Below are 72,089 nucleotides of genomic sequence, written 5' to 3'. Positions count from 1 at the left end.
AAAGATACAGATGTAGTCAAAATAAGGGCCATATGCACCCCAATGTTCATAGCAGCAATGTCCACAATAACCAAACTGTGGAAAGAGCTGACCTGCCCTTCAACAGATGAATGGATAAAGAAGATGTGGTTCATACACACAACGGAACATTACTCAGCCATCAGAAAGGATGAATAACCAACTTTTATATCAACATAGATGGGACTGGAGGAGATTATGCTGAGCAAAAGAAGTCAGGCAGAGAGTCAATTATCATATGGTTTCACTTACTTGTGGAACATAAGGAATAACATGGAAGACATTAGGAGAAGGAAAGGAAACGTGAATTGGAGGAAATCAGAGGGCGAGATGAACCATGAGATCCGGTGGACTCCGAGAAAAAACTGAGGGTTTTAGAGGGGAGGGGGTGGAGGGGGTGGAGGATGGGTGAGCCTGGAGTTGGGTATTAAGGAGGGCATGTACTGCATGGAGCACTGGGTGTTGTACATGAACAATGAATTTTGGAACACAGCATCAAAAACTAATGACGTGTTGTACGGTCACTAACAACATAACACAATAAAAAAAAAAGAAAATATAAGAAACTTAATACCAGTTGCTTATATAGAGGGATTCTGGGTCCTTAGAAGTCAGGAGTGTGAGATATTTTTTAATTGCATACTTTAAAATTTTTTTTCAGTTTTGAATCATGTGAAAATACTATTTTAAAAATTAAGGTTTTTTTTTTTTTTTTTTAAATCCTAGCTATTGAAACAGTTGGCCAAAAGCAATGTATCTTTTACCCTTTGATACACACAGCCAGATTGCCTGGGGAGAAAGAAGTCTCATGAATTGATTTTAAAAAAAAAAATAGCCCCAAGTTCGTGTCCACTAAGTTTCCTTAGTTCACAGTAACAGTTGTGCAATTCATTATTAATCTTCAGTTGCTTTGATGGTTCTAGCAGCTTCTAATCTGTGGAATCGGTAGCCTATCCAGCCCAGGACAGCCCTCTCAGGGCAGTCAGGATGCAGGAATGGAATTCACCTGGGATGGTCTCAGTGAGTTATGACTTGAGGACCCCAGTGAGGCTCTGTGAGTAGAGGCTCAAAATCGTCTGCCTATTTGGATGGTGTTTGTTATTGACTAGCAACACCCACAGAGAAAAAAAAAAAAAAAATCATGAGTCTGAGCCTCCTTCTGTAGAAACAACGGACTCTTCTTGCAGAAGCTCCAAACAGCAGGGAGGAACCCAGTACATAGATCTGGTCTTAGAATCAGCAAGTGGGTTCTTCAGGCTCTGGGAGCCAGGAAGCTTTATCCCCACTTGGCAAATCATTTGGTATCTTTTCGGTGTCTGTTGATACCAATTTGTATTTCACATTCACCTTAGAAAAAGGAGAGGGAATAAAAAATACTGGCATAAAAAATAATATCTTCTAAAGTGGTTTTATTATTCATTTTTTAAATCTTCACTTTTAACAGAGCTATCCATAAGTTTCAAGTACCAGAGAGTGACTAAAGAGCCTTGAAATACCTTTTTCTTATCTCTGAAAGTGGAATATAAATGAGACATTTCTTGCAGCTTATAAACCTGTCCAGACTTTGGTACTTCGGCTGGGAATTAATTGCACACCCGCTGGGGGTTTCATCAAAGGAACCGAGTAATCATTCCTTCATTTCTAATAATATGTGTTTTTCTTTAAGTGTCTCACTCCAAGGGCGACTGTCCCTGGCTGTGCTGGTCCTGCATTGGCAAAACTGGGAGAAAAAGCCTTGGCAAATGAATAGCGCTAGGCTATGAATAGCGCCCCCTAGAGTTGGGGAAAGGCAGCCAGGCTACCTGTGTACATTGCCTGAGAACAATGAAAGGATTATTAAAAACAAACGAACAAACAAACACGCAAACCCGCCATGGATGTCTGGTTTTGTAATCTGTGGATGACATTAAGGAACCCGACATCCTAATACAGAAAGCTATTCCAAAGGCCAAAGCTGTTGGAGCAAGTGCCTCAGAACTCTTGCTTCATTGATCAGATGGAATGGTGAGGCACAGCATGAGTCAGGGTAAGTATATTCTTTGTACCCTGGACTTCTTTCAAAGATTACATATATTTCAAAAGCATTTCCTCACTCTGCTTTCAGAATGCCTTTGTAGAAGCTTTAGAAAACAACTATTTCTCCTGTTAATTCACCATTACTGGATAAAAGAGAATTGACTAGTCTGCCACAAAAGTTTTCCAGTGATTGTGATTAAACAGACTTTGCTCAGATCATCTGGGATTCAAAAAACCCCCCACAGAAGAGGAATAGATGTGACCGAGAGTGAATATGGAAGGTGGGCTACAACCTGCTCATGGGACCAGCACTCCTTGGGCTGTGCTTGGAGTAGAATATAAAGGAGCTCTTGAAAGGATGTATAGCATTCAAAGGGATACAGAGAGAAAGAGGCTATTTTGACAGAGGCTAGAAGATCATTGTAGAGGAATCCCAGAACAGAAGTTAACTCATAATTGGCTAATGGAGAACCAGGCTATGTGTAATGATATGAATTTAACCTGAAGCTGAAAAGGGTCTTCAAGGGGTGATAAAAAAGACTCTGTGTTTTTTTGTTTGTTTGTTTGTTTGTTTGTTTGTTTTGTCACAAGCAACAGAGATAGGTTCTGGCCAACGCAGGCTGCAAAGGAATTAGTAAGAGATTGTAAGGCAGACAGGGAGGCTGCTAGACCAGATTTGGAAGATGAGCGTGGGGAATTGGGCATCAGGAACAGAGTCATGGTCACGTGGCAGAAGCATGGCCCCGTGACAGGTGGCTACACCACCACCAGCACCACTGACCTGGTCACTCCATGCTATTGGGGTCACATTCTCCCTGTTTTTGTGTCAGTTGCTCAAGAATCACTTTCTCAGATGGAAGTATCCTGTTAGCTAAGCCCAGACTATATGCCCATGTTCTAGCCACCAGGGGACAGCCAAAGAAATGGGGGGGGGTCCTTATTAGGTCATCTTTAGGGAAAAATGGGTTCTGCCTCCCACCAAGACTCTAAGTCTAGAAACCCCCTGAATAGGAGAGAAGGTTTCTGGATAGGGCAGACCAACAATTCAGCAAGCAAACCAATGTCCATGAAGTCCTTAATCACTTTGTAGCAGAATGGGAGACTCAGACATAGAGGATGGGGAGAGAATAGAAGGCAAAGAGATGGAGAGAATGGATATGAGGAACCTCGATCAGAGGAGAGAACTGGAAAGACAACCCATAGAAGTATCACTTGCTATTTAAAAGAGACACGAACAATGAATCATGGAACACTACATCAAAAATTAATGAGGTACTGCATGATGACTAACATAACATAATTAAAAAATAAATAAAAAAGTAAAAAAGACATAAAATCAAATCATAAACAAAGGATGTCTTAGCTTAGACTCCTGCTGGTTTCCAAAGCAGAGTTCAGAATAGGACTTGTGTGTTTTTAGTTCAGTTGAAGAAGCTATCAGAGAAGTAGAGCGGGAACCAGGGAGGAATAAAAGAAAGAAGGAGGGGGGGGAAAGGGAGTAGTCCTGATGGGTCTACACAGTGGGGCAATGGGCTCAATCTCTTACACTCCTTGGGTTGCTCCCTGGAATGCACCTTAGAATTGCTCACCTGAATGATGGAAGACAGTGGTGATCATCCACCTGCTCTAGTCTCCTGTTGGCCCATATTGCTCTCTGGGCATTGACTCCCTTACATTTGTGAATTCTGGGCAGCTTCCTGCAGGAAGCACATACTACAGAGAGCAAGACATACGAAGTGAAGCTGAGGATGTGGCCACGAGGCAGATCTGGTTATTATAGCAATGTTTTGAGTATAAGGGAAGTAGGGGATGTGAAGCTAAGCATAAGAACTGTCCAAATACAACTGGAGACATGCAGTTTCCTACTATCAAAATGTGTTTATTGAAACCATGATTTTGAGTGCCTACAAGCTCTGTATATCAGGATAGGGTTAAGCATGGGACAATGAACAGTATTCTGTTAATAGTATAGATCTTATGCTTCTTTACAGAAAGTTTGTGTCCTTCATCTCACGGTGCCATAGGGGACACAAAGAGAAAAGATGTTGCCTAAGGAGATAATTAGAAAAGCTGGGGATGCTGGGATGAGAATATTTTATTCTTCATGAGCGTGACAAAGAGAAGTTACCCAGAGAAGCAGCAGTGACTACCAGGTTAGGCTGGTCCTTTGTTGGCTGCTTTTGTTCATCAGAACCCATTCAATCATAATCATGGTCAGAGAGGTGAGTAGGGGTTCATAGTTTCTAGAACTTTCCAACATGGCCTTGTGGTCATCATGAACACTAGACACATTTTTTTTTTTTAATCTAAGATATTACCTTTCTAACCTCACATAATCTAACAATGGGGAGAAATAAAGCCAATATCTATGTATTCCATCCTCCAAGGAAGGATATAAGGAATCCATTTCAAGAGCCTACCATGGAGGCTAAAGCCCTATTTATGAGCAAACCTAAGCCACAATCAGATTCATAAATGGTTCTTGTGGTGCACATGTCCAGTCCACTTAGGAAGGACATTAAAGAGGGAGGTAGTTAACAAGTCCTTAAAGGAGACTATGTAGAAAGGATCAGGGCTGTGGGTAGACACCCAAGAGAAGTGAGTCCTAGAACCCAGCAAGGAAGGGTCTCAAAAGCCAGGCAAGTGTTAGATGCTTCTGGTTCCTGGGATATATTAAACTCTGTGTTTCCAAAGGAGTCCGTCCCTCTGTCTATCCAGTGCCAGTGCCATCAGGTGCATGAAGCCCCTCCCCCTACCAGTGAGGCCTTAACACTGTCCTTTGTTCATAGACACTTACATGACAAAGATGACACACAGCAGATGGCTCCACATCTCCAAGAAACCAGCCAGCATCTGACAAGCAACATGCTTTTGAAAAAGATATTTCCTTCTTTTTTCCCCAAATTTCTCATCACCCTTTCTCTCTAAGACATGGGTAAGAGTCTTTCCAGAGTGGGCTATATAGGATAATCGAAATGATCTGTACCAGGGAGCTCCCAAAACTGACCTTTTCCCATGATTGACTGTGTTTTTTTGGAGGAAGACTGGGTATCTCCAATTCCTCCATGCCCATGCGTCTTCTTCCCCATGCGTCTCTGCAAGCTGACAGATCTTGCCAAATATATCCCCAGACAAATCTTGAAAACTGTATGTATCTAGAAAGGATACACAGTAAAGAGCCACCCATAGGAGTGATGGTGTACAAACAGTACTTAGTCCTGTGAATATGCTTAACTTCATATAAGCCTTACTTTTGAAAGGAGACTGGAAAGGAACTGTGGTTAAGACGTTAAGACTTAAATGGAAATGCAGGGATGCCTCTAGGCAAGGATTAAGTGGCAGAAATGATGTGTACAGCTGCAGCTGGACCTTATAGGTTCATGCACCTGTAGGCTGTGTTACCACAAAGTGCACGGGGATGGAAAAGGTGAAGGGAAGGAAGGAAAAAGGAAATATCTGAAAGACACTGAACTGGACAAGTTTACCTTTTTCTCTGCTTTTGCCCAAATGAACAAAGCTCATGAAGAATAACTTTTTCCTCCCCATACAAAATGCAATTATTCCTTCAAATCGTTCAGATCTTGGAACAGCACACTCTTCAGTGACACTTTTCCTCCAAGAGCCCTGTAGTGGATGGTAAATGCCTGGCAGCATGCATTATTCATCAGGCCTGGAAAGAGCCTAATCATCCATTCTATTGTTAATGGCCTATAAATAGTCGCTTTTGACAAGAATATTTAACACCAAGAAGGAGCGTTTTTTGGAGGGAGCAGGGCACATAACTTGACATCACAGGGGTGAGACACTGTTTGGATCTTACTACAGTGACTGGAAGCTGGTGCTGGGAAGGCAGACTCTCGGTCAAGGCAGCTCAGGGCAGATCAGGTAAATGATATCATTGAAGAACTGGGAGAGAGTTCCCCCAACCACATAGTAGAAAACTAGATGTCTGTAGTATTGCCTCATGGGGGAGCAGGTGCAAAGACCGCATGTGGCCCTGGATAGAGACACCCTGTGCTTCATCTCACAATCTCTCCCAGCACCCCTCCCTCTCTTGGGTCTTTGCAGCTCTTCAAGAGCAACTGTCTTTCCTTTTTGAGATTCGCCTTAAGAGCCAGCACTCCGCTGTGTTCAGGAGAATGCAGAGGAAAGAGCTGGCTTTGCTCTAGAGCCATTGCTCTTTCTGGGTTTCAGTTTCCACTTTCCGTCATGGTAACAAATAATACCTACCTCCCAAGGTGGTCATGATACTTGAATGGGAAAAAGCAGATAAAATTACTGCTGTGGTACCTAAAACACATTTGGGTCTTAGTAACTGTTAATATTCTGGCTCTTTTCCTTCATCTGTAAGCCAAAAATTACAAAACCTGTCATAGAGGCATGCCGTGAAGGTCAGTGGACATGATATTTGAGAGAGCAACACTGGGTTTTGTCTTGATGGAGTTAGTTATTTCTTTTATAAGTCTAGACATTTGATAAAAATAAAGTTCCCCATATTTATTTCTCTTGAAAAGGAAAAAGCCCATCACTGGAAATTTGAAATAAAGTCCTGGTGAAAAACAGAAGCAGCCAGCATTCCCCAAACATCGCCCCTTCATAGACAGGTTTAATGGAGTCGTTCATACTTCCTGGGAGTGTGGCTGCTGCCTGCAAGTTACAGGTCATCAGCTCCTAACAATCTCTCCTCTTCATTTCCTGGAGGTTCTCAGATTGTTCCACATGTATGCAACTCATTCTTCAATGTTCTTCTGCCCCACCCCTATCCATGTTGCTGAAGTCCCTTCCTCAGAACCTAAGATCTTTCTTAAGAAAACTGACTTTCATGCTGCAAGTTCCATCCCCTCAGGCCTCCCAAAGTCACCAACCTAAATAAAATTTCTTTTTTTGGTTTTGGCCAAGCCAGAGACAAAATGTTTCCAAGAAGAAGGGAGAGGGGTGCCTGAGTGGCCGTCGGTTAAGTGTCCAACTCTTGGCTTTTGCTCAGGTCGTGATTTCACAGTCTTGGAGATTGAGGTCCATGTGGGGTTTCACTCTCAGTGCAGAGTCTGCTTAGGATTGCCTTTCCTCCCTCTGCCCCTCCTGCTAGTGCACTCTCACTCTCTCTCAAATAAATAAATCTTAAAAGAAGGAAGGAAGGAGAAGGGAAGGGAATGGGAAGGGAAGGGAAGGAACGGAGGAAAGGGGGAGAGAGGGAGGACGGGAGGGAGGAATATTTCCTCCCTAATTCCTTATCACATTTTGTTTCCTGGACACAGAGCGGGGCTGCTTATGTTCCAAGCCTCACAGAGTCCCTGGGAATAGTGTTTCACCTTAGTCTCCAGTCTGTTTTGCTTCCCTCTAAAGGGCGCAACCTCAGCCAATGAGATCTTCCTGAAAACAGAGAGCCTACAGGGCTCTCCACTCCCAGTCCTGCCTCACTCCACTCTCTAGTCTTTGTTTTCAAGCCCATTTGAAGACAGCTGCTTGCAGGACCTCCTCCTTCCACACTATGCAAACAAAGGCATGCAAATAGTGCCTGCAGATTAACAATGCCACCAGCCCACAAGTGTCTGAATGTTATTTCCACAGAACCATGACGCATACACACACCCTCGACAGAAACCCATGAGATGAAAACTGATTCCCATTCACATGGAAGATTCCTTCTCTGTTGCTCATTTTCACTTTCTTTAATCTTAAAATGTAATTCAAGTGAATGCTCTCCTTCCTTGCAATGAAGTCTGGGAGATTTTAAATAAAACAAAATTAATCCTATATGTAACTTAGTTTCAAGCAACAGCTACTCAGACCTCCTTATTGACTGTTGGCTTCCACGGATGACATTTACTTAAATGCCTTAAAGCTACTCCATTCAGTGACTCCACTGTAAAGAGCTGTCTTAACGTGTGTAATGGGGGACAGTCCCGATCTGCAGTGTAGACAGTAAATCTGCTCCTTCAATTTTTTTTTTTTCAGCTAACCCAAGCAAAAGCAGGTTTGGTGCCAACTTGACTCAAAAGACTTCTATATCATGGACCTAGCAACTGAAGTTAATTGGAGCTGAATGGCCCCCTATGGAGATGAAACCAAGGGAAAGTCAGAAAGCAGAAATTACAGGCTTTATATCCATTTGCTTAATCACCACTCCTCATTCTTTGGTGCATGAAGGTAATAGATAGACAAAGCATTGTATTCATGCCTCTATTTATATTCATGGCTTTATTTCCGCTCTTCACCTGGGTTACATTTTGGTTAACCATTTCTTCTTTTCTTGGAGTACCTACACAGTGAGAAGGCCTTGTTAATGCCATCTCCTTTCAAGGTTGCTTCAGATCATTTAAATGACAAACGCTCCAAGATAGGAAGCTAGGGGCTGTGTTCTGCGCATTTGTTTTCCTCCAAACAATTTACATTTTCTCTTTACAACACCTTCAGTTTTGGTCATGGGAGGATAAATGTTTCATTTTTTAAAAGGAGAGCCTTCATCAGCCTTTCAAAGGGAAAAATTGCCTCTGGTAAACTTTTACAATAAAAATAATAGAATAACAGAAATCTGAGATGAGGGAAATAAATGTGCTTATTTGGCCCTCTCTCTGAGGCAAAAATACTACTTAATCCCTTCTGACTGTTAACTGTTAGGGCCTGTGTCCTTGGCCTCCCTGAGCAATTTTCTCAGTTAGTAAGCTAATGCAGAAAATCCCATTTTTTTATTGTGGTAAAATATACGTCACATAAAGTCTACCAGTTTAAGCAGTCTCACATGTAGAGGTTGGTGACATCAAGTACCTTCCTGTTGTCTGCAACCCTTATCACCACCACCCGCTTCTAGAATATTCTCATCTTCCTCCACTTCCTCCACATCATACACCTGGCTCCTCATTCTCCTTCTCCTCCAGCCCCTGGCAACCGCCGATCTATGCGTTAACTCCAGGACTACTCTGCCTGCCTCCTGCAAGTAGAGTCATATAGTCTTTGCCTTTTTGTGTCTTTGTGTCTGGCTTATTTCAAGGTAGAAGGAGACAGTTGACTTTTTTTTTTTTTTAAAGACTCAACCCTGGGTTTAGAATCTCATCTTTGCCCCATCATCCCACTGTATTTTCAGAGAAATTCCTCTAAATGCGTTTCTTTCCCAGCCCCACGTGATGGTACAAATGATGCTGGGTGGTATGGTTGTCAAGACCAGTGTGTCCATAGCATGATATAGGACAAAGAGCTAATACTCAGTAGATATTATTTCTTTTTCCAGCTACTAAGACTAAGGAATTCGAAATAAATCCGGATGCCTAAACTTCAACAAGCTAAAACACCACTCCTGGGCCTGTCAGGTAGATGCTGAAACTGACCCTCTCTAATGTGAGAATGAATATGAATATCATCCTCAATGGTTTATTGTAGTAATAAAATGAGATTAAAAATGAGAGCTTTATCTACAAAATCCAGCAATGGTTGGTCCAGTCTCAGAGGGATTCTGGAATGGCCTCAGATGATCTGCAACCTATATGACAAAGGCGATACAGTTGTCGGCATCCCCAAGACAGAGAGAAGAAAAGATGATGTGGCTCTTGTAGCTTAAAAGGAGAGGGGCAAATCCAAAGCCTTGGATTTCCTGCCATAAAAATACCATTGATCTGAAACATATGTTTGATAGAATCTTTTTATCGTTAGAATAAAATCTAAAGGTCATCTACACCAATATTATTATTTCACATACCTGGTAAGGGATCTTGCTCCTATGTCTCTAACTTTTGTCTCACCCATGGATGGCTATTTGTTTCACTATAACCCTGAAAGATGAACCTCATTCTTGCCTTTCAATCAATATGATGAAACGTTGGCTAGTGCTAGCCAAATATACTGTCATTATTGAGTTCAATCTTATTCCATTTCTCAGAGGGCTTGATCTCTAAGAAACTGGACTGAGTTGGACAGTCAGCAGAGCCTAACTCCTAACCCGTGGAGTCAAAAGATTCTGGACCTGCTCCCAATGACAGGGGAAAGGCAAGATAGCTGAGCTTTTGGCTTGTGTACTTGTGGAAACTTATACACAACAAAGTTAGCATTGACTTCAATGAAGCAAAATATTATTTTCACATACATTTAAAAGTTTAAGATGAGTTGGTCCACAAAAATCACAGAATATATCCATAAATATACATATGTATCTAACTGAGAATGGAAGACAGAACTGGGAATTCAGCAGTGTGATAGGCTCCATAACAGGCTCCCCAGTTTTTAGGTCCTGATCTCTTCTGATGGTTGTTGGTTTGGAGAAAGAGTTTCACATGTGATTGCATCAAGAATATTGAGATGAGGAGATTATTCTGGGTTATTTGGGTGTATCCTAAATGCAATTGCACATGTCCTTACAAGAAAGAGGGGAAGAGAGATCTGACATGCACAGAGAAGGTGAAATGTAAAAAGGAACAAAAAGGTTTGGAGATGCTGGCCTTCAGGATTGGAATGATGCAGCCATGAAACAATCCTGGCAGGCACCAGTAACCAGTAACTGGAAGAGGCAAGATACATATTCTCTCCTTGAGCTTCTGGTGGAAGTGCAGTCCCCTAATAATACCCTGATTTAGGCCTAGTGATTCTGATTTGAGACTTCCAGAGTTGAGAAGTCAGCAAGAATAGGTTTCCTTTGATGAAGCCACCAAGTTCATGACAATCATTCTAGCAGCAATAGGAAACAAATACAAGTAGTATCATAAGGGCAGTGCCATCTCTTCTCCTATGGATCTTACCATTGAGGAGAGAAGATAGAAAATTGATCAAATAAAACTGAAGGTAACATAGGATGGGGGGCATGATAGGGAAGAGCAGGTGTTATGAGAACAAAATGGCAGAGGGGCCCTGACTGTCATTGCAGATCAGGAAAGGCCAAGCTGAGAGTGTTTAAAAGGAGATATAAGGATCTAGAATGAGTGGCAGTTATATGGAAAGGTGCAGCTCACATATGGAAGTGGGTTCTACCCCGTGCAAGAGCCAAGAGTTCATGGAGATAGTTCTACATTCAAGCCCTGAAACAATCCAGTAGGTCAGAGTATGGAGGACATTGAACAGTAGGATATGAGGCAGATAGGCAGGCATAAAACGTATTACACAGGGATTTACAACCATGGTGAGAAGAGAGATTATTTAAAAAACAGTGGGAAGTTCTCAAGTCAGGGGATGGTGTAAGAGATTTCTTTTTTTTTTTTTTAAGATTTTATTTATTTATTTGACAGAGAGAAATCACAAGCAGATGGAGAGGCAGGCAGAGAGAGAGGAAGGGAAGCAGGCTCCCTGGTGAGCAGAGAGCCCGATGCAGGACTCGATCCCAGGACCCTGAGATCATGACCTGAGCCAAAGGCAGCGGCTTAACCCACTGAGCCACCCAGGTGCCCCTAAGAGATTTCATTTTAAATGGGTAAGTTTGTTGTCACAATTAAGAATATATAAAATCAGACCAAATCAAGGGCTATTGAGGGGGACTGGGTTGTGGTCCAAGCAAGAGATGACTGTAACTTGCACCAAGGCCAAGGACAATGGCAGGGAGGCTAGACAGGAGGGTTGAACGCTTGCAAGAGAGAGTGTTAACCTGGTCGGTAGAACAGGACTGTTCAGTTGACTAGACATGATGTATGTGAGAAAGCAAAGCATGAAGATGGGTCCATCTGCTAAGACATGGAGCATGACATTTTAGGAGGTGATTATGAACTTGGTTTCAGATGTGTTGAGTTTGACATGCTGGTGGAAAATATAAATGGAAATATTGATTTGGCAACTGGGAATACAGTTGGGAAACTCAGAGTGCTGGTCTGGCCTGGAGAGGCATACATGGGATTTACTTTCTAGAAAGAGGGGAAAGAGGAGATGGGTTCAAGAGGGAGAAGGAGAGGAAGGTTCAGTAATCATCACAGCAAGTGTAAGTCCCTGAAAAGCATCAGCACAGTGAGGGGCTCTAACCACTGGATAACCATCTGTTACTGAAAACTTCCTGAAAACTTCCCCCCCACCCAACTTTTACTCTTCAATTGCTTGATTTGAAAGTTCACTTCCTTTTCACATGACCACACTTCTGCAGACTCTTTTTTGAACCATCAAAGAATATAGTTACATCCCACTTGGATAATACCTGTTATTAAAGCAAGAGCTAAACGTTTCTAGGTTCGAGTACAGGGGAGAAGAAGTAGGGTGAAGGGGAAGAAGGGAAGCAGAATGAGATTACACAGGAAGGTGATAATGCAATTATATCATATTAGAAAAATACTGTAATTCATGGCAATTAACCTTGATACCCCTATTTTTGTAATATAGCACTTCTAAATAGAAAATTGGATTATTTAATATACCTCCAGGATATTTCAGGTTACAAGAACAACAATGTCACCTATAAAATATAGATTATTGACCCAAAGATTAATTTGGATCAAGTGTTAAACAGACAAGGCTAAATATAAATGAGGCTAAATTTTCCACTTCTTCTCTTTCTTTAAATCCTTATTGGTCAGAAGGAAGAGTATTTTCCTTAAAGAATATGCTTCTATAGTGCTTCACAAATCAATTTTTCATTCATGTTCTTATTCAGTGATGAGAAGATGGGCATTGTAAAAAAATAAAAAGATGGACAGGAATGATAACTGTTTTCATTGTTTATAATATTAAAATTAAATATGCTAGATGTTGTACATTGGTGCAATAATACATCCCATGCCCACCAATGGAGCTAATATTTGCTGCGTGCCTATCATGTGTTAAATGTTTTGTTTGACCTTCTGATTGTAGCAGTAAACAAGATAGACAGGGATCCTGGACTCAAAAGGTTTACCTTCTAAATAGAGAGCTTTGAGGGCAGAGAAAAGAGGAGAGAGAAGTGAGTAGATGCTCGTTCATTTGCATTGAAAAGTAAAGGGAGATGTGTTCTGTTGGACCAAGGAAGTGGTTGGAGAAATTGGAGAAGACTGGTTAGCCAAGGCAACATGTGCTTTGAAGTTTGACAGCTAAAAAGGAATTCACCAACTAATGTGAGAGGAAGGCATGGAAACCAGGATGCAGAATGAAACAATACAGAGATGAGAAAGTACCTAACTTGTCTTCAGAGAATGGGGAATCAGCTGACACAGCTAAGCCACTGGAGACTGAGACCAGGTTCTGAATAATATTGAGTGCCTTGTAGATGGCTTTAGAAGACTCCAAGTATTTCTAACCAACCAGAAAATAATTTTTTAAAAATCTGTTAATAGCAATAGATAACAGAACATTCAGCATTTCATGAATTATACTCAATTTCGATAACAAGCAATTAAAATAAGTAAAATGGGGTTGTACGGTGGAATAAGATTTATTCTTTAAAAATTTCTGGCTCATAATCAGTTATACCAAGGGATGAAGTAGATTCTCCATCCCCAGAGTTCTAAGACCTGGAGACAGACTGGTGTTGTCTACACCTATAAGGTCAGCCTGGATGACCATATTAGTCTCTCAAGGACTCAGGAATTTTATGATTGTGAGACCTTGCAACACATTAAAATGAGAAGCTAAAAACAGATTGCTGCAGTAAAATTGAAACAATAAAAGGATTTAATTTCATAATCATGTCCACAATCATAGCTCTTTTAAAAACTGTGGCTTTTGAAGAACTTTGGAAAGAGAAGAAATAAGACCTCTTTTATGGTTCCCCAACTAATTGTTTCATCAGCCATCCAACAACACAGCCTCAAGTTTCTATAATATACTTGCTAAACTTTAATTAATATAAGCCCTTTACCATTATTCTCATAATGAAAGATAAAGCCATTGTTTTATCTTTGTATTTCCAATTTCCATGCCAGACCTTAGCAATTCAAATTCTAAAATTAGTTGTTGTTGTTCCTGGGAAAATATAAAATCATACAGCAAACCCTTAGCTTTTAGGATAGCAGCCTGCAGAAATTACTAGGGATTTAAGAAAAGAAAGAAAATAAATAAATAAATAAACAAACTCTCCTGAGAAGGAAAGCTGGGGTCCAGAGAGCACCTGCTTTTACCCAGTGATGTCATCCTTCATGAATCTGTCTTAAAGAAGGAAAGAGATGTGGCAACCCATTGGTGATAAGTACATGAGAAACTCATCTTCAGAACTGGAAAGCCTGGAGAAGCCACTCTAGACAGTGAAGGGAAAAGCAAAGAGAAATATAGGGGTAGAGCTGGCCTGGTAGCAGCCAGCTGGTCACCTGGGACCTGGGTGGGCACCCATGGTCCCTTGGTGGTAGAGACGAAGAGCAACAGTGGAATAGCAATTTGCCCATACTATTGCCAGATATATCAAACAACAGAAAATTAATTACTATTTGTCACTTTCTGTAAGAGCAAATATCCTATTTCTTTCCAAGTAGAATATTTATTTGGCAGTCATTTTACAGCTACAGATAACAATAATCTTTCTTCAAAATGATGAATTTCAAAGGCCAAGACTCATATGATAAAATCCCACTATATAATTTAATGATCTGGAAGAAGTTCGACCGTCATTGAATTTATAGACTCTTTGTGTATTAAGAAGCAGACATGAGCTCAGACTTTGCCAGTAATGAATGGGTACAGGGGCATGAACAGTAACTATTCACTTAAGGCCAGAGTCTACTCAAGTCATTCCATCTTTGGGTCAAGATGTTCACAGTTGATCGCAAAATCTCTCATCACTTATTAAAAATGTAAACACTGTAAGGTGGCAAAGCCCATAGCTGAAAAGAAAGAAAGTTTCATGGCTTCTAGCCTTTAGCCACCAGACCTCTCAGAGGATGACATCAGCCCAGGCATGAAATGGTTTTTAATGTGATGTAGGTCACACTCCAAGCAGACTATAGAGAGGTCCAAGGGCACAGGTTATGGAACAGCTTTCACTGCCAAAGCTCAGTTTGGGGCTGATGCTAGGACCAGTGTGACTCGGGCTTCGAGAAAGAACAGTTGTGGGCCATAACCAACAGCACCTGAGGTTTGTTTGACATCCAGAGATACTGTGCTTAGTGTTTAGAAAGCAATAATTCTACCTTTTTGTTGTTGTTGTTGTTCCATGATATTTGTTTGCTTATTTGTTTCATTCTGAAAACAGATATAGGCACAGGGTGAAAACAAAGAAATGTAACACTGCATCAAGACAAGCAGCTTATAAAAGGAAAAAAAAACAAAAATGAAACAAAACTCAATGAATCCGTAAACTGACTGGATCTACACAGAGTCAAATTGCAAAGTACTTTGACTTTGCCTGCATACAGTGGCCAGCTGGGACCTCATAGTGGTCCAGTCCTGGGGAAAACAATGACTTTAAATCTCTACAAGGAAAGTGATCAGCATAAAAATGAAATGATCAAAGACCGAAAACCAAATGGTGCACCACTTCCAAAAAATGATATTTAAAATTGCATTTGCCATCTTTTGTAACCTGAACAAAAGAACCCACCAGGAGGGCTAAAAAGGTAAGGAAAGCTTGGAACAAAACAGAAGGAAAAACACAGTGAAGAGAAGGGAATATAAAATAATGCAATTATGGCTCAGCAAGTGTGTGTCGGTACATTAATCTTTGTATCACAAATCAAAAGTTGGGAGACCATGGAGTGATGTCATTTACACAGGGCTGGGGTCGGGATTCAAATGCAGGTGTGTCTGAGGGGCAAGTCTTGATCCTTTCTCAGTGTGTCCCAAGGCCTCCCCCATCACGGGGTCACCTGGGTTTATTTCCACTGAAGATGGGGATCCATGGAGAGAAGGTCCGCCAAATGCAATCTCCAATTCTCACCTGTGAAAGTCCAGCTCATGCTGCATTTCCCCCCAGGTTCTTCTCTTTGGTGTTTCCGGAACTGTCTCTAAACTCCTCCCAGAAGCCCTTGCTGCTCAGTGATGTGTCTTCAGAGCACAGTTCGAGAGGAGTCTAGGATGAGGTGAGTTAAGTACGGAAGGAATGTGCCAGCATTTAAAACACCCCAAAGGGGGTGCCAGGGTGGCTCAGTGGGTTAAAGCCTCTGCCTTCAGCTCAGGTCATGATCCCAGAGTCCTGGGATCGAGCCCCACATTGGGCTCTCTCTGCTCAGCAGGGAGCCTGCTTCCTCTTCTCTCTCTGCCTGCCTCTCTGCCTACTTGTGATTTCCGTCTGTCAAATAAATAGATAAAATATTTAAAAATAAAATAAATAAAACGCCCCAAAGAGGCTATAACTTAAAACATGTTTTCTTGCTTCCAAAAGAGAAAAAAGCAGCTCAACCTTTTCCAAGTTTGATAAGAACTTGCCGTTTGCGACAACATGGATGCATCTAGAGAGTATAAAGCCAAGTGAAGTCAGTCAGTCAGAGACAGACAAATTCCATATGATTTCACTCATATGTGGAATTTAAGAAACGGAACAAATGAGCAAAGTGAAAATGAGAGAGAAGCAAACCAAGAAACATTCTTCATTATAGAGAACAAGCTGGTGGTTACCAGAGGGGAAGGAAATGGGGGATGAGGGAAACAGGTGATGGGGATGAAGGATGGCACTTAGGACCAGCATTCCGGGTGTTGTATGGGTGTGTTGAGTCACTATACTGTTCACCCCAAACTAATATTACACTGCATATTAACTAACTATAACTTAAATAAAAACTTTAAAAAATGAAAGAAACTTGAAGGAACACAGAATCCTTGTTTTTATAATCCTTGGAGTTTGTTTTTTAATAAAATAAGATAATCTATTTTTAGAAAAAAAACTTAGAAAAACCATTTTTAAAAAAAAAATATATATATATATATTTTTTTTTTTAAAGATATCATTTATTTATTTGACAGAGAGATGACAAGTAGGAAGAGAGGCAGGCAGAGACAGAGGGGGAAGCAGGCTCCCCGCTGAGCAGAAAGCCTGATGTGGGGCTCCATCCCAGGACCCTGAGATCATGACCTGAGCCAAAGGCAGAGGCTTTAAACCACTGAGCCACCCAGGTGCCCTAGAAAAAGCTTTTTAAAAAAGTGTTAGCCACACTTACTCAAACTAGAAGAAATACACCAACACATGGGTAGATTTTTTCCCCCCTCTGGGTGGGAAAAAAAAATGGATTTTTTTCAAATTTCTTTAATATTTCATTTGCTAAAATAAACCTTTATTACTTTTACATGGAAAAAGAAAAACAAACTTCAGTTTAAAAAGCAATAGGAAAGAAGTTTCTGATAAAATTTTTGTTTTGTTTTGTTTTTTCTGACAAGCTTCATCCTCAAAAGTATTCATTGGGGATTTTGTGATGGACCTTCCATGTGATATGGCTTTTAATATCATCTCTGATATAGATTGAGTTACCGTAGTCAATAAATTTCAGTTAGGAAGGAATTCTCCTCAAGGCTTCTTGGCAGGAATTTTGCATACTTTTCACCTTTCCCCGGAGTCATGGACAGGACTCTTCCCTGTCTGTTCCTATCTACCACTTTCTCATTTTTTTTTTTTTTAAAGATTTTATTTATTCATCTGACAGAGAGAAATCACAAGTAGATGGAGAGGCAGGCAGAGAGAGAGGGAAGCAGGCTTCCTGCTGAGCAGAGAGCCCGATGCGGGACGCGATCCCAGGACCCTGGGATCATGACCTGAGCCGAAGGCAGAGGCTTTAACCCACTGAGCCACTCAGGCGCCCCAACTAACTGGCCACTTTCTCATTTTTGACAGAGATGCCTCACAGACAAAAATCCAGCTGCTTCTCACCCAAGCTCTTGCAAACCATCTAAGACAGCTCTTTCTCTTTCACAGAAACATGTCTGAAGGAAGTCCAGAAAAATTCAAATTAAGGAGCAGGGAGGGAATTATCCAGGTAGAAATTAAAGAGCTCCGATGGAAATCATGTTCAAATTCTTCTGAATTTTGGAATACTTTTAGATTTATAGAAAAATTACAGAGGGGACAGAGAATTCCCCCACAGCTTACATCCAGTTTCCCATGTTTTTAGCCTCTTACATCAGTGTGGTATATTGTCATAATAAATGAATCAATGTTGATTCATTCTTATTAACTAAAGTCCATACTTGATTCAGATTTCCTCAGTTTTTACTTAATGTTCTTTTCCATTCCAGGATCTCATCCAGGGTTCATATTATGTTAGTCATCATATCTCTTTAGGTTCAGCTTGGCTGCGACAGTCTTTCAACTACATTTCAATTCTTTGAAAACTGGAAGAGATGAAGGGATGTTGTAGTCGTTCTAACTCCTTACAAATGCATGAATAGCTAAATACTCCCAGGAAGGGATTGGAAACTCTAAGATGTATATAAGCTACCAATATTCATTCAAAGTGCTAAGTGCTGAGCAAAATAGAAAATAAAGGAAATTTGCAAGCTTATTTACAGAAGAATGAGTGTCCTATATTTCATGCAACTGGCTGATCAATTTTAGTGGGGGGGCTTGGGAGGAGCCCATCTGGTTCACATCCAGTCCTTTTTAACAAGTAGAATTCAGACAGGGTCCACCCCACAGGGAAAAAACAGAAATCGGCCAAATGATCAATGTGGTAAAATAAATGAATAAATAAACTGCACACAGTTTCATCTGGAACACAGCGCCTAGCACAGTGCCTGGCTCACATGTTGAGTGAACGTTTATAAATGAATGAATGGAGTGTTGGAAGTACTGGGGATAGGGTTTCCCTAGAGCAGAACTTAATTTCAGAGGGTAAGACAATTCATGTGCAACATGAAATCTACCATCAATGTTAGACCATAAACTGAACTCTGTGAGCACTGTGACTGTGACTCTTTTATTCAAGTTTATGATTTTAAAAAGACACAAGTAAGTGAAACCATATGATAATGGACACTCTCTATTTGACTTATTTCACTCAGCATAATCTCTTCCAGTCCCGTCCATGTTGATACAAAAGTTGGGTATTCGTCCTTTCTGATGGAGGCATAATACTCCATTGTATATATGGGCCATATCTTCTTTATCCATTTGTCTGTTGAAGGGCATCTTGGTTCTTTCCACAGTTTGGTGACTGTGGCCATTGCTGCTATGAACATTGGGGTGCATATAGCCTTTCTTTTCACTACATCTGTGTCTTTGGGGTAAATACCCCCCAGTAGAGCAATTGCAGGGTCTATTCTTAATTTCTTAAGGAATCTTCACACTGTTCTCCAAAGTGGCTGCACCAACTTGCATTCCTACCAACAGTGTAAGAGGGTTCCCCTTTCTCTACATCCTCTCCAACACTTGTTGTTTACTGTCTTGTTGATTTTGGCCATTATGTAAGGGCCTACTTAACCAGAGTAATTCCATCTCAGTAAAACAGCCATTTTGTTGTTTGTGCAGTAAACTTAAACTGACCTTGCCCCCCCACCCCCCTCAGAGGAACTTATTTAGAAGCAAGCCTGGGAAACCAGTAAAATATGGTCAAACAGTCCCTGATAACAGAGCCCAAATACAAGGATGGGTCAGTCAGATGGAGATAACAGAGCCCAGAATGCAAGGACAAGTCAGGCCAGGTGGAGACATCCAATCAGTAAAGCACACATACTATCTCCCTAACCACCAAAGAATGTAAACCCCGCCTTTTGGGCTCCAATTCTGATCAGAGTAATAGGCTAGTTCAAACAGCTACTATAGGGCAAATTGTAATTCAATTGGCCACCTGCATGTGACCTAACATGACTATGCAACTTTCTTTATGTGTTACAGTTTCATTGGCCAGGCTCAACCACATGGCCTTTGCTCTGTAAAAGCTAGTCTGTGAGGCTGGGGGTCATCGCTTTCTCCGTAAGAGACGGCCCCGGGACACTCAGTTTGATTCTCTGTGCTGGCTCAAAATAAAGCTTTGCTTGACCTTCGCTTTGTATCAGTCTCGCTCCTTTGATCACAGACCCCATCAATTCTACCTGGTGCGAGGTGGTATCTCAATGTGGTTTTGATTTGACTCTCCCTGATCGCTAATGCTGATGAACATTGTTTCATGTGTCTGTTAGCCATTTGTATGTTGGGTAAGCCTAATGATGGGTATTATGGAGGGCATGTATTGCATGGAGCACTGGGTGTGGTGCATAAACAATAAATTTTGGAACACACACAAAAAAATTAAATTAAATTAGATTCACACACACATACACACACACACAAAGACATATATGATAGAGTACAAAGGGCATATCAAGAATTGCTTCTATTAGTTAATTGTGGGGCCTTTATGGCAGTTACCTAAGCTCTTCGAGAGCTAGCTTTTTCATTGGTATAATGCAGATGGTCATAGTTCCTACATAAATCTGCTGAAAGAATTAAATAAGACAGTATCTGATATAAGATCTGATATAAGAGTAGCTGGCCTAACAAAAAGTCAGCAAATGTTGATACATTATCATCTTCATTGTCATCTTCATCGACATCATCATCAAAGATGAGAAACATGCTCATTTTTGCTGCTACCCAAGGGTATTGCATGCAAGACAGTGATTCCTTTTCTAATTACCTGCTCCTCCCACCAGTTCTCCCCAGCATGATATTTTCTGAAGTGAGGACATTATATCCTGTGATCCATCTGGCAAATCCCTAACCATCTTTCCTAACCATACACCTTGAGAAACGTCTCCCTGAAAACCTTTCTCATGCTTCTCCCTGGTGCCTCGCTAGTACCAATTTGTATCTTGATGTAGCTCTCATCTCAGATATGGAAATCTTGGTTCCTATCCCAGCCACTTGGCTGAGAGTTCCTGAAGAAGGGGTTGGAAATGTGTTCATTCCAGTCTGCCCAGCACCCTGCATACTGCGTGGTATATTAGTTTTCTAGGGCCGCTCTAACAAAGGAGCACAAACTTGATGACTTGAAACAAGAAAAGTTACCATGTCACAGTTTTAAAAGCTAGCAGTCTAACATCATGGTGTCATATGGGCCATGCTTCCTCTGAAGGCTCTAGAAAAGTCTTCCCTAGATTCTACAGGGTTTCTGATGTTGACGGTGCTCCTTGGCATTCACTGGCTTGTGGCTGCCTCACTCTGATTTTTGTGTCCGTCTTCATGAGGCACTCTTCGCTCTGGGTGTCCGTGTCTGTCTCTCTTTTCCTTTTCTTATAAGGTCACCAGTCAGGTTGGATTAGCTGCTCACCCCATTTCACTATGACCTACACCTTAATGGCATCTACAAAGACTCTATTTCCAAATAAGGTCACATTCACAGATACCAGGGGTTAGGACTTCCACTTATTTATTTAGGGGACACACTTCAACCTGAAAAACTAACACGCAGTAGGTGCTCTCTGATGTCCTGAAGAGGGACTGGATGGATCAATGATTAAATAAACAAATCCTACTCTCCCGATAACCAGGTGCAGACATACAGGTGGTAGCTCATTCTTCTGTAACCACAACTATGCTTTACAATCCTGTGGTTTCTTGGCACCCACAGAATTCTGCCTTTTTAAATCCATGATTAAATAATCCCATGCTAAATCTCACAGTAATTCCCTTCCAGGGCTTCGTATTTGTATCCAATTATGGAAAACCCAAGTCAGAGCCTCAAAGGCATAATTTTAAAACCACTTCTTTTTTTTTCCTTCTGACTTAGCTGCCACAGCAGCGAGCATACTAATTGCATGAATCTCCTATCACCTGTATAATGTTAATAACTTGGAGGCAAACAGTCCTTTGCAACCACATCCGATTTACAGGGCCAAAGAAACTGACAATGTTTTAGACAGAGCTTGCTGCTAGTTTTTTCTCAATCCTTGTCTTTTTTTTTTTTTTTTTAGATTTTTATTTATTTATTTGACACAGAGAGAGACACACACACAGTGAGAGAGGAAAACAAGTGGAGGAGTGGGAGAAGGAAAAGCAGACTCCCCTGCTGATCAGAGAGCCCAATTTGGGGCTCGATCCCAGGACCCCAGATCATGACTTGACCATGAGCCAAGGCAGATGATTAATAGCTGAGCCACCCAGGTACCAAATCCTTGCCTTTTTAACATATGTAATCAGCAACTTCATTTTCTTGCCTTTGCTTTCATGTTAGAACAAAGGACAGGAAGTACCACAGAATATGCAAAACTCTAAGTCTGCTGGTATCCTGGGTTCTGACCTGCATATTTCTGTTTTCCTTGTCTTGCTTCCAAACCATAGAGAGGTGTCAGTAGTTTCCAAAGTACTGAGCTCTCACTTTAGCTGTTTTACCTTCTTTGCTGGCATTGGTCTCTTTTCAACCCTTACTGACCTGCCTCTCCACAAAAAAAAATAAATAAATAAATAAATAAATAACTTTTCTTTGAAGCAGTAAATGAAGAACACAGTGGGCCTACTCACTAACACTCCTGGTTCTTCGTCCTACTTAGCTGTCCTGTGATGCTAAATTAGCTTATCTGCTTCTGCCTGGGGAGACATGAATAAAAAAGGGAAAAGACACTGTCCTGGGGATTAAAGAAATGATAAAGCCACAGGCAACGTCATGCACATTTACTCATACTTACGAAAATAGCAATGTGACATCCTTGGAAGAGTTTGTCACCCTTCTCCTACTGAGGTTGAGAAAGTGTGGGAGAAGTAATAGCCAGAATTTGGAAAATGAAAACATACTTCCAATGGACTCCTTCTCCAGAGTGTTAAATGCTAATATCTCTTGGGAGGTTCTTGGTTGTGGTTCTACCCAACCTGGTAAAGGGAAGCTGGTCCTTTGCCCAAAATATCAACAAAAAGCCTAGCTTTTTCACTTAGCTGATCTTAAAAATCAATAAGATAGGTAATTTATTTCTCTTCCTTGTCTTTGGCTCTTCACTCTGGAAAGTTCTTTCTTTTCCCTTACCTTCCCTGACCATAGGTGGGAGAGACTCAGCACTCCCAGGGGCTAAACTTCTTTCTCAGTCAGTTTCTCAGTCAAGGGATTTGGGTATTCAAAGTTTGTCCTCAGTATCAAATAATCCAACATTTGGGTCTACTGTCACCGCGGTGTAACTTACAATATAGTAGAGTTTTTACTCTCTTGACTCCAAACAATTCCATGTACCGATAGCCTCACCCATGAGATAGACAGATAGGTGGGTAGGTAGACAGATAATATTCACTCTATTTCTTACCACCACCAGTTCTTGCTCTTTCTTAATGCCAGGTACCCTGAACTTACAAGACTTGATAGAGGCACACATTTAGTATCATTAATCGGAGACATTTTGTGCAGATACAAGGTTAAGTGTATGTCACATCCTGATTGGATTTTTACTCTTGACACCTTAACCCATTGATTTGTTCCTTGTTAAAAGAATGAGTTTTAATTGACCATTTTCCACTCTGTGTTTTATCATCCTACCATTTAAGGTGAAGAAAACCTCCTTCTCTCTACCTAGAAGTCTCTGAAATACATCGATTCCATTTTATTCTTGCTTGTAAACTGCCTGCCCCTCTTCCTTTTACCTTTCCTGTAATACTTGCCCAAAGCAGCCAACAGTACCTATCACACTGTACACCTTCCACCCTTTTCCACTAGACATCTACAACTTCATTAATTGCATGATTTCCCCCCAAGTTATCAAACATGATGGTTTCAGCAAAACTTTCGCCATTGCATTACACAACTTGCCATCTTTCGAGCCTTCAATAAAGTTTTTTTGCCAACAGTCAAATAGTTACCCAAATTATAGATTTTTGTTATGGCAATGTTCTATATCTAAGGGCTAATTATTGTTTCAGTCAAGATTGAGAAATCAGGCCCTAATCCTTAAAACTTAGCCTTGGAAATAAAATATTTCCATTTCAGTGGTCAAAGAAAGCTGCATAGCCACACCTAAATTCAAAAGGACTGGAAAAATAAAACATTACTAACCAGGTGCCCAAGAAAAGCAAAAGAAATCAGAAATATTTGATGAACAGTACTAATACTGTAAAAGCACTTAAGAAAATTAACAGTAATTCCCTGTCATCATCTAAAATTCAGTCTACTCTGTTAGTTGTCTTAATCACTGTAGCTTCATTATAATTCTTTTTTTTAAGGATTTATTTATTTATTTGAGAGAGAGAGAGATTTTAAAGAAAGAGAGAAAGGATTCATGTGGGGTGAAGGTGGTGGCAGTCAGCATGGGCTTGATCTTAAGGCTCTTGAGATCATGATCTGAACTGAAACCAAAAGAGTCAGACACTTAACTCTCTAAGCCACCCAGATAACCCTCTAATAATTCTTGAAAGCCAGTAGATTCAGGCTTCACATTTTGTTCTTATTCTTTGCTATTCTTGGCATTTTTATTTTCATATAACTCTTAGAATCAGCTCATCAATTTCCACATAAAAAAACAACCTATTAAAAAAAAAAAAAAACAGCAACCTGCTGGGATTTCTATAGAGATTGCCCTGAATCTTTACTTCAGGTTATGGAGAAATAACATCTTTAAAATACTGAGCCACTAACTTCATGAGTATAGTGTATTCTTCATTTATTAAATTTTCTTTATTGCAATGATGTTATGTATTTTGTATACAGATATGCTTATAACCCAATAGATCTGTTTTGCATTTATTTGATATTTTGAATATCCTTATAAATTGTACTGCACATTGAAAAGACACACTTTATCATTTATTGTTAATGACTTTAAAATTGAATCGACCTTCGATGTCAAATCTGAATCTAGCAACCTTGAAAAATTCACTTAGTGATTCAAATTACTCAACTTTTGGTTCTTTTAGATCTGCAAATTCCAACCATATCATCAGTGAATGACGGTTCCAGTTTTTCTTAACTTTATAATTTTGGTTTAATTTTCTACTCTAATGGAGTTGACTAGGTACTCTAGTCCAGTGGTACCTAGAGGTGTGAATAAGGGATATCCTTCTCCCTTCATAATCACAGGAAGAAAGCTCTCAATGTTTCACCCTTCGACACAATAGTAATTCTTGCTTCTTGTAGGTAACTTTTAATAGGTTAAGGAAATTCTCTTTGTTTATGTACTTCATAGATTTTCATTACAAATTATATGTTGAATCTTATCAATTGCTTTCTGTATCTAGTTATGGTCACATGATTTCCCCTCTCTTTTATGTTGATGTGGTTCATTACATTGATTTCAAATGTCAAACCAACTTTGCATTCTTCAAATTAACTAAACTTGGTTTTTATGTATTTTTAATATATTGCTGGGTTTGTTAATATCTTTAGTATTTGTAGGTACTGGTTTGTGAGAGCAACTCAGTTATATTACTATTATTATTATTATTATTGTGTTCTTGGTACCATGCTTAGAATGGCCTTATTGAATTATAAGGAAGTTTCCTTCTTTTCTTATTTTCTGGAAGGTTTGTGTAATATTGGTGTCTATTCTCAGGTAAATTTTTGGTAGAATATTCCAGTGAAGCCATCTGGTCTTGTAATTTTCTTTGTGGGAAGATTTGAAATTATTGATTCAACATCTTCAACAGATAACAGACTATGCAGATGTTCTCTTTAGAAGTTTATCTATCTAATCAAGATGTTCAAATATTTTGGAATATAATTCATTATATGCTCTAATGTAGTTTACATTTTCCTCTATCAAACATTTTAAGGTCTATAGCATCAATAATAGTGATGTTCTGTGTTATATTCCTGATGTTGGTTATTTGTGCCTTGTCTTTCTATTCTGATTATTCTTGGTAGGAGTTATTGATAATGCTAGCTTTTTCAAAGCACCACTGTTTGGCTTTGTAGACCTGCTTTTTTGTATCATTGTTCTCTTTTATTATACTTATAATTTCATCTTTCTGCAGTTTACTGGCTTTGATTTGCAAATATTTTTCTACATTCTTGAGTTAGATACTTGGATAGTTGATTTTCAGGTTGTTGTGGTTTTTTTTTTGTTTTGTTTTGTTTTGTTTTTTAATATGTGGCATTAAGGCTACAAATTTTCCTTTATGTGAAGCTCTATCAGCACCCCATCATTCTTTTTCTATCGTTTTGTTCAAAATCTTTCTTCACTCCACTCTGATTTCAGTTTTGACCCATGGTTATTTTAAGCATCTGTGTTCATTTACAAAACTTGGTATTTTCTTTTAATTACTGATTTGTACCATATTTCTAGTGTGATAAGGTAATATACTCTTAAAGGATTCAATTCCTTGTTGTTGAGACTTGCTTTTATGGCTCAACATTGTTTGTGGATATATATTATCTCTGCTCTTGAAAAGACTATTATAGCTTGCAGTATAGTATGTACATAAATTAGATTTTGTATGATAATCACATTGTTCATATATCCTTTACAGTAATGGGCTTTTTGGACTTTTTGTTTGTTTGTTTGCTTGTTTTGCTAATTATTGAGAGAACTGTGTGTAAGTCTCCCCAAACGATTATGAATTGCTATGTTTATCTTTTTAGTTGTGCTTAATAAATATGCTTAATATATTTTGAAGCTCTCTTGTTACAAGTATCAAAGTTTAGAATATGTAGATCTTTCTAGTAAATTGAACCTGTTATTATTACAAAATATCACTCTTGATCTTCAAAAATATTTGTTCCCTAAGATCTATATTATCTGATGTTAGCATTGTTGCACCGGCTTGCTTTTGATTAGAATTTCCGCAAAATATTTTTCCATCTCTTTCCTGAATTCCAAATGTAATGTGTTTCCTTTTTTTTTAATTTAAATTTGATTAATTAACATATGGTGTACTATTTCTTATAAGCAGCAATGATTGTGTTTTAATGTAGCCTGAGTTTTTTTCTTTTTAGCTGAAGTATTTAATCTAATCTTCACTTAAGGAAAGTTTATATGTTTGATTTTCTATGTATCATCTTGTTCTTATTGCAATTTGTCTTATCTATTCTATGTTTCTTTTTTCTTTCTCCTCTGGATTAAGTGTTTTGTTTTGTTTTTGTTTTTGTTTTTGTTTTTCTCCAAAAGGGTAAAGTTTATTAACATCTAAAAAAACCAGACCAGCAAAGAGCTACTGAGTATGGGATGGTTACTTATTCACAAATTTTACTGCAGGAGGTATGTTTTAATCACCATTTCAAAAATCAAAGTAGTTTTCTTCTAGAAAGAGCAGTATTTCTTTTTTTTTTTTTTTTTTAAATTTTTATTTTTTATAAACATATATTTTTATCCCCAGGGGTACAGGTCTGTGAATCACCAGGTTTACACACTTCACAGCACTCACCAAAGCACATACCCTCCCCAATGTCCATAATCCCACCCTCTTCTCCCAAACCCCCTCCCCCCAGCAACCCTCAGTTTGTTTTGTGAGATTAAGAGTCACTTATGGTTTGTCTCCGTCCCAATCAGACTACTGAAAACATTACATGACTGCCCCAATTAGAAATAGATAAATGAATACCTTAAAATATATATATAAAAGAGTAACTGCTACTTGAACATGAATTTTCACAAAATTACTCTTATTCCTAATTCAGACAATTGCTTAGAAAAGGTTGCCTTAAAAAAAAAAAAAAAGAAAAGAAAAAAAAAAAAGCAATACATGAATATGTCTTCACTTAAGTACATGCTCTCAAGCAACTTTTAAAAGAAAAGTGGAAATTAGGGTTTCCAGAGCTTTAGGAGTCCATCTTCACTGTAGGTAGCAATCAGGTTCTGATGAGGGTGATGTGCGATACCAATCACATCCTTCTCATGAACTGTCAAAGTTCTCTCCAGTTTGCCAGTGACTGTACTAAAACAGTAGAGCACAAAATCCTCCCCGACACAGTAGATCCATTCACCACGAGGGGACAGGGCACAGCAAACAAAATCCCCACCTTCTCTCTTACCAGAGCTGAAGCTCCTGACAATCTGCCCCTGCATGTTCATGATAACCACGGTATTTGATCTGTTACACACCACAAAGTGCTCTGGATTTTTAGGAAGCAGGATCACACTGTTGACAGTGATATCTGTCCCCGCAGTGCTGTCCAGGGATTTAAAGGTATTTGAACATTCTGTGGTCTTCATATTCCAGATCTTTACAGTGCCATCAGAGGATGCACTAATAATATAATGTCCATCTTGTGTAAAAGTTGCTTCATTAACAAAGGAGGAATGGCCACGAAATTCCTTCAAAGTTTTCCCAGATTTTAAACCATGAATTCTAATTGTCTGGTCAAAAGAGGCACTAAGGATCTGACTGCTATCCTTAGAAAAGCTTAGATAGGTGACACCTTTACTGTGGGCCCTTTCAAATCTCCTTAAACACTGCCCACTCTGAATCTTCCATACCTTAATTTTTCCATCTTGGGCCCCAGTTGCTAACATTTCTGTATCTCTGCTGAAGCACATGCAGAGGACAGCATCATCCATCATCATAAAGTTATCCTGGGCCTGGTATTTAAGATCCTTTCTGATTTTTCCAGTTGTAAAGTTCCAGACTTCTATGAATCCATCAACAGACCCAGTGACCAAATACTGACCATCTGGAGAAAATCGGGCACACTCCACATGTGATTTCTGACCAAACTTAATATGCCTGCTCAGCTGTGTAGGAAACTTTTCTTCTTCCACATCTTTGACAGCTGCTTTGCTTCAGAACAAATCTATGGTCATGCCAGGAGGAAGCAACTCCTGGTGCTGCTGCCACTTCAGGGCCTGCCCCAGGAATGCCATGAGACAAGATGGAGGGACCACACTGACTTCACCAGCTAAGGCCTGGGCAATTGCTGCTCTTCTCTTCTCTTTGCTACTTCCATCTGGGTATGCCTCACGAGGATCAAAATAAGACCTGGCCAAGAGGTTCTCCAAATGAATATAACGCTCTGGCTGGGTTTGTTTTAACATGATCATGGGGTCTGTCTGTCTCAAGAGTGACCTGGCAGCTCCCAATTCACGCAGCTCTATCAATTCCAGAACAACCTGTTCATAGAGGTCAATGAGGGTTTTGTCTGGCAATTTCAGAGACTGTATAGCCTGTAAAACAGTATCCCAATGGCCACTATTAATGTCAGCTACAAAACTCTCAATGCTGTCCACGGTATTCAGAGACACAGTAGTCTCTTCCTGTAAGGTTGCTAGTGCCCGATGTAAACTGTTCTCCTTCAGGTACTGCATGATAAGACGGATCACATCCGAGGACTCGATTTCGATCGACATAGTGCTATCTTCACAGGGACACACACCAGTCCACCCCCAGGCCCAGTCGCGCGACACACCAAATACCTTGTTTTGTTTTTTTATTATCCCATTACCCCCTCTAACATCAGCTACTTTCACATGATTTTACTACTGTTTTCATAGTTGTCTTAAAGATGCAAACAAATGCTCTTGGTCAATTACTGTCTAGTATAAGTTAACATTTTTATCTAATCTTACCAATTCAAGAGACTTAAAAAACTTCGACCCCATTTACCTTATCCCAATTTATGTACTGCCTTATCTGTTTGTATACAGTTTAGCCCTCACAAAACGCCATTGTCATCACTGCTACTGACTTCTAAACCAATACTTTATTAAGAATGAACTGTATGTTTATCCTTTCTCTCACTCTTCATTCTTTTCTGCATCTCTAGGTTTCCTTATGGTATCATTTTCCTTTTCCGTAAAAAAAAAAATCCATCAGTGTTTTCTTTAGTGAGTTGAACAAACACCTTCTGTGTCCTGTTCCACATCACCTCAGTTCTTCTCTCATTTTAGCTCTATTTGTGCTGTTGTTTTTTGTTGTTGTTGTTTTGTCTTGTTTTTAAAGATTTTATTTATTTGAGAGAGAGAAAGTACACAGGAGCAGGAGGGAGGAACAGAGGAAGAAGGAAAAGAAGACTCCCCACTGAGCTCTGAGTCCAACGTGGGGCTTGATCCCAGGATCCTGAGTTCATGATCTGAGCCAAAGGCAGACACTTAACAGACTGAGCCACCAAGATGCCCCTGTGCTGGAAAGTTTTGGTACACACAGACATCTCCTGTCAAGTACCAGCTATGCTCTTCAGCCTTGGTGCTTTTTCTAAAGTCAAGGGAGCTTACTCAGTGTTTATGAAGAAAAGACTTGGGTAATGACCTTGGGGTCTGCTTTCATCCATTCCTGTCAACTTTTTCTTTATGTAAATTGGAATAATGATATTGGGCACAGGCTATTCAATTTTCATAACTTCTTCTTAAATTGATCACTTTAGCTTTATGCAATGTTTCCAGCAACACTTCTTGCCTTAAACTTTATTTTGGTTCATATTTATAGAAACACACCAGTCTTTTTTTGGTTAGTATTTGCATGGTCTCTCTTTTCATTTATTTCAATTTCAGCCTCTCCATGCCTTTATATTTCAATTATGTTTTTATAACAAGCATATGGGTGCATCTCTGACCATTATATTTTGTAATTTCATTACAGTATATTTAGGTCCATATTGTTCTTTGATCTCTCCATTCTACTTTTATTTCAGTCGGCTACCTAAATCTGAAGTTTGTTTTCTTTCCCTAATTTCAAGAAATATTTAGCCATTACATCACTGAATATTTTCCTTTCTGCATTCTCTTTACTATCTCCTTCTGGAACTCAAAAGTATTATGTATTATTTCACACCACTCTCTCTATATTTCAATACCTTGTTCACATTTTTAACCTCAATGTCTCTGTGGACTGCATTCTGGATAATTTTACTGGAATTATCTTAGTTTACTAATTTTCTCTTTGGCGGTATCAAATCGTTGTTTGATATGTCAACTTTGCTTTTAATTTTGTCTTGATTGTCCTATCTGGAAATTCTGTCTCATTATTTCTATAATCTTTTTTATTGCTATTTTATCATCCCTTGTTCCTTTTTCATGTTTTTGTTGATGTAAGCATGAAACTCAGATGGTGTCCATGTGTGTATGTGTGTGTGATCATACTAATAATTAATTTTATAGTCTGTTCCTTCTGCTAGCCTTGTCTAATGGCAGTATATTTACTTGTCTGTTTTCTCATTTTTGTTGTGAGCGTCTCATAGTCCTTGAACTTTACCTGTTGGACAACCTTAAAGCATAGCCTGAATTTGCTTTCTGTCTGAAAGCATTTATGTTTGCTTTTAAAGACTGCATTTTTTTTTTTTTAACCACACATGTTTGACTATATATGAATCTAAGTCATGATCTCATACAAGGGCTAAATTTTGGTTTTGACTCTTCAGGAAAAAAAAAAAAAATTCTCTTTCTCTTCACCTGCCAATGAGGTGAAGACAGTCAAGTTTCATGACTACCTTCTTTTGCATAACAGGTTTTTCCATTTATTTATTTTTCTTATTTATCTTTTCACTAAGGGCTTATCCCTTTGGAATTCCAACGTGGTGTTAGTGTCTTTTATTAGATTTGCCCACATTGAATAAGTCCAGGATTTATCTCAGCCATGTACTTTGTCCAACCCAAAAAATAAAAGTTCAAATTTCCCAATGTTTGTTAAGGCCATCATCTTTTACTGACATCAGTAAAAAAGTGTTATGTTTTTTCTTGAGTATGTTAGTAGTCATCAATGATCTTCATCTAATTCCATTAATTCATTAAAATTTGCAAAATGATGGTATTTTATGTCATCATTCCTTTCTCATTGTTTAGCTGCAATATTTCTATAAAGAAAACATTCCTATTTTGTTACACTGAATAGAGGAGCCAGATTTTGAAGAACAAAAAATACAGGATAACTATTTAAATTTGAATTCCAAATGAACAACAAATAAGTTTTTTAGTATAGTATTTGGAACACACCTTAATAATAACTTATTACTTGTTTATCAGAATTCTAAAATTATGTCTGGGAGCCTTAATCCTGAAATGCATATTCTTCATATAATAAAAATAGGATAAATGCTTGATTCTCTCTTACGTTATCAAAAGAATGAGTTGATTCACTGACAATGATGTAGAAGTACCAGTACATTGCTTTTTAAGTGTTATTAGAAAGAGAGCATCAGCAAAAATTGGATTCTTTATAGTATTAAGAACAAAAAAATCTAAACATTTGAAAGAAAATAGGCTGGCTTTTCTAAGTATGTTAAAAGTAAAGCCAGAAAATAATAACCAAATTGGAAACAGAAACCCCAAGTCATTGAACATCTCTATTTCCTTCAAGAGTAAATGGTTTTTGTAAATCCCCAATTACCTGCCATTTTACACAGAGTACAAATTAAAGTATTTACACTACCCTCTAGACCAGCCTATAATGTCTTCTACCCTTGCCCATTTGGGCCAGTTGTATTTCCTGACTCAATTCCTGTTGTTTTCCACCTGCTCGCTCTTCTCCAAGGACACGAGTCTTCTTGCTGTTCTTGGAATATGGCTAACATACTTGGGACTCTTACAGGCTAGTCCTTCTGCCTGAAACATACCTCTCCTTATTAATCATGTGGTTAACATCTTCAGATCTTTCAAATATTTGCTCAACTGTCATCTGCACAATGAGCTTTACCTGACAGTCATACTTAAAATTGAATCTGCTCTCACCAGGCACTCCCAATCCCTTTATCATGTTCTGATTTTCCACTTTTCCATAGCATTTACGCCTTTGAACATTCTGTATAACTTGCCATTTTGTATTTATTTTTATTTCCTGTCACCTCCTGGAGGTAGCAAGTCCGTGAAAGCTGAGATTTTCTGTTTTATTCACTATCTTCCAAGTGCCTAGAACAGTGCCTGGCATATGGGAAACTGTCACTCATTTTTAAAATTTGTTAAACTAATACATAAACAAACACATGGATAATGATCATTCAGAATTAAGAATTCTGAATTGCATTAAAAACATAAGTGAGAATGAATTAAAGAAACCCAAACAGGAAAAGCACACCATATTTTACATTTTAAAGTCTGTGTTTTTTGAATTAACATGCCCCAAAGACAGGTACAAAAGCATGGCTGCTGATCCACAAAGGATTATTTCACTTCTAAAGCCATCAAAGCAAAGGGGGAGGGGGACTATTTCTAATAGTTTGTTGCCACAGGGGATCTCCAAAGCCCAGTTTGGATAAATCAAATCAAACTTCAACAGCACAAGGCACCAACTATAATTCTCAGGACCCAGGGATGTTTAAGGCACACTAATTTGATACAAAATAAAATCCAGGCCACTATTTGGAATAATACTCATGAAATAATGTTTCAACACAATTCCCATAGCTCTTCACTTCTTCACAAAGGATTTTTTTTTTTCTATTGCATATCTCAATTTTCTAAAGGTTTTTCTTTCTATCCCTGCCTCCCTCTGACTCCCCACTGATATCTGGCCAGATTAGAAAGTGGTAACCCAGGGACTTTAACAATTCAAAGAATAAATCAAAATGTCATGTGCATCTGAATTCATCCTGGTAGCCCCTTCTCTCTTATCAGGCCCAACAGCCCTGGAAATGGAATAGCAAGAGCTGGCCATGTGGGGACCAGGCAGGTGGACACAACTCTGATTCACCAGCCTGCCATCACTGTAGCCATTAGGGTGCCATGAGTAATGGCCAAGGTGCATGTTTGTGATTTGGCCTTTATTAGCTTTTGAAGGGAATTGTGAATTTATTTTATGTCATTTATCACCTTTACATTCTACATTTGAAAGAAGTATATAGAATCATTGTAAATCCATTTCCAGGGCACCTGAATAGTACAGTCTGTTAAGCTACCCGTTCTTGATTTCAGCTCAGGTTGTGATCTCAGAGTCATGAGACCAAACCCCACATTGGACTCTACACTTGGTGCAGAAACTGAGTTTCTCTCTCTCCCTCTCCCTCTATCCCTCCCGCTTGTGCTCTCTAGCTCTCTCTTTCTCTTTAAAATAAATAAATAAATAAATAAATAAATAAATAAATAAATAAAGGTATGTTTTAAAAATCCACACTTCCAAGAATAGACTTCAAAGACTAGAAATCATGTGTGAGCTGATGTCACTGCTCTGTTAAGTTTCCCCCCTGTCACAGGAACCATGGAGTTATTTCAAGGGCCATCTCTGTCTTAGATGGGGCAATTTGAATGGGGTACTTGAGCGCTGTGCTGCACAGGAAAAGGCAGCAAAAATGGAATAGGTTTGGGTAAAGGAATCCTGTGGGAATGAAATCATTATTCTGGTTCCATGGAGTATCAACCCATGTACATGGAGTGTGCCAGCACATAACTGGGGATTTTTTATAAATGACTTTCTTCAAAAAGAGGGAATAGGAACATAACCCAGGATGTTAGTACGTGCAAGCTGCTTTTATATAATCTGTTACCAACATAACAAAGAGGCCCCAGGAGCAGGTCTTGTTCATGTTAGACTAGAAGGTGAAGGTAAAACAGAACAAGGAGGCTCTTGAAAAGAACTGAGTCATAACACCCGATGAGCCCTTTGTTCACGGCTCTAAGAATGATTTTCCCCCTAGTACATCCCTTTCTCTACTCAGGAAGGAAAGAAGGGAGGGAGAGAGGAAAAAAGGGAAGAAGGAAGTAAACCAACTTTAATTGATCCAGGCAACATGAGGGTGTTTTACAAAAATCATTTCATTTACTTTCACAGTTGCCTTGGGACATCAACATTACCGACCCCATTTCTTCGGCAAAAGAAACGAGGCTTGCTGAGATGAGTGACTGGCCCAGGATCACGTAACGAGTTGGTGAGAATGCTCACATTTGAATCCCAATCTGTTTGCATCCAAACCTAGACTTCTTTTTCTGTTGTTGTTCTAAGAACCACAAACCAGCATTTTCTCCTCACTGTAAAGGTCAGATGCTTCAGACCAAAAGTTATCTTCAACTGCATTCACTACTTTGACCCCAAGGTTTGCTATTACTGTTTTTTTTTTTCTTATAATTGCTTCTATACCTTATTCCTTTCAAATTAATCTTATTACACTATTTGTGTGAATGAATTTTCACCTATGCATTCAACCATCACGAGGTTCAGAGAACACTGTGAGTGTTCTTCCCACTCTTGCCCAAAATCTCCCTGAAATATTGGACAAACATGGAGTATCACAATTTTATCATGAGACATGGGACGAGTGGACAATATTATCTCGCATGTAGGCAAATGCTGTGTTTGTAAGTAGCATGAGGAGAGTCACAATCCCTGTGTAATCTCAGTCAGGCTCTTGGATTAGCATTCCAAAGCTTGGGTGAATGCATCGTTGACAGGTACATCATAGTTTTGGAGTGTTTTCTGAAGTTCCTCAGCATGGGTGTTCTTTTGCTTTTTCTCAGAACTTAGTGGAGGAGCTCAGTGGTATGACTGTATCACTCAAGACAGGTCAGGTTCAATCCTGGTGACAATTCTTTCAGTGGCATGAACAACAAAGGGTCATATCTCTGCCATACTACACATCCTTCACAGGTTCACTAGGAGCTCTGTTTCCCATCACTCTACTCTTTAACTCAGGTAACAGAGCAGCCACTATTGGAGACATTGACCATTATTATGGTGGAGGAGAAAGGAGAGTGTGAAGAACACTGGATTCAAAGCTTTTGCCTGGGTAAAGCACACGTCGCCTTCACTCACGGTCTTTTGGTCAAAGCAAGTCAAAGGATCACCGCTATCTTCAAAGAGTGGAGGAAATATAATCCAGGCTTGAGCTCCCCCAAAAAAAACTTGAAGAACATGGTGGATCTCACTAATGACTTCCTCAAGGAGCTTACAGCCTTTGTCCTCATCTTCTTGGCTCATGTCAGCCTATTGGCTTTTTCCCTCTGCTCTTCTTGACTTGGAGCCTTACATTAGCATGCTTGGACTGCCATAACTAAATATCACAGACTGGCTGACTCCACCATCAGACATTTATTTTCTCACAGTTTTGGAGGTTGGAAGTCCAAGATCAAGGTGTTGGCGGTATTGGTGTCTGTAAAGATCTCTCTCCTTGGGCTCCCTTTTCTTTGTGTGCTCACATAGCCTTTCCTTGATACCTCTGCACAGAGAGAGACAGAGAGGAATTGAGAGAGCCTAGAAGTCCAAGATCAAGGATTCAGTCTCTTCTGGGGTCTTTGGCCTTAATTTGCACATGACTGCTTTCTCTCTGTATCTTCATGAGATCTTTCCTCTGTGTACACATGTATCTGTTGTTTCTCTCTGTGGGTCCAGACCTCCCTTCTTATAATAGGACACCAGTCATATTGGACGAAGGCTCTCCCTAATGACTCTATCTTACCTTATTCAGCTCTTTAAAGGTCCTATTTCCAAATACACCCATATTCCAAGGTACTGGGGGTTAGAATGTCAATATGAATTTGGGTGAGACAAAATTCAGACCTGAACAGTCCCTCACTCAGCATCATTATTCATCTATCCAGTGGGGATCTGGTCCATGTTCTGCACAGGAACTATGAAATCGTTATTACATAGCATTTGATAGAACACCTACGGGCACCACTTGGTCTAGGCTGGCACTCACTGCCTATAGGGCCAGCAAATCACATAGGTCTCCATTTTCCTGGCATACTGAGAAGCTGATGGAACTTGGGTGGCTGGACACACTGGCTTCCCCTTTTATGGTGCAAGTATGAGAGCGGTCTTACATGAGGGGAATAAACACTGTGGCTTATGCATTAAGCAGTATTGACTTTTGCACCAGATGTTTAGAAGAATGTTAGGATATGCCAGGAAGTTAGTAACTAAATTTGCTTGGTGCAGGAGAGCCCTGGTCCAACTAGACTAGACTATCCTCATTGCTTAATCCATAACAGCCAGTTAGAAACATACATCTAATTCCATTCTGCCACCCAAAACATGCCAGTGGTTTCACATTGCTTATAAAAATCTCTAACCATCACCTTGATGAAAGTAAGGTCTTAATCATGATCTTCAAGACCCTCTAAGGACTAACCCCATCCACCTCTCCAGTCTCCTCCCAAATGCCTTGCCCCTCGCTCATTATGTTCCAGGAACACACTGTTCCCCTTCAATTCCCCTGAACACCTTGCATTGTCTTGCCTTGATGCTATCATGCACAGTGGTGTCTGGACCTCAAACGCTCTTCATATCGCCAGTTCTTAGGCTTTACTATCACTTCCCTGTTGATTTTTAAACATTCTACTCATCAGATCCATAGTATTAATCAATATTATAATAGTAATTGTAGTTACAAACACACACACATACACTTGCATGTTATATGATTTTTCTCTCCAATACTTGATTCTCCGCTACATCCCAGCATACAGTGGAGCACCTGGCACACATGTTAAGCAATAATTAAGATAGAATTTGTGTAATATTTGAGGTCTATGGGATCCTTCTTTTAACACCATAAAATGTCATGCAGATATCAGCTGTTGTTATTTCTATTAATCATCTGAGCCATACTTGCTGAAGACTATTTCTAGAATAGGACAAGTCATGAGAAGAGGGGAAAACAGAAAGGTAAGGCCAATGTTACAAATTCTCTGCCGATGCAAATACTTGCTAAGCCCCAACTCTTCCCAGTGGATAGGTCGCTGAGACTGTGTTGCCTGATAGTTAAGGTATTATGGCCACACAACTCATGACCCAACTGAAGCCAATGGCCAATCACCAATAGTGACACTTAATAGTGATACTTAATAGAAAATGATGGCTGAAGGGAATCCACAGATTTAGCAAGGGGCTGGAAGGAGAAGGAAGAAACCAAGATGTGTAGAGTACCTGCTGGGTATCGTTACTTCATCCAGTCCTCAGGTACAGGAGCTATGTATTATGTTGCCCATTTTACTGATGAGGACACCAAGCAATGTTACGCACTCCTACCTTAGAACACTCACCCAGGATGTGGTGGAGTTAAGACCTAACCCAGGTCTATGTAATGTGAAAACCCATATTCTCCCCAGTGCTTTTTGATCCCCACAATACCTAGTGACACTTTGGTTTAGAAAGCATGTTCACATACGTTGTCCAATTTCATTCTCAACATGGTCATTTCCCTAAGGGTTAGGGAAGAATCAAATCTCAATGTCTACCCTCACTTCTACCAGCTAAGTGTTCAGAGGGTCATGATCCCCCTCCAGCCAGCAGCATGTCAGATGGCCCAGATCCCAGTAATGGAGGTCCCATTTTCCCACCCCCATCACCTGAACCATGATCCGCTTCCATCTGCATCCATTGAAGGCTTTTTCAAATGACTAACTCAGAAGTCTCCAAGATCTTTCTCCAAGAGACTTGCTAGATGCCTCTAAGAGGAGAATATTTGATGTGGGCTCAGTAGCGTAACATGGAATGGAGCTTCTCTGTGGTGGATTACTAACTGCCCTTAGACTACCACCCAGGTGCCACCCCACACATTAGCCTGGTCCTGCAGGCTTTTAGAGAAACAGGTACTTCAGGTACTTCTTGAGATCGGTAAGTTTTCTTCATCTAAGACTCATGGCCAAGTTAGAACCAGAGAGAGAATGGAAAGGAGGGAAGGAGACAACAGTTCATGAGGTGTTTTTTTTTTTTTTAAGATTTTATTTATTATTTGAGAAAGAGTGTGAAAGAGAAAGAGCATGAGCAGGGGGCAGAGGGAGAAGCAAGCTTCCGGCTGAGCTGGGAGCCTAATGTGGGGATCAATCCCAGGACCCTGGGATCATGACCCAAGCCAAAGGCAGACGCTTAACTGACTGAGTCACCCAAGCACCCCAGGAGATTTCTTTACTAGACTGGAGGAGGGGAATTGCTTAAGGAGCAGAGCTGATATCTGCTTGTTGGATATTTGGAGGATGTTCACTCATCTGCAGGGAGCTGCGCCAAGGTTTCCTCCTTTAGGTCAACACTGGCACAGAAATAATCATTATTAAGGTTCATGAGAGTTCAGTGTTATCAAGCTATGGTCACAAAAAGTTTCTGGCAGTCAACCTGTCTTCTCCTTCCTTTTTTAAAATTACAGTTTATTTTGTTTTCACAATACTCTCCCCTGGTGAAAATCTGCAATTGCACTTGTGGACATAAATCAACTAGATAATGAGGTTTAACAAAACAGGCTTTGGACCTTGCCAAATCAATCAATAACTGAGCTTCAAGGTGTACTTTGGAAACACTTGTTTGGGTCATTCTAGCAAAAACAACAAAATCCAAGCAGATTTCAAGAAAGTTAATAAAGAACTTGAAGTGAGTATATTCATGCACCACAGAGCCAACCCAAACAAAAAAATGATATGAAATAAAGGAATAAGAATCCCAGTCCTAACAAAAAAGCAACGTCACTGGCTTCTGGTGGGTCGCTCCTCTATCTTTCCCACATCATTGTAATATCTACATTGTTTCAGATCCCCTTGGAATTTGCCTCCCATTCCCTGCCATCGACTTGGTCTTTCTCCTGGAAGACAAAATTTACTGTTCCCGTCATCAGCCCATGGAGATCCTTCAATATAGCTTTTACACATCCTCTTGATTTTCCACCCTTTGGTTATCTCCAGGAACCACTCCATCCGGACTACCTCCCTTCAAACCAAAAATCTCTGAGGATCACTTCTTCCATTCATGTGCCCTGATCAGATCACTGTGAAGCCACATTCCAGCTTTTTGGTGTACCACTTACCCATGATACAGAATGAAAATTCTGCTTAAAATATTAAAGACCTTAGATGCTAGAAGCTATGTGAATAACCTATGGAGCATGGTAAGATTATGGTATATTCAAATCTGGTATTTGGATCCTGATTCTCAGTCAAAAAGTACCCTTATTTGTTCCCACTTGAGGCCCACTGTAATTTCTGGACACAGTGGAATGGAAAACTCAGACTTTGCTAGGATATATGCATAACCTAAAGACCACAGAACATTTTGCCCCAAGCTAACCATGGTTGAATTAACCACATTGCCTCTCAAAAAACCTCTAAGGCAACCTCACACAGAACACATTTGAAAGCCTGGCACCAACTATTCCATGCCACCTCTGCCTCAAGCCTGACACAAGGCATTTTGCCAAGTGGTGTTGGAAAAGGCATTCCATAAGCAGGATCGTTTTGCATGGTCAACTCTGAGAAGGAAAATTGGAAACTGTAAGAGCCACTTAGAAAAGCAGATCTAATTGGGAGACCTGAAATGTGGCCAGGTCAACTGGCTTCCTACACCATTCCTAAGGTTCAAGGATTTTGGCTTCACTCTCATCCAACTGGCACCAGCTCATAGAATACAGGCTACTTACCAGCAAATCAAGGAACAGACTTACTCTTCCTGCCCCCTAAAAGGAACAACTGCACCTGAACAAACTTGCAAGGTTAGGTTCTCATGTGGTTTCTGAAAACCTTCCTCAGCCCCCATGCCTAACAATGGCCAAAGACAAATCTAACCCAAGTTTTCTGGCCTCTGGCCCACCGCCCCATGTGACAGCTCTTTGCACCTAGCTGACTAACCCTCATCAGTTAGGATCCTAACAAGGCCTGCTTCAGGACAGGAAAGAAAAGTTCTCACATATCTCTCATTGCATCTATGCTAGCTCCTTTTGCACCTGGGATCTCCTTGGGGGCCTCTTAATCGAAGTCTGACTAAGCCTGACCTTGCCTTGGTTTACGAGCATAATGAAATCACAGCCCCAGGTGGGATGGCTGCAGGTGCACTTGCTCGACCATTCGGAGCCTTGTTATTTCTGTAATTTGTCACATGCTGTCTCCTGCTTGGGGTTGTACTTTACAACCTAATGAATGCGTTCTCTTATTAAGACAAATCTTGTCCATGCCAATCCAATTAAATCTATAAAATTACCCTGGAAATTTTAGAGTGCTGAGATGTAGCTGTTTTTCTTTCTTTTTTTTTTTTCTTTCTTTTTCTTTTTTTTCTGTGTGTGTGTGTGTGTGTGTGTGTGTGTTTGTGTAAGTTATTGGGTCAAGACTCATTATGATTTGGGAAGCAAACAAGGTGATGGAAAGAAGATAGATGTCAGAAGACCTAAGTTTTATTCCAGTTCTGCTATGTGATCTTGAGCAAGTTTCTTGTCCTTGTGGGTGTTGGTCTCTTGACAATAAAATTAATGGTTTGGGCACATTCATTCAGTAATACCTTTTCATTCATTGAGTTACCCGACTGCATTCCAGACATCTGCATAAAAACTCTGCTGGGTGGATGCAATGTTGTCAATTGTGCAAATACAATCACTAGACTCTGGTGATTCACCCAAGGCCAGACAGTGAAGATGGGGATTTGGCTCCAAAACCCATCCATATACTACCCAAATCGATAACATATCTCTTTATAGACTAAATCTTAGGGGAAATATCTGGAAGTAGTTGAGTTCATATCACACCACAAGACTGACTTCTATCAATAGCTCAGTTACTATCTCAGAGGTCCTAGACCAGTTTATCTTCTCATTGCCAACCACTGTCACAGCTAATCTTTCATTCTTACTCAGATCTCAGAGAATTCAGGTTAATTCCTCTAAGACACAGACATGAGGAAAACTAAATTAGAGCAAATTTTGTTATGCTTTTATCTAAAAGTAGAGGTGACAAATAATTCATTTCTCTGGACAAAATAGGTAAATGCTGGTCCCAAACAGAACCTCATACTATTGTTTATAGTATCCACCAAGCACTAGGCTTCACCAATCAAAGCAAATTGTTCAATGAAAAATGTGATCATAAATAAATTAAGGTGGGGATGTGAATGGGTGCAGCCTAGTGGAGGATCCTCAAAAAATTATACATAGAACTACGCAACAACCCCACTTCTGGGAATATATCCAAAGGTAACAAAAACACTAACCTGAAAAGATACTTACACTCCCATGTTCATAAAAGCATTATTTACAATAGCTAACACATGGAAACAACCAAAGTGCCATCAGTGGATGTATGGACAAATGCATCAATCCATAAATCAATAAATATATGGATAAAAAAGTTGTAAGATATAAAGTTATGAGATATGTATCTCATAGCTTCTTTATCCATATACATGTGTGTATATATATATATGTAATATGTATGTATATATACATATGTAATATATTTATATATTATTCAACCATAAAAATTTAGGCCATCCTATTCCTTTTGACAACATGGGTGGACCTTGAATGCATTATGCTAAATGAAATAAGACAGAAAAGGACAAATAATGTGTGATTCCACTTACATGGGGAATGTGAAACAAACAACAAAACTCATAGAAAAAGAGATCAAGCTAGTGCTTACTGGATACAGTTTGTGGGAGGACAGGGAACTGGAGAAAGAGGGTCAAAAGAAAATAATTTCTAATTATAAGATAAATTGGTACTAGGGCTGCGACATGCTACATGATGACTATAGGTTAGGATATATAGGGAAGTTGAGAGAGAGAATCCTAAGAGTTCTCATCACAAGAATTTTTTTTTCCTTTATTCTTTTTTCTTTCCTTTTTATTGTACCCACATGAGAAGATGGATGTCGGTTAAACCTGTTATGGTAATCATTTCACAATATATATGTAAATCAAGCCACCATGCTGCATATCTTAAATTTATTCAATGATGTGTTAATTATCTCTCAATAAAACTCTCAATAAAACTAGAAAAAAAAAACCCAACTGCTGATTAATTGAATCAAGAAGGTATATACTCTGAGCAAAAGACAACCATGAGTTTTTTTAAATGTCTGCAGTTACATAGGAAATTATTTTTTCCCAAAATATATAAAATATAAATTCTATAGACTATAAATAGTGCCACAGATTTATTTCCTTTCAAAAACTATGATCACTTTCTTTTGTAAAACGTGGGTGAATAAATCTGATAAAGATAATCTTTCTGTGGGACTTTAGACAATCAATATCCTGTATAAAGTCTGCATATCTGAATTAATAAACTGAAATACCAATAAAATGTCAACAAAGTCTCACAATGTACACAATAAAACCTTGCTAAATTATGATATGCTACTTTGGTCTCTGTGCAAATTAAACAGAGTTGAAAAGGCATTTAGCTTTGTTTTACAGTTTGCTAACCAAAGGGATAATATAAACAAAATTTCAGAGGGAAATGTTTAACCAATGTAAGAGAACTATTTTCAAGTATTATAATAGCCTCCATTTACATAAAATAATTAAGTCCTGATTAAGAAAGAATCTTCTTTATTCATTAAATCAAGGGTGCGTTGTTAGAATTTAGGATTATTATTGCTGTATTTTTGTAAGTCCTTAAAACTGTATTTCTTTTAAATCTCCTATAATTCTGATTATTCACTAATTTACATAAAGAAACTTCTAGGTCATCCAAAATAGTGATATAAAATAATAGCAGGTGCACTATATTTTGCAAAACTAATTTGACAATGAAAAATGTACTAATTGAAATTATTAGACTATGCCATTTCAGACTATTTCTGTTGAATTTTTCCACCAAGGTAAACATACTTCCTAATTTTGAATAATATATTTGTTTCATTAACAAGGTAACACTCATCATTAATATTTTGATTTTAGGTATGAATTTTCACTCTTGATTTTCTTAAAATAACTCTAATGTGCTTATAAGGTAGGAAGGAGGGGCGCCTGGGTGGCTCAGTAGATTAGGCATCTGCCTCAGCTCAGGTCATGATCCCAGGGTCCTGGGATCAAGCCCCATGTTGGGCTCCCTGCTCAGAGGGAGGTCTGCTTCTCCCTTTTCCTCTGCCAGTCCCCACCCCAACACTTGTGCTCTGTCTCTCAAATAAATAAAATATTTTTTTTAAAAAAAAGGAAGGAAGAAAGGAAAAAAGGGAGGGAAAGAAGAAGGGAGAGATGGAAGGAAGGAGGGAGGGAGAAGAGAAAAAAAATGGAAAAAGAAAGAGCATATGGCAAACTTAGCCTATATTCTTAATGAAAAGTACATTTTCCTGGTGGGTTCCCAATGGCAAATTAAAATTCAATTCAATATCTAATAAAATTATGAAAGTCTTTGATTTTCAGGAAGACAAATAAAATGAATAGTTCAGTAATTATTTGTTCAAGAATTTAATTCCAACAGTAAGTTGTCATTACTTGGAGAGAAAAAAAAAACTGTTCTTCACAGAGAATTTGTCTTCTTAAATAAAAAATAAATAAATAAAAAGAAAATAATCAAAACTTCTTTATTTACTATGGTAAAAAACTAAAACAGAGAAAAATAAACAAACAAAAAAATTCAGATCAATGATATATAATGCCAGCACCCAGATGAAGAAATAGAATGCTACCAACACCACAGAAGCCCCCATGTACTGAATCCCTATAAATGCCCAATGTATGTTCCTCAATGCTAACAAATACCTTTATTTTTTTTTAAGTAACACTTGTATTTGTTTATAGTTTACCACCCAAAGCATACAGTTGCCTGTTTTATGAACTTCATTTTAATGGGCTCATGTAGTAGGCACCTAGGTGGCTCAGTCAGTTGAGCAACCGTCTTTGGCTCAGGACATGATTCCAGGATCCTGGGATCCAGTTCTATGTCAGGCTCCCTGTGGAGCAGATAGTCTGCTTCTCCCACTGTCCCTCCCCCCACTCATTTTCTCTCTCTCTCTCTCTCTCTCTTTCTCTTAAATAAATAAAATCTTTTTAAAAACGGGCTCCTATAATATATATATTTTTGTACATAACTTCTTTAATAGAAATTCTATTTCTATTAAATTTCTATTACATGAGAATTCCACTTGTGCCATGTCCTTTCTAATACATGGTATTATCTGCCTTTTATGTGTTCACCATTCTAGTGGCTGGATAATGAAATCCTCTGCTTTTAATGAGTGTTTTCCTGAAAACTAATGAAATTGGGAAGCTTTTCATACATTTACTGGCCATTTGGAAGTTTACAATCCACCTGGAATTATTTTTTGTATATGCCCTCAGATAGGGATCACATTTCCTTTCCTTTGATATGGACATTCAATTACTTTGACAGCATTTATGGAAAAGACCATCCTTTCTCTGTTTTTCTGAAGTGTTATTTTTATCAAGAATCATTATCCAGGGCGCCTGGGTGGCTCAGTGGGTTAAGCCACTGCCTTCGGCTCAGGTCATGGTCTCGGGGTCCCGGGATCGAGTCCCACATCAGGCTCTCTGCTCAGCAGGGAGCCTGCTTCCTCCTCTCTCTCTTTCTCTGCCTGCCTCTCTGTCTACTTGTGATCTCTGTCTGTCAAATAAATAAATAAAATCTTAAAAAAAAAAAAAAAAAGAATCATTATCCATATACATATGAGTCTCCTTTTTATACTATTAGTGATGTTGTCTAAACATTGATCTTTGTGCCTATATATTAATCTCCCGATTACCATATATTGCAATAATTCTCTCATTTGTTTTTCTTTTTAAAGTGTTTTTAGCCCTTTGGAAGAATTGCCTTGTCAAGTTCCACTGAAAAAAAGAAATAAATAAATAAAACCTGGTAAGATGTTGAGTGGGATTGCATTGATCCAGGGTCAGTGATCCGTGCAATTAGACGGTGAGCTATTGAGAAGACCTGGCAAATTCCAGGTCATCACTCTTTAAATCCTCTCCAAAGGTGTCTCATAGTTGTGTGGAAATCCTGAACATCATGTGTTGGGTTTATTACATCGCATTTAATCTTTTAATATTTATAGATTATGTCTTGTAATAATTAGTTTTCATTTTCTGTTTGTTGCTATATTATAGAAATGTAATTTCTGTATTGACCTTTCGTTTAGCAAATGCACTAAACTCATTATTGACCTTATTAAATCCTATCACTTATCCCAGCAAGGTTGTCAAACTGCTAAGGAGCCTCCAACTGCAGCTCTGAGAGGGGTCTCAAAAGATGAGCTCAGCCTCTGGGTTTCAGCCTCTGAGGTTCTGGCCCTTACTGTCCTGTCAACTCCTTCAAGCAAACATTTTTTTAAGGAATTATGCAGCTTTTTTTCTTGCCCTCAGTAAAATGTTTGTTTCAAATTACCTAATCCTCCATTACTAAAATTAATCTCAAAGTTACTTAATTTGACCAACTATAATTCAAATTGTACATGCAGAAAGATTCTTCCCATTAAACTACTCTTAGAGTAGAACTCTCCCTTAGGTCTAAAAGCTTTATTAAATTAAGAAATGGAGTGGGGGAAGAATGAAGAATATTGTAGAAAATTCTTTAAAAAGCAATTTCTGTAACATTTGTAATTGGTTAAAAGGTAAAAAAAAAAAATCCCTTTATAAAAAGAAAATTATTTTTCCTCCTTTGTGATATAGACATTATTTTAATTAATGAAAACAAAACTATTGTGCTCATGAAAACAGTAAAAGTCAATCAATGAGTGACTATTTGTTCTTTTTTTAATTTTTTTTAAATTTTTTATAAACATATAATATATTTTCATCCCCATGGGTACAGAAATGTTGAAAATAGAACTACCCTATGACTCAGCAATCGCCCTACTGGGTATTTACCCTAAAGACTATTTGTTCTTAAAGCACTATTCATATATTTGGTGTAGGTGCCAGTGGTTCAATAGTTATGTTTTTAGTTTTGTTTTTGATTTTGATTTGTCTATTTACCACCCTAGGCATGGAATTTAGTCTGATTTTTATTTCTTAAAAATATTTATTTCTATTGCTTGTAGTTAAACCAAATGACACATTGCTATTATATTAACAGCAGAATAGTCCAACAATATGCATAAACACACTCAAGAGATTAAGAGGAATCCTACCATATTTATTTTCCTTCATGGCTTGGGTCATTTAATTCAGATTTTCAATACCAGAAGGTCAATTCAATTTACGTGAATATTTCTGAGAAAGACAATAATTAGATAGCCATATTTTACTGGAGAAAATTTGTAGAAAATTCAATATTGCTAGCTTTATCTAGATACATCTTGAAATGCTCAAAACACAGCTGGACTCTTTAGATAAAGCAAGGAGAGTAAATAGCTGTTTTTATGGGACATTTCCTTATAAAGAAAATAACAAATTTTCAAAAATCACATATTTGCCCTGCCTAACTATTCTAGAATGTGTCAAAGCTCTGAAATTAATTTTCGAAAGAGTCATAATATACACATTATTGACAAAATAGGAGTCCAGGGGGCCTTTCTTTTAAAGCCAAAGAAATGTTAATCAATGGCTTTATGTGAAAGGAGCTGAAGAAATCAATATAAGTTGTATTAGGAATAAATAAAGAGTGAGCAGGGTCAATAATTAGGACAAGGTAGAGGTATACAAGGGCAGGGAGCCCTGATGTGTCTGGAGAATGGCTATAGCCATTCTCGGAGGTTGAACAAGACACCCAACCAGAGGAAGTCTGGGGCAGATAATGGGCATCACTGAATCACAGTTCACATGATGACCTGTGCCAATATGTGATAAGGGGTAGAGGATAAAACCTGGATACTAAAGAGATCAAAATAATGGGAGATCATTGTGTGACTTATCCACTTGGAAACAAATCACCCAGGATCATGGCAGGGACATGGTGAGAGAGAAATATTTGGAGTCAGGTGCCAAAATCATTGATAAACAAGGGAGGACAACAACAGAGCCAGAAGACAAACAAACAAAAACAGTAAAGCTAGGGAGAGAGTGTAGCCTAAGCCTCAAGAAAGAGGGAGTTAAGGTTTCATTTACATTTTTCCATAAAGGTGAAGAGTGATGGTCTGGAGTGGAAAGATAATTTTCCAATAAAATAAAAAGTATCTCAAATTTAGGCAAGACATCTCAAAACGGGTACTATTCGAAGAAGTGCTATCCGGGAGGGGGTTTGGGAGAAGGGGGTGGGATTATGGACATTGGGGAGGGTATGTGCTTTGGTGAGCGCTGTGAAGTGTGTAAACCTGGTGATTCACAGACCTGTACCCTTGGGGATAAAAATATATGTTTATAAATATAATCTTAAAAAAAAAAACCAAGACAATTATACCAAAAAAAAAAAAAAAAAAACAGCTTCTTTGGGCGCCTGGGTGACTCAGTTGGTTAAGCCACTGCCTTCGGCTCTGGTCATGATCCCAGGGTCCTGCATCGGGATCTCTGCTCAGCGGGGAGCCTGCTTCTCCCTCTCCCCTCTCTGCCTGCCTCTGCCTACTTGTGATCTGTCTGTCAAATAAATAAATAAAATCTTAAAAAAAAAAAAAGTTTCTTCAACAATATGATAGTAGAAAAGACCTTTATTTAAACCACCTCCTAACTTTTTAAAGAAAGCTACAAACCTCCCCAAAGACAAACAGTAGCCAGGTCAATTGTACCAGGCAGGTGACCTCTTATGTTAGCAATAATACAAGAGAACAAATTTGATGTCACCTCACATATTTGCTAAATTAGGTTTTCACATGTCTCTTAGAGTCAGAGATCTATAAGCAGAAGTTTTATCTACGGTAACAAGCTGTCTGTCCAGATGGGCCCTCCCAGGGCAGAACTGCCTTGGCAACATCACCCTTCTTTCAGCAATATTTATTAAATACTCATCACATGCCTGGCACTGGGCTAGGCTTTGGGGATCCAAACGTGTTGCCATGCTAGCGGTGTTGGGGGTAGTTCTTTGCTTTGCTGGAAGTCAATATTTCCATTACTTTTTTTGGTCTCTCAGTAGGATATACCTACTTAGCATTTAGTAATTAGAAGAAAGGTTAATGAGCACTGAAGCTGAACAAAAAGAAGTGGGAGTAGTAAGGAGTCTCTCCTCTAAGCCAGCAAGCTACGTCCCACCAGTCTTCGAACGGCCAGCAATAAGATAAATGGATTTGCCTTCCAAGAAGAGTAGCTTGTTTTTGCCTCTTGGCCTGAGAAGCAATAATAATTTAAATTAATTAAATTAATTAAACATTAAATTATTAATAATTTAATTAAATTAATTAAACATTAAATATTAATTTAATTAATTAATTAAACATTGAATTATTAATAATTTAATAATTTGATTAAATTAATTTAAAAATGTTTACTGTCTGGATCTTATAAAATAATTCTACCTAAACCTGATCTACACCGGGGCAAAACATGATGAAATAAACATGTTCCGGGGCACCTGGGTGGCTCAGTGGGTTAAGCCTATGCCTTTGACTCAGGTCATGATCTCAGGGTCCTGGAATCGAGCCCAGCATCGGACTCTCTGCTCGATGGAGAGCCTGCTTCCCCCTCTCTCTCTGCCTGCTTGTGATTTCTCTGTGTGTCAAATAAATAAATAAGATCTTAAAAAAAAAAAAACAAAGAAACATACATGTTCCATCCCTCTTGATTTCAGTCCCCTGAACTTGGACAAGATTGTATAAAGGGTGTCGATAAATTCCAGATTTGGCGATTTCCCTCCCTAGTGCACGAGAAACAAATTTTGCTTCTTATGTGTCACGGAGTTATTCTTCAGCTATCATAATGTCATTAACTGTCATTTTTCTTTGGCAGTTTAGCTTTCATTACATTTCCAGGCCAATTTCATCAGATTTTTTGGACCTATAAATAACACTGTTCTTCGGGAGGACTTCTGTAGATTCTGCTTCTCGTGGATCACAGGTAGTATAATCTAACTTAGGGATTGATGGGTATTTTGTGTAAAGTGCTGAATAGTAAGCATTTTTGGCTTTTCAGGCCTGACAATGTCTTTTTTGAAACCACTCATTGCTGCCGGAACTACTGAACTTTGTCACTGTAATGTGAAAGCAGATACAGAAAATTTGAAAATGAATGGGACAAGTGTGTTTCAATAAAACTTTAATTATAGAAACAGGAGGTGAGCTGAAATGGCCCACGGGCCATAGCATGTCAAACCCTGATCTAATTTGTTCTTTTATATTCCAACTCAAGTTCTATAAATATCTATTTATTTCCATTTGCTATTATATCCACTTTCAAAGGAAGGGAACTGTCCTACTTCTGAATAAACTATGTATTAGAGAATCCAATCAATCAGCTAATATAATTTGGGGAAGAAAAATAACTCACCGAATTGGCAGATGTAAACGAAACTCAGAACTGTTTTTCAATTTTGAACTTTTCCAGTGACTGTAGTAGCCTTAAATTTAATCCCCAAGGGTCATGCATGCTCAGGTACAGCTTTCAAGCAAGCAACTCCTCATACCCGTATTTCCTGTTGGACTCTGACTGCACCCTTCTTGAAAGGAAGTCTTTGTTTGAGACAGTCCATGTTTTCACTGAGGCTTTCAGCTACTGTCTTTGAGTAGTGAGTCACCTTGCAAATCTGAGGATGCCACCTTCTACCTGGAAAACAGGGCTGGTCAGAATGTCCCTGAATGCTGTTTCTTTCAGGGAACAACTCTAAACGTTTAAACAAATTGGTCATCTGACTAAAATGAGGTCCATAAAATCTTCTGAGGCACGTTCCTTTTTGATGGATGGACTAAAATGAAAGCGATTTCAGAGTCAACTTCAGCAGAATAATGCATTCTGTGTTTCCAATCATTAAAGTTGAAATTAAAACAGGTAGCATTCTGCCTCAGTGTTCTTGAGATTTAACTCTTCAGAGGTCATAATTGATACACCTTATTAAATAATGCAGGCCAGAAAACACTGCCTTAATAGAAGTGAAATGTCACTTTGGGTTTGAATTGATTTTCTTGCTTCAGGACCTGTCAGGTTTGCAAATCAGAATTGCCTTGTATTTGCACGTCTGAAGGAGGTTGGCTTTCCCAGGGTTAGCTTAAAAAATGCAGATTGATGGGAAAGGTTTGTAGTGGGTCAGTATGGAATAGCCTTCTATGGGGGGCTTGAATTATTCATGAGCATCCATGTGTTTTGTGTTTCTTGCTTAACACTGTGGAAGGTGGGGGGCAGGAAAAGAACGTAGCCAGCTGCACACACACATTCCTTCTTGAATAAGGTTAGCAGTTAGAGGAGGCTGGGGGTGGGCAAGGGTGGAGCCTGGATCTAATTTTACAGGAATTTGAGCCAATAAACCTTGAAATGGAACAACTGGTCAACAGCTGAGGATATCCAAGTTTTATGTTACCTATGGTTCACTTTTGACAAGCTGTGTGCTCTTCAAACAAAGGCCAAAGGGGAAAAAAAAAAAAAGCAACAACAACCACCACAAAGCCAACTGTCTGTCTTCTGATTGTGCATATAGCTATTATTTGGGGCTGTCTCTGACTTTGCAGTGGGCTGGCTGCTATAGATGGACAAGCACACAACTGGCATATGGACCTAAGATTCAAAAGAGCTCCCCTTCCTGTTGGGTCAGTTGTTCTGAGTATGTGAGCTAGCATCTCTGAGGTGCAGGTTCTGCTTCTATAGAATGAAGCACTTCTGGCTTTTTAAGTGGTTTTCAAGTTTGGGGAGATACAGAGAAGAGGCTGAGCTTTCCACTGTCCCAACTTGGTAGAATTGGTCTACCAGTTGGTAGAATAGTTGAATAACAATAGGGAAATTGGTATTTCCTCTGATCCCATTCTCCAAATATCAAGGGTGAGAAGCCAGGAGAAAGGCAGAGCTCACCCTTCTCCTAATCCCCCCCCCAACACTCCTTCTCCCAGCCCCTCCTCCTTCTGCCTGTGGTTCCCCAACTTTGGGTCTTAATACAATTTCTCAGCTCACAACCTGGGAGTTCGTTTGTCTTCAGAGGAGTCCCAGAGTGAACCACAATGAAAAGGCTCTATTTTCAGGGACCACCTCCTGCCTTCAGAGGAATCCTGCGTGTGTACACTACTTTTGAGAGCGGCGAGGGAAGGAGGGAATGAGGAATGGTACAAAGTGAAGAGAAGGAAAGATTCTTGGATAAATGCTATTGTGTTGGACCTGGAGCGCTGCAGCTAAAACTCAGGTCTTAATTTTGAAGCAAAACCAGACACACAGGATTATACCAACATCTGAGGGCCTAAAGCAAAGTTCCAGTACCTGTCGTTTCTCACCAAATAAATGCTTTTAAGGAACCAGCTGGCTCCCCTATAGCTAATGGTCACCTTATTAACAAAGAAATGTATTTTCATGTCAAGGAGGAGTTGTCCTTTGTCATCTGGGCTTTTATTTTGTCTAGGACCTGGACAATGACACAATATATATACATATATATATACATATATATATATATATATATAAGCAATATATATACATATATATACATATAATATATACCTATAATATATATACATATATGTGAAAATATATATAGTATACATACAATATACATAATATAAATACATATATTTATATAATGTATATATAATTTTTTTCTGACAAAAAGAAAATATGCCACCTTTTACCACTTCTTATAGAAAAGATATCCAAGAAAAATATCCAGGGAAAAACCCTGCTTTAGCCTCAAATATCTGTGTCCTTAATGCTAAATGCAAAAAGGTGATTTTATGACCAGGAAAGAAATGTCCAGATTTCAATTCTTTTTTTTTCCTTGCTGTTAATTAAGGAAGGCAATGAGGACAGTGACCTTAAAAGTGTAACACTCCTTGGAGCAGGGAAGAAATAATGACTGCCCTCAAGATAGCCACTGAATGGACAAAGTATGCATTGATTATGCATGCAATTTCCCAAAAGTTTGTTATTTTACAAAATTGAATTCTTTCCTGCTGAAGTCCAATGCTGAGTAATTAAATACAGACTGTACTTAATTTTGTCACAGAACAAATAGCAGAGGTTATGGAAAGTGTTATGGCTCCGCAGTCATTAATATTCCACTGGTGTTGGAATAGATTAGCAAGTGAAGAACACAGCAGGTTAGGATTATACGAATCTATTCAAACCCCACATAATGAATGTGAGGAGTGATTTGAATGTCTAATGTCAGTCACTCTGCAGAAAGAGACAAATTCTCATGCTCATTCCCAAGGCTTTTTGAAAGGGCTGTTTACTTCATAAATTTTCACTCACCTATTATAATCAGACCTACTGAAATAAATTGCTAGTGATTGTCAAACTAAATGAACTCAGTTTTTTTTTTCTCTAGAAAATTTCTAAACTTCCCAGCTGTCACAAGAATTCAAATTCTGTAGCTCTTTCAAAGACAAGGGTTCTGAGCAGTCCGCAGCCCAGGAAGGGGGTCGGGAGAGGAATCATCCATCCCTCTTGAAATCAATAACCAGATGTGGTTACTTGCACTTTTTAGTGGAGATGACTGAAGTGCCCAGCCATTTATGTTGCTCTTTTACTGACTTATTTAGGTAAAGGTGATCAAAGGAGGAGTTACACACCAATTAAGGGATGAAAGAAAAATCTCCCGATTCCAAGATAAAAGTGCAGTATCTATCTGAGACCCTCGATGGTAGGGGGCGGGGAAATCAAACAATAAAAGGTGGGGAAAGAGATCAGCAGAAAAGAGCAAGTTTAATCATGAGCACTGGTGGAGAGGAAGAAAGGAAGATGGAATGTTAGAGAATAGAAGGGCTACGGGAAAAGCCGAAACTATGTGAAAACTCCGTAGCATCTTGCCTGCCATCTCGGGAGACAGTCTTTCCAAGAATACTGGTCGCATTATACCAGGAACTCTATTCCCTACGAAGCCTTCTGTCTGCCAGCAAGGGTCCTAGCAGTTCCAAGGGGATGTCTCCCATATGCTCAGGTCCATGCCCATCAGCATCCGTGGGTGCTCACCTATCTGTTGGGACCTGGCTACCATGCATTGAACTCTACCAATGGCGGAGTCTGCTACACTTGACGATGCTGTCACTGCTATGAGCTTTGGCTACTTGTACTAAGAAATCTCTGCCATTTTCCACACATGTACTAGAATTCCACTGGAAGTACCTGCAACTTCTGTCTCTTCCCTCCCAGTACCACCCCAGGTCATCAGACCCTTATGGTGCCCACACACTGGGTAGAGGTCTAGGGGAAAATCATTACCTTTCCCTTTCATATTTTGATATGACAATATTGGCTTACTCTGACTCACATATTTTTGGCAAACTAGCATTGCCAGCTTTTATTTTGAATGTTGTTCTTCTTATGATGAAAATAGGAGTCCTTCCTTGTGTTTGAGTTGGACTTTAACCGATGTGTTATTCATCACTCAGAACTAATATTACTCCATTCCTCCTCTCCAGCTAAATGGTTGTGCCTGACTTCCTCCTTCCTTGAAATAAGTTCTTAACTAGGAGACTCTCATGCAAACAGATTCCTAAGGGACCTGCCTCACTAGCCCAACCCACCTGCCCAGCCTGACTCAGACGTACAGATAATGTAAACCCAACCAGAGATCCAACTACAAATACTAGGAAAACATCCCCACATCCATTTGGCATGTTTACCTTTACAAAAAAATATGTTCTCATTATTCTTTCTTACTCCTGTTCCATTGAAAAATAGCAGAGCTGCAATCATGGGGACATTCTTCTAGAGACCTAGCCTCTCCGAGTGTTTCTGGACACCTGAGCAAATAGAATGGAGAGCCAAAGCAAGAATTAATTGGGAACCTTGGGCTTTTAAAATGCATCTTACAGTCAATTGTTAGATCATCATTCTATTGATACTGAAGGATATTTCTCTTTTTTCTGCAGGGTAATAAAATCCTCATCCAATTTGGCCATGGAATGACTAACAGCAAGAAGAGAAAATTCTGATCTCCTGAGACACATGGTTATTACCTTATCACTACATGCATCCCACTCTATTATAATTTCTTTTTGACTCATCTTTTTTCCCCACCAGCTTAAGGCTCATGTTTCTCTTGTTCACAGGGGATCCTCAGCACCTCGCCAAGCCTGACACACAGGATAGTCACAGTAAATATTTTTGAATGAATGACTTTGATATCTTCTGAGTTTGAGTTATAAGAACTTATCTATTTTTATTTTGTCTCAATCCTCTTCCTTTTGTCCAAAACTTAGAAAAAGTGGTGTTAAATAAATAACTGATAATTGAATTTTGTTTTATTTCTCTGGATAGGACACAAGTTAGGAAGGGCAAAAAAATGGCTTACTTTTCCATTGGATTGACAATATAAAGGTAGTCATATACCTTACACAGAGAGCTACAGTTTCTCAATAAGATATACTTTCAGAATTTGGGAACAAGATGATTAGTTACCAGAGCTTCAATATTTAATATTACACCTGAAATATAAAATGGATAAGTTTTGCCATAATCAAAAAGATTGACCGTTACTGAGTGTGTTAAGCTAGGACCAGGTTGTTGATCAACACTTCATTGAAAAAAGTGATACACTATTCTAATCATGGGATGCTTTCAGGAAAATATGACTGATTAGGATAAAGCTATAAAATTCATCTAGAAAAAAAATTTCAACAAGGAGGAAATGTCCTTCACAAATGAGCAAAATGGCTAACCTACCTGGTAGATGCTCTGATGTGAGTCAGTTGCTGGGATCCAATTCCCCTGAGCAGCCTCTGCAAAGTCTTGAAACCTCTGGGGCTGCACGTGCTGCTGCCTAAGGGCATCGGGGAACTGACATCCCACGACCCATGACTCACAGCTGGTGTGCAAATCCTCCAGCCTGCTTGTCCTTCGACTGGGTTAATTTCACACCTTGTATTCTATACCACTTTCCAGACTTTGTTTTCAGAGTCAAATAGTAATTGCCCACTGGGGCAGCTGGCTTATGAGGACACACCCCCCTCCCTGTGTCATTACCCCACTCTGCACAACCCAGATGGACTACGTGTACTGAAATCCACTCTCAGGGTTTCTAGGGAAATCTGAGCTAAAACACACATAGGTATTAAAGTAAATTGAAAGTATTGCTCCAGGTATTTGGGTCTCTTTATGTTTTCTCTCTTCTTTTAACATCCAGAGAAGAGATGGATGCAGTATCAATATCCCGGCAGGTGTCTGCATGAATTGGATGTTATTACTTGGCTGCCTTCCCCGCAGAGTAAACAGCTCAATATGACAGTGTATAAAACTTTATAACCCTGTGGCTATCTCGTAGACCCAGCAAAGTGTTCTGTATATATTCACAGCACAGTGTGCTGCACAGTTCAGGAAGCCCTCAGAAGAGCCGTGATTTGTGATTTACACAGCAATGGTAGCCCTTGGAGTTCCCAAATAGTCAGGAAGACATAGAAAGCAAAGAGAAATGTCCAGAAGTTAAAGGTAATGAAAGAAAGCATCCTTTAATTCTGTGAAAAGAACAATCCTGGGACCCTAAATCGTAGTTTCTTTATAATTTATACACAACATATACCTCTAGTCAAGATGGTATAGATCTGCATTGTCCAACAGAGCAGCACCCAAATACTAGCCGCTGTGGAGTTTGAGTCCTTGTGCCATAACTGGTTTGAAATAGATGAACTACTGCTCAGTACACATCTGGTTTTAAAGACTCAGAATGATAGGGATACCTGAATGGCTCAGTTGGCTAAACGTCTGCTTTCAGCTCAGGTCATGATCCCAGGGTCCTGGGATCGAGTCCTTGCTCAGCAGGGAGCCTGCTTCTCCATCTGCCTGCTGCTCCCCCTGCTTGTGCTCCTGCTCATGCTGTCTCTCTGATACATAAAAAATTAAAACTTTTAAAAAATAAAAAATAAAGACTCAGTATGATTTAAAAAAAAAGGTATCTCTAGAGGTTTTTTTTTTACATTAATTACATGTTCAAAGTATAATATTTTGAAAATGTTGGGGTAGACAAAATAGATCATTATAATTAATTTCACCTGTTTTACTTTTTAGTGCAGCTATTAAGTAGTTTATAATTATTTATGTGGCTCACATTCTGTTTCTATTATACCATAATAGTCCAAATGGTGCTGAATAACAGATAAACTCTGAATTCTTGGTAGTGAATAATATGAGGATAGCCACTTTCTTATTCATGGTCCATACCCAAAAATGACACCACTTGGTGCACGTACAAACCCAAGGAGGAAGGGGGAAGGGGCTCTACTCCTCACAGTCTCTTGGGAGCCCAGGCTGTTGGAGGGACTGTCCTTTAGCTCACAGATATAAAGATAAGATTTTCTCTTTTGCCCAGAAGGGGGAAAGAGTTCTGGGGCATCTTGCCCCAGCATGAAATATTTTGGATCAGAAGTGGCATACGTCACTCCACTCACAGCCCACTGTCAGAACTTGTCACAAGATGCCAACTGTAGAGGAGATCAGAGAAATGTCACCCTCCCATGAGCCAGAAGATGAGTCAGAGTGGATATGAAGGAACTCCCGGACTGTCTCCCATAACACACACAGCTCAGTGATGCCAAGTTTCCGACATCGTTCACTCCAGTCTAGAGTATAGAAGCACATAGAGGGCAAGATGGGTGATACCCTCCGTCACCTATACCTTGACAAGAATGGCCTGTCGCACAGTCAGGGGAGGAAAAGAACTCAAGTCTGAGAAAACAAACCTGCCTTGCTGCCTAATCTCTCCTAACAGTGGCCTGCACTTCAGTATATATCTCAGGCGAATGAAGTGAAACAAATGCCACCCAAGGAAGGCCAGAGAGCCGCTGAGAAAGAACATGCAAAGTGAACTCATCGTGGTCCAAAATCAGGGAGGCTTTGTTGGAAGGCCAAGAGTAGTTTTGTCTCTTAGGAACAAGGTCATATTTTTTAAATGATTTTATTTATTTATTTATTTATTTATTTGACACACAGACAGCACAAGCAGGCGGAGTGGCAGGCAGAGGGAGCAGGAGAAGCAGGCTCCCCTCCAAGTAGAGAGCCCGATGTGTGGCTCCATCCCAGGTGGGACTCAATCCCAGGACCTCAGAATCCTGACCTGAGCTGAAGGCAGCTGCTTCACTGACTGAGCCACCCAAGCACTCCAGGAAGGAGGTCATATTTAAGCAGAATTCCAGGAACACCTGGGTGGCTCAGCAGTCCAGAGTCCAACTCATGATTTGGCTCACGTTATAATCTCAGGATGACCGTGGGATCGCACCCCATGTTGAGCTCTGTGCTCAACACAGAATCTGCTTGTCCCTCTCCCTCTGCTTTTCCCCCTGCTTGTGCACACTCTCCCTCTCTCTCTAGCTGTAAAATAAATAAATAAAACCTTTAAAAGATACATCTTTAAAATAAGTACAAAAAATAAAATTCCAACGTATTAATTTAAGATGGAAACACTGCATTCTCCAATGATAAGACTCACCAACTCATTCCCTTATTATAAAGAGAAAATAGGAAATGGAAAATCACCCTTAGTCAAAAAATAGGAACTCAAGTCGAGAACATCAGCTTCTCTCAACAATTGCTTCTCAGGTAAGGAAGATTGTGGGAGCCCCACATTTTATAGGAATAATGTGGCCAAAATGAGTAGGACGCATCAGTCTACTTGGCCAAGAGCAGCTATCTATTGGTGTAGACCTACAATGCCGTCCATGACCTGGTACTCTTTCTATTTTATGCTTCTGTGGCTGTGAACCATCTATTTTCCATGATAAAAATTGTAGAAATACAAACAGAGGAAGCAGAAGTAATGGGATTTCAGATGGCTGAGTTGCATTGGCATCCGTTCCACCCTACCCCTCTGAGATGACTTCCAGAAAGCCTTAATTACAGTCTTAGATGTTCCCACATCCTTTCAGCATGTATTCACTCATAGTATTACACATCTCCTCGCTTAGGATTGAAGATTTTGCGAGTGTAACTCTCAGAGGGCTCTCTCATTCTCACATTTATTCATCCTCCAGAACACCTTTTTGTGGCCCCCATGAAATAAAATGCTGCCTGATTAGGATTAGTGCAGCAACTTTATTTTCTATGGCAAATTATGTTGCATTGGGCATGAAGTTTTGCTACTCAGACTGGAAAAGGGAAATTGAACATTACCCTCAATAATTCTAGGTGATAGGAAAGATCTAATCAAGCCAATGATCAGCCTTTTACTTAATAATAATAATAATAATAAATACAGATGGCTTTGCCTTTCAAGTGTTTACTCAAATGTTAATTCATTTCCATGGAATATCAAACAGATTTATCAAATGTTTCATCAGAAACATCTGCCATTCATACAACACAAGCACTCAAAAACAAACAAAAAATGTAAATTTAAAAAATTGAAAAACACATATAGAGACAAATCTGCTACTAAGGAGAAACTTTCAACATGATGCTGAGAGGAGGTCAGCATAATCTGCCACTGCATTGGCTCTGGGTATGTTTAAAAAGACAGTTACACCAAGGATAAATAGGGCCAATAGGATTTATGTTTATAGGTAATACAGATGGTTAATTATACTGCATGCTTCCAAAAATGATAAATAGCTTTCCTAAAAACCAAATACACCCTTGGCTGAAGTACAACCATACCTGACATTCCATTCTTTTAATATTTGTGGAAGATTACAGTTGAAGGTATCTTAGGGATCTAATTCCACTGTCAGCTTTTTGAGTTCAGCATTGCCCTTTATAGGCTTTCCAATCTAAAAATCCAAGGGGCACCTGGGTGGCTCAGTGGGTTAAGCCGCTGCCTTCGGCTCAGGTCATGATCTCAGGGTCCTGGGATCGAGTCCCACATTGGGCTCTCTGCTGAGCAGGGAGCCTGCTTCCTTCTCTCACTTTCTATCTGCCTGCCTCTCTGCCTACTTGTGATCTCTGTCTGTCAAATAAATAAAATCTTTAAAAAAAAAAAAAAATATTAAAAATCCAAATGATACCAAGACCAGTAGCAAATCAAGAAAATAGTTTTCCAATGTCAATTAGCGAGCACCTAGGACCAAAAATACCTAAGTTGTATAAAGTTCCTAATGCCTCAGGAAAGACACAGCCAAAGCAATCCAGAAGGGGAAACAAGAACAATGAAGAGTCATAAAAAGGAGTTAGATAGGCTTTATCATTTTATTCAGTTTGTCCTAAGAAAAAAATATAACTACAGATAATTTTTAAGACCCTGAAGAGAGAAGTTATACTTTTATACTTCTTTATGTTCCCCTTAGCTTCTCATAGTATGCTATAAAAATGGAAGATAAAACATTAAAATAAAGATTTGTTCATTCAACAATTACCACTTTTTATAGTGCCAACTATATGCTCGTTGCTAAACCAGTTTATAAGTGTATTTCATAAACAAGAAAGATTTTCTGCTTTCATAGGGTTTATGGTCTATATGGGGTTTCCAAACAATAAAATATGCCATTAGAATGCACTATAGAGGGGCAACTGGGTGGCTCAGCTGGTTAAGCATCTGCCTTTGGCTTAGGTCGTGATCTGGGAATCCCAGGATCAAACTCCACATCAGGCTCCCTGCTCAGCTGGGAGTCTGCATCTCCCTCTGTCCCTCCCCCTGCTCATGATTACTGTTTCTCTCTCTCTCAAATAAATAAGTGCAATCTTTAAAAAAAAGAATTCATAATAGATACAAGAGCAAAATACAAAAATCAGCTATATTTGTATAAACTGGCAATAAATAAAAATAAAGAAAAAATTTGACTCACAATATTATCAAAAACAATAAAATACTTAGGAATAAATTTATCCAAAGAAGCACAGAATTCATACTCTGAACACCATAAGACATTGTTAGAAGACATTGAAGATCTTAAAGAAATGGAAAGATGCCCTGTGTTTATGAGTCAAATGACTTAGATTGACCAAATGACCAAGATGGCAATACTACACAGATTTATCTACAGATTCACCATAATCCCTATCACAGATGTCTTCTTTGCAGAAATTGACAGCTGATACTAAAATTGACTCAGATATATACAGTACACAAAATGGCCAAAAGAATCTTGAAAAAGAAAAACAAAGTTGGAGGACTAACACATCCTAATTTCAGAACTTATTACAAAGCCACAGGAATCAAGCCAGTATGGTGCTGGCACAAGGCAGACATAAAAATCAAAGGAACAGGGGGCACCTGAGTGGCTCAGTGGGTTAAAGCCTCTGCCTTCCGCTCAGGTCATGATCTCAGGTTCCTGGGATCGAGCCCCACATCAGGCTCTCTGCTCGGCAGGGAGCCTGCTTCCTCCTCTCTCTCTGCCTGCCTCTCTGCTTACTTGTGATCTGTCTCTGCCAAAGAAATAAATCAAATCTTTAAAAAAAAAATCAAAGGAACAGTATTGAAAGTCCAGAAATAAAACCTCTCATTTATAGTCAATATATTTTTGACAAGTTTGGCAATTTAATGAGATAAAGAACAGCTAGATATCTAAATGTAAAAGAATGGTGTTGAATCCCTGATTCACACCATATAGAAAAATTAATACAAAATATGTTTTTAGGTATGACATAGATGTAAATGTCATACCTAAAGACATAAGACTCTTAAAAGAAAACATAGGAACAAATCTTCATGATGTTGGCTTAGATAATGAGTTCTTAGAAAGGACACCAAAAGGCCAAGCAACCACAATAACTATATATATATAAAATAAATTATAAAATTTAAAACATATAAAATCATATATGTTTATATATATTTATCTATAATTATATATGTTACATACTAATGTAATATATATGAACATATTTTATATGTGAAAATAATGGATTTCATAATTTTCTAAAAAATATACTTTAATGAATACCATCAAGAAAGTAAAAATACAACCTACGAAATGGGAGAATATATGTGAATTTTATATCTGATAAGGGATTTCTAGCTAGAATATATAAAAAACTCCTATAATTCAACAATAGAAAAATGAACATTATACTAAAAATGGGTAAAGACTGGAATAATCATTTCTCCAAACAGGACAACCACGTAGCTAATAAACATATAAAAAATGCTTAATGTCATTAGCCATTAAAGCAATGCAAAAACAGGGGTACCTAGGTGGCTCAGTCAGTTAAAGCTGTGACTTCAGCTCAATGTCATGATCCAGGGTCCTGGGATCCAGACCCAGGTCAGGCTCTGTGCTCAGTAGGGAGTCTGCTTGAGGACTTGCTCTCTCCTTCTCCTTCTGCCCCTCCCCCCACTATCTCTGTCTAATGTAAATAAATAAATCTTTTTAAAAAAGAAGCAGGGGCACCTGGGTGGCTCAGTGGGTTAAGCTTCCGCCTTTGGCTCATGTCATGGTCTCAGGGTCCTGGGATCAAGCCCCACATGGGGCTCTCTGCTCAGCAGGAAACCTGCTTCTGCCTCTCTCTCTGCCCATCTCTCTGCCTACTTGTGATCTCTCTCTGTCAAAAAAAAAAAAAAAAAAAATAGAATAAATTAAAAATGAAGCAATCTGAAAAATTTCCGCAAGTGAACTTTCTACTATCCTCAGTGATATGTTACCTTCCCAACATCTATATGTTACAATATACATGGAGTATTGCCAGTCAGGGAAGCTCACACATGTGTTAGAGCTTCTATTGAGGTTTCATGTGTAGGCATGTATAATTGAACCATGGCCCATGGTTGTAGTCAATTTCCAGGCCTTCTTCCTTGCCCAAAGTTTGGGCTGATGATATCAGGTAATTGAAAGCCCCAATCCTCTACTCACTTGGTTGGTCCTTCTGGCATGATGAAGTGTCATCTCCTTACCATAACTTAGAATCTCCCTTAGCATAAACTATCAGATGTGATCCAGGTGACCCACTTGATTAACAAAGACATTCTTACCCTTGGGGAAATCAAAAGATATTGGGAATTACCCGCCAGAATTCCCAGGACAAAATTTAGACCACTCTTTAGAAGAGGACAAATTTCTTACTATAAAGAATTGCATCTCAATAAAGCTTCTGTGAAAGAAAAAACGAGGGAGAGAGACATCAAATCCCAATCCATGACAAATACCACCGATACAATGAACACAGAAATTTAATTCATATTAAATAAATTAAGCAAGATTCCTAAAAGGATAATATATGTGTATTACTGTTAATAAAATAGCACCCCAATTATGGAAATTTTAAATGACTGGCAATAAAAAGAATTACTGGAGATAAACAAAAATAACTGTGGAACAAAAGATGCACGTGTGGCAGGAAGAATATCAAGAAAGGCTACTAGCAAAGCACTGGATTCAGGAAGTCTCCATGGGGTCAAGTGGTGAATTGTCAAAAATAATCATGGCTAAGTAGTAGAATCCTTAAAGATGCTATAACCAGACTAGAACCCGAAGTCAAGGAATATAGTGGAAAATATGACTTGGTTCTGGGGTCCAGAGTGATGAGCAAAAGCAGTGTAAATGTCCACACCTTCCAGAGGATTTGTCCTAGAGTCAAGATAGGACCATCTCTTTAGCTAAAGACCAAGAGGTCCCAGAGAGTCAAAGAAAAGAGAATGCAGAGGGCATAGCTCAAAGTCAACATGATACATACATTCACAATGAATCCACTTGGAATAATTATCTGGCCCCCAAGGCATTGATTGTTGTTAAAGATTTTATTTATTTATTTGAGAGAGAAAGGGTAAGGGGATGTGGACAAGTACACTCTGCACCTAGCACAGAGCCCAACACAAGGCTCTGTCTCATGACCCTGAGATCATCACCAGAGCCAAAATTAAGAACCACAGGCTTAAATCTACTGAGCCACCCAGGCGTTCCCCAAAGACATTGATTTTAATCTTTATTTCTCCTCAAAAATAAACTATGCAGGGAGAATCCTATGGACTGTGTCTCAGAGTAGACTTGTTAGAACTCTGAAGACAGTTTCCAGTTGGGAAATTGGGAGCCATGTCAACTTCACGCATGGCCAGGAACCAAAAGGAGCTGAGGAACACCTGGGCCCAGTGGCACCAATACCTTTCACCTACTTATGAATAGAATTCACATCTACTAGAGAAGTCTTGTTTGGTTTTATAAGTTAATATCCAGAGCCGAATTAGTTTCTAACAGAACCCTATTTTTAATGGAATGCCAAAGCATGGATTGTAATTAAAAAAAAAAAAAACTTATTTGAATAAACTTGTATAATAAAATTCACTTACTGATTGATCATTTCACTCATCCAAAATATACCTGCGAACAGCTACTGATCCTGTATTTATCCATACAGCAGGTATTTGTATACTTACTAAGATTAAAGATCATCTTAGCATTGGTGATCCAGAAACAAACAAGTCAAATAGATACAGGTTGGCATTCAGAGGATCACAGGTAATACATACACAAAAATACAGACAAAAACATAGATATGTACATAAGAAAGATAATTCATACAGTGGCAAGTGCACAAAAGAAAAAGAAGGAAATAAGCATTAAGAATGCATGCAGAGGGGTACAACTCTAGTTTTGATGTGTGAGATCAGAGAATGTCTTGCTAAGACAGTGACATTTGGATGACATTTTGCATGGAAGACAGCCAGGCAAAATCTGGAGGAAGAGATCCAGGCAGAGAAAACATTAAGTATAACAGGCCAGGAGTAGAAATATGTTGGAGATTCTGAAAAACAGAAAAGGGGATGGCACAGAAAATAGACATTAATCCACAAAGCACAGGGAGGGGGTTGATTGAATCTAAAGGTCGCACCCTGAACCATGTGGATGACCAGGTCACTCTCTCTGTCCCCACCCCCACTCCCCAAGCCTTCCAGCCTGGACCTTGAGGCACAAACACTAAACACAAAAGTAAAGATAGAACTGCAGATTGGGACACACTGCAGAGAAAGACTTTGGCCCACTGTAGGGTTTTATAATCGAAGAACCTGATTTAATAGGGGCCAAGAAAGGCTTTTTGGAGAAAATAACATTTAAGGGGAAATTTGAAGGGGAGTCATATAAATATAACCAGTTATAGTAAATCAATTATTTTAAGAGTATGTGAATAAAGAGATGAAGATAAAAAGAGAGACAGAGATGGAGATGATAGATATATTCATGGGATTCACTCACTTTAATTAAAATTATAAAATAGTGACCCTAATGAGGTTTCTGATGAAAAGAATGACAAATTTTCAGTCAAACAGAATATATCCCATCAGACATGAAAATTCTATTATCTTTGCAATGACAGATTGATTCACTATACAGGACTTCATAATATTTGAAATTAGGAACGTGGCATTAAAGTTCACGAACTGATTACTCTAATTACAGTTCATTTGATCTTGATTGCTTTTGTAGGGACTCCTGATTAAATCTGTCTGCCCTTGTAATTCCTAATGCGTGTTTCTTGCAAAGCTAAAAATTTCTGGGGATAATAATTCAGTGTTTCCCTTTCAGCCCTTTCTTTCTTCCCATACCATATGGTGACAGTTGTTTCAATCATAAATATACATTTTTGAAAACTCTGACTTGTTATAGTCCTCTTTGGTTTGCAGAGATTTTCACTCACAGGATTTGGAGCTCAAAACAACTTGGGGGAGGAAAGCATTAACTAATTCTTGTTAATGCACCTAATTCACGAAGGTGAAGTGAACTGACCTAGCTCATATAACCCCTTCTGTGTGCTATTCTCTTCCACAAATTGCCAAAGAACTAACTCTAGAAGGTGGGACCCTCACAGGGAGGAAGCCATGCATGCATTCTTCTTCACCAACTGGGAGATGCATGCTAGAGCCACTTCACTTCTTTAGCAAAGGGCACCAGAGAGGATATAATGAAGCAGAAAAACTGAAGACAAATTCCCACCGAAATGCACACAGCTTTTGTTCATAAACAGGTGCACACACACACACAAACACACACACACACTTTCTGAGCTCTCAGCACACATCTTAGACCTAGGATCCTGACAGCAAAACAATAAGCCAATATATACTTCCTGGGGCAAGGGAAGAGGCTGTAGAGTAAGGAGACTTTGTCTTCCATGGACATTAACCTCTGAAGATGAGCTTCTGTAGAACTAGAGCCTCAGCCCTTTATGAAATCATTTGGCCAAGAGCGTCCAGTTGGCTGAGTGGAGTAACCGAATTTCCAGGAAACCAAGGCCACCAGTGAGGGGGTACAGTATTCTTTTGGAATACTTAGCCATGGGAAGCTAAAGGCTGGGACCCCAGGAGGCTGGCAATTAGAGACAATTCCAGAAAAGGTAGCAGTGAACATTAATTGGGCACCAGAGTACTGTGAAAAGGGTTGGCATCTTGAAGAGAAATTTCCATCCCAGCCAAGACCATCGGGTGAAAACTCAGTCCCAGGGAGACTGCTGACCTTGTAGGGCACAGCAATGGGCTGAGAGAAGCACAGCTATTGGCTGAAACTCACAGATAAAGTGAAGGCCAAGGAATTCCCTCCAAGGACCAGCTCTAAGCCTTCTATCAATAGATGCTGGCAATCTCTTCCAAGAGAATTTCCTTCTCTCGAAAGGAAATAAGAGCACCCTTAACATTCAATTGTTTAAGTCTTAAGACCAGGACCTCGGAATGCGACTGTATTTGGAGGCAAGGCCTCTAGAGAGGCGATTAAATTGAAATTACGTCATGGGGTGGGCCCTTATCCAAAAGGACTGGTGTCTTTATAAGAAGAAGGTATGTGGACACAGACAGGAGGGAAGATCATGCAAGGACACATCAGGAAGATGGGCCTCTACAAGTAAGGGGGAAGAATATAAAAGAAGAAAATCAAGATGTATTGGGTAATTATTTTCAATAGTCTAACTCTTGACATTCTGGTATTTTTTTTCTTTTGTATTCAGAATCACAGCCCCTGTGGTTATATAGTTCCCAACTTGCTTTGGTTATACTTTTTTTTTTTTTAAGATTTTTATCCTTTTTTTTTTTTTTTTTTTTTTTTTTAATTTGAGAGAGAGGAGAGAGAGAATGAAAAGTAGAGGTAGAGGAACAATGAGCCTCCACGCTAAGCATGGAGCCTGACACAGGGCTCCGTCCTAGGACCCTGAGATCATGACTTGAGCTGAAACCAAGAGTCGAAGGCTCAGCTGACTGAGCCACCCAGGCATCCCTATACTTTACTTTTTAAAAAGACAAAGAAAGCATTCAAGTGAGACATGGTGAGTGCATGACCCCATACTCGGGTTGTGGTGCATTGCAGCAGCACTAAAGTCAAAAGCACCCCCATGCTCAGTGCTCTACATGCAACAAATATCAGGGTGAGTGGCCAGGTGGGGTTCTTGCCTCCAAGTGTCCCTAAAGATGTCCTTAGCCAAGCAGGCAGGCAGGCAGGCAGGCAGCTACAGAGGGGCCCTTCCCCTCTGGGAAGGTAAGAGTTCTTCTCATGCCCTTGACCAGCTGATTGTAATCATTCTGAATCTGAGAAATCAGCAAGTCTATCACCTGGAGATTTAATCATCTTTTCTCTACTCAAATCTGATAATGAATGATTCCAGGAGCTTATTAATTTTTCATTTCAGAATGAGCACATGAAGACTACCTAGTATAGAGTTCTATTGCCTTTGAAAAATTCCATTCATGCCTTGGGTCTGTGCTGTGAATGGACTATACATTCTCCTGATGAACACACTGAATCACAGTGACTCTTACTGACAAGGGTTTAAGGTGAGGTCATACTAGCATGCACCTAAATCTGTCCACTGCAGTATTGCCAAAGCTCTACTGGCTTCAACCAGAGGTGAGAGTGTGGGGCACCACAGAGCCTTTCCAGCCAGAACTTGATGTGAGTCCCTCATATCTAACATCTGTTCCTCTGCATATACTGTGCCATTTCCCCCTGCTTCTGCCTCAATTCAGGTTTGTCATCTTTCACTTGGATGATACCATTGGTCCTCATCTTTCTCTTCCAGCTCAGCTATTTGCATTTGACCACAACAAACTACCTGCACTTCCTTGGACATACCCCCCTGGAGCTCTGTGTATTGTTTGCCTTTGGCCAGAAATGCCCTCCTGCATTTGCTCCACTTGGCTGACCTCTACTCTTCTTTCAAGAAGCAATCTAGGGCCACCTGGGTGACTTAGTCAACTGAGTGACCAACTCTTGATTTTGGCACAGGTCATGATCTCAGAGTCGTGGGACTGAACCCCATTTCGGGCTCCATGATTGCCGTGGAGTCAACTTGGCCCTCTCCCTCTGCTCCTCCCCCCTGCGCTCTCTCTCTCTCTCTCTCTCTCTCATTCACTCTCTCAAATAAATAAAATCTTTAAAAAAAAAAAAAGAAAGAAACAGTCCAAGGGTCATGTCCTTTGAGAAACCATCTTCCCACAGACATCACTGCCTCTTTCCGACTGGATTATTCCTTATACAGAATGATTCAAAAAGAATGGGAAACTTCTAAAAACATATTATTCAATAACTAGGTCATATATAAGAATATACCATACACATGGCACCTGGGTGGCTCAGCCAGTTAAGCATGTACCTTTGGGTCAGGTCATGATCCTGAAGTCCCAGGATCAAGTCCCACATTGGGCTTCCTGCTCAGCAGGGACTCTGCTTCTCCCTCTGCCTTTTGTCCCATTCTTTCTCTCTACCTCTCTCAAATAAATAAATAAAATCTTAAAATATATATATATATATAGTATACACCAAATTTTGATTACCCTGATATTTGTCAATTTTCTTATTGATGAAAGCACCCAATTGCCTTAGGAGTGGTGCTTGATCAGACAGTACCCTCTGAGATCAGGCAAGAGGGTCTCTGCTCTTTAGAAGAATCCAGATATTACAAACACACCAAAAAAAATGTATTTATTAAAAAATACATAGGCCCCTCTGTCCCTTTGGATCTGGTGTATAGTATTTGCATAGAAACACTCCTAACCCTATTTAGTTTGTTCATATGCCTGGGCCATATTTGGGCCCAGAAATGCTTTTCCACATGCCTTAGGCCCAGATAAAAGAACTGCATCCAAATTCTGTAGAGCTTTTGGGTTACATCACTTCTCAAGTTAGAGATGGACTGCTTTGGAGTGCAGAGAAGATTTGGTAAGTGAAAAGCCTGGTAGGAGGAAAGACAAAACAGCTTGTCTCATCTGTCTCCCCAGTTAGAAATACAATGGAACCTGGGGCATCTGGGTGGTTCTGTCAGTTAAACATCTGCTTCTTGATTTTGGTTCAGGTCATGATCTCAGGGCCATGAGGAGACGTGGGGAGCCTGCTTGATATCCTCTCTCCCTCTGCCTTCCACCACGATCTGTCTATCTCTCTCTCTCTCAAAAATAAATAAATAAAATATTTAAAGAAAAGAAATACAATGGGTCCTAATGAATGAATTATCACTTCCCAATAGTGCTGAGCATCCAATCTCTTGCTTCTCTTTGGTTTCAATTCTTTGTTTCAGAGATTTTTATGAATTAATGCAATACACACAACAACTAGGTAAGTTTGCCAAGGAACATTTTGCACAATAAAACAATCATTTATTTAAACATCACTGGCTCTTCTAAATAACACTCAAACACATGCAACAATGAAGTTCAGTTGTTTGATACTTTGTTGACTTTGAGTCAACTAAAAACACACCTGTATACATATTTCATCATAGTGTGATATACAACTTTTCCATAGGTTGGTGTATGGATTGTGGGACTTCACTTGTGCTCTGGCCCTAAGTATTTAGAGAAGACTCTACCCGGATTCACAGATATCCTGCACCACCAACTTCTTGTGGAGAAAGATCAGGATTCTCAAGTCAGGACCATTCACTCTTCACTGCCCCGAGGACATGAATGAACTCATGATGCTGTTGATTATGGTATGCTAGAAAAGACCTCTGATATGCTGCAAAAGACAAATTAGCCTTCCATATTAATGTGCATAATTTCATTATGAGCGGGGTGCAATGAGCATTTCTAATACTATACAAATAGGCATGATTGTTTCCTTGGTTGCAACAACATGTTCACATAAAACCCGGTTCTGGAGTGGTAATCTTTGAGAGGGTTCAATTCTCCCTGAGTCTCCTGTCTGCAGCTCTCATTAGTTATTCTTGCAATTATGCATTTGCTTAGTTGGCTTCACTCCTAGAAGACAAGAACCAATCATACTCTTCTTGGACATGCAAAAAAGATTGTGCGTGCCTCTTTTTAATGGAATGTCTGACTATTTTCAAACCCACCTGGGGTTGAAATGGAAACATTTGTTGGAAGAAGATTCCTGAAGCTTATGAAGGCCTCTTTGGCAATCCAGATCTTTTCCTTATTTGTTTTCATGTCATGGTTGGTGCTCCATAAATGCACATGAAAATAAGAAAGCATGCCTTAGGAGTAGCTCCCTACTCTTATAGACACGGCATCACTACGAGTGATGGGTTTCCCATCTTGGCCTTGGATACTCTTATCATATCAAGGTTTTCTTTTTTAATAGTATCTTTATCATTTCCATTTCTTTAGTTAACAATCATTGAATTAGCATCCACTGGGTGCTTTAAATTATCTTACATATTTACTATGTTTACTTCTTTACTGTTTTTCTTTCTCAGTAGAATCTAAACTCCTCAGAAGTTGACACCTATGGGTCTCACTCGATACAGAATCCTCAGCAGGTGGAAGACAGTAGGCACTAAATATATGCTGCATGGTTGAGTATGTAAACGTGCATCTATATTATCAACAACTGAGATTCTTATGTGGTTTTTTTTTTCTCCCCCTAGTGCTTTCTTCTTTATTCAAACAACAGCAAGGTAGTATCTACCTGTTTTCAAACAACCGAAAACGCTACTTTAGAAGGACTCTCTAAATTAACCGATTCTTGGTGGTGATGGAGAGACTGACATCTTCGGTTTTTCACCCTTTATTTCTGTCCTGAGTTGTTCTTGATTCTAATGCGCACCATACATTGCTAGGTGCTTCTCCAGCTGTTCCAGTACCTGCTGGAACAACGTAAAGCCTCTTTTTCCAGCAAAACCACTGCTCTTCAGTAACACATCCATTCTCCACAGCCAAGATTACAAGTTGATTTTTGTTTTTTTTTATTATTTATTTATTTATTTTTTCCACTCAGATTTCACTTGCTCGGGATAAATCTTGTAAGCTATTAAATCTGACTTTCTGATCCCGGCACCCAGAGCATTTGAAGAGCTATCAAAGGGACACTGCCAGCATCTTGTATATTACAGTAAGCTCTTGATAGCAGCCATTAATGGGTTGTATGATGGGGAACGTCAGTCTGAAAATAAAAATAGGTAGGCTGGCAGGAATAAGCTCAGTCGATTTCATTTCACACATGTACAGCCACTGACGCATCCGCAATGAGATTAGGCAGGGCCTTTGTTGTTGGCAACCTATTTAAAACTTTTCTGAAATAATAAATCTCTAATCTGTTTCTACTCTGGAGTTTGTGCTGCTAAGCTGAAAGAGGAAGAACAAATAGTAGTTAATGGTAAAGGAGCCCCTTGCTTTAAAAAGCTCACCAGTGGAGAAGACAAATACCAGATAGAAGGATTTACAGTTCTTTTGTTTTAAAATAGTTGGAGGTATAAATAAGCAGAAGGGTCTGAAAGCTGTTGTCAAACCCTTTCCCTTTTCTGCCTTCGCAGCTGTCTTACATTTGTTACAGGCTCTCTATGAAACTGTAACGTAGTTTTCCTGCACAGTGGTAGGGCTTTAGCGGATCACTTGGAGCATCTCTTTGAAATGAGTGAGGCCCACATAGGCAGGAGGCACCATAAAAATAGCCTTGTTAGATACCACCTGTGATTCCAATGATACATCAAAGCCAAGACTCAGAGAGAACAAGGTCAAAAACACCCTGCAACCACAAGCAGTATATACCCCTGCTTCTAGGCGGAACACAAGGTCGGGGGAGCCCATGGCAGGTGAATGCGTCAGATTACTGGGAACTTATGTCTTATCACAAGTTTGGTTGTACAGGAGGTGGGAATGAGATACAGGACCTATGGGGCACATTGAAGATGCATCCCGAATGCAGTTCTCAGAATCTTGTTTAAGGAGAGAATGACTGTATGGAACCAGGGAATGTGGGGGGTGGGGAAAAGCAAGGCTTGAGGCTGAGAACACTCCCTTCTTGTCACAACTGGGTAGGTGTGCTCATCCAAGAGTTCACAGGCCTTTCTGCACTGATACTGTGAAATGTGAGCTTTCCTTTGATATAGTAGAAGAAAAACTAGGTCTTGAAAAGTAGAATAATTTCAGTGTTTTTGTACTGAAATGCATAAGTAGGATGTATTTGCCAATTTAATCCTAAGTATTTTTTGCATGCCCCCTTCTTAAGTCAAAGGAAATTGCATGCAGATACAGCAGGGGTATAGGGAAAAAGTTCTTCCATTTGTGACAGGCCTGCTTTTACCAAAGCCTGAACTCTGAGCTAGCTGAGATTATCTCTGTGTCTAATGGGAAAGGCACTGTGGATTCTGAATGCGGCATTATCTTGCTTTAGAGCTGTGCTGCCTAATAACAGAAGAGGGCTTTCGGCCATAATTAATAGCCATTCTTACAGATCTTTTAACTCTGCCATCTCCAAGGAGCTTACTTTCCATTAACATTTCCAGAAATAGCTTACTTTACATTATTAGAGTGCTGCAAGAGATAGTTTCCAAATTATTCCTAAGCTAATTATTTAAAAAAAATGATTACTCAAAAAGCTTTCCCCACTTTAAATTGTACCTTTAAGAGCCTTGCAGTAAATATGAAGATAGAGCCATAACCATCGGAAGAATCTCTGTTTGTGATATAGCCAACTCCATTAACTCAATCTCTAGTGTGCTCTAAAATGTGTTTTCATTACAAGTTATGGTGCTAAATACCAGGGGAAAAGATATGCAAATCAGCAATATTAACTATGCCAGTTAAGACGAGCCAAACTAACCTAATGAAGGGGATATAGCCACTATAAAGCTATGTTTTGCTTCTTTTAAAGGTTAA

The 72,089-nt window shown here is 39.3% G+C and overlaps 1 pseudogene across 1 annotated transcript; it reads right to left on the bottom strand.

The window, feature by feature from the left end:
• Positions 1-27,227: 27,227 nt before the first annotated feature.
• LOC309857427 (WD40 repeat-containing protein SMU1 pseudogene) lies at positions 27,228-29,047 on the bottom strand (annotated as a pseudogene). The gene has a single exon. The product of its transcript is annotated as a WD40 repeat-containing protein SMU1 pseudogene (transcript).
• Positions 29,048-72,089: the final 43,042 nt, after the last annotated feature.

This window comes from Mustela nivalis (assembly GCF_964662115.1).
Source record: "Mustela nivalis genome assembly, contig: HAP1_SCAFFOLD_698, whole genome shotgun sequence".
Classification (NCBI taxonomy): Eukaryota; Metazoa; Chordata; class Mammalia; order Carnivora; family Mustelidae; genus Mustela; species Mustela nivalis.
The sequence above is the reverse complement of the archived record's forward strand: the minus strand, read 5'-3'. Positions and strand labels throughout refer to the sequence as shown.